We start from the raw sequence: 72,089 nt of genomic DNA, 5'->3' as shown, positions 1-72,089 counted from the left end.
AAATATTAGTTATTTAGTATTTTGGGGGAAATAATTAATATATATTAGTATATGGTATTTGTGGTATTTAAAACTATATTAGTTATGTATATGTATAGTTTTGAAACATTTGTGTTATTTTGGTGATTATTGAATAAAATTATTTTTGGTTAAGAATTATTTCATTAATTATAGGATTTGTTTCCTATTTTCCTATTTTTAAAGTATATATATTGTACTCGTTATTTTTATATACATATAGTTCATTTTGTATTAGCTTTTATTCTCATATTCTATTTTTGATTTTAAATGTATATATGTATGCATAAATTACTTTCTTTATTCTTTTGGGCCTAATCTTATGTCCATATTTCAAGTGGGCTTTGTTTGAATATGGGTGGTGGTTTAAATGGGTTATTAATATAATTATAATAGTTAGAGAGTCCATTTAATAAGTGGGGAAAATAAATCACAAAAAGAGAGTTTTCAATTAAATTATTTAAGCTAATGAGCTTTCTTAGATTTCTAATGTAGATAAATAGAGTCATTTTTGTTGATATTTCAAATCGTCTTCAAAACACCACGTTTTAAAACCTTAGTCCGTTCCAACGACGGATTAAGCGAACATTGTAATCAAAATCGTTTTCTTTGTTAATAATAAGAGTTTTGAACCATTTTCTTAAAGAATTTGTACAAAATAAAATTGACTTGTATGTTTAACCATGTTTTCTTATTAAAAGGCTTTTACTTTAACGTTTTCAATTACTCGAGTCGTTCCAACGGCGATTCGGGTAAGCTTCATCGAACGGGGTTTTAAAACGCACTTAAATCGTTCCAACGGCGATTAAGGTGCGAACCATGTAATAAACATCGTTTTGGAGAAATAAGTTACTGTAGAATAGACACACAACATAACATTTAAAAACGGTAGTAAATAAATCACTTCTTTCTTCCCCCTCTCTGTGTATGTATAAACATAAATGGGTGATTCTTTACCGATTTGGCTTTTCAATATCATCTGCTCAAAATGGTTTCCAAAAAGGGAAAAAAAAGGGTTTCAAACGAATTTTAAACTCAAAGAAGTATACGATTAGTCCGTTATCGCCTAACATGCTGAGTAGGAGGCCGGTGGTTCATAACCGGGCGATGTCGGGGTGCCTAGTAGCCTTTCTCCGGAAAGGAGCTAGCCTTCTCGGCTCGTACCTAAGTTTCCCGAACCCACACCGGTCTCCCGCAAGGGATCGGTGTTCATTTTCCCATTCGTGGGTGGCGACTCTTCCATATCTCCGAGCTCCGGTCCTACCGAGCAGCTTGATTCCACGATTGGTTGCTTTCGGCGCCAATCACCGCTTACGTCGCCATGAGGTTGTCAACCCCCCGGTCCGCCCGGGAGATTAGGCCGCGGAACCTCGTCTAACAAGTGGCGACTCTGCTGGGGAAGCGAGAAATTTGATTCCGGAAGGCATGCACTAAGCCCTTAATGGGGACGGATCATTTTACTTCTTTTCGTATGCATTCACGAGCATTATTGCAAACCCTTTGGGTAATTTCCGTGAAACCTCTAGCGAGAGTCCATTCGTCGCTCGAAAGAGGATAGCGTAAGTTCCCCCTTACAGTAAGGCGCCAGAGGGTCCCCATCCATTCGTTAGGGGCGAATCTGTGCGGTCCTGTGAGGTCCCGCGGTCAGCCGTGTCAGCATATAGTAGCCTTAGAAGTTTCCATAGGATTACCCGTTACTATTTTTGATGTGATAAATGAATCAGTTTGTGTTTTCAAACCGCCATGATACGTGTCTAATCCTAAACAATGTAAAGAAAATGAGACGATGCGTTAATATATACTCATGAATCGACGTACTAATTACCCTAAAACATCGAAACGATTTGAACTAAAGATGACTTAGTCATCTCATATGAATGAACATGTGCGACCCGCCTTGTCCCTTTCGGTGTCCCGACGAAGGCACGTGTTCAGGAAATACGTTATGACGTAAGCACGTATTAGTACGAATCGGTTCAGTATTGAGGATAGTTACATTTCGATACAAGAGACTATATTAACGGTGGCCGTCATTCACATTCTTTAAATAAATTGGGATAAAACGAGATCACGACGAAACGAAAACGAAGAACATTTCTGTTTCGAACGACCTTGTTGTAACGTGAAAAGTTTCGCACAAGTAGCCCGTCCCTTCCGAATAAAAGACGAGCTTTTACGTTATGCCTTGCGTCATTCTTAAGAGAAATGGACGTGTCCGCAAAAGGTGACTAAGAAAAGAAAAATGAACTAAAAGACCAAAATCATTCCGAATCTGCGATATATGTCAAATCCCGAGAGTAGTTAAAGAAAATAAACCAATACCGTTGAATACGTGCCTCGAACGAGTATATACCCCGTTTAAAATCTCGAAGCCGAATTAAGCCAAACCATATAATTGCGCCATATGGACGAGACTGCGGGTTTTGACTAACGACTCGATCATTTCGACCGTTACCAAAACTGCAAGAAATATGGCCTGATGTACGTGTTTGCTTAAATCGTGCCTAAAGGAAGGAAAACGGTGATATCCTTGCTTCGAATAAACACGCGATTCAACGAAACGTTTATTTTCTATAACCACACTGAGATGATATATCCCGTGGAGTGGGAGGAACAAAGAGTTGTAATTAGCCGAAAGATTATCGTGCGCTCCAAATAAGACTCGCCGTCTTTTTCACGTAGCAAAATGAGCAAACGAATCCTCGACGCTAAGAACAAACGCGTTATGCGATGAGTCCGTTCCCTAAAATAAAATCCAAAAGTGATTCCATCACTAAATAAACACGTGGTTACGTCTCTCGATAGATCCAAAAGGTCCCGTTGTAATCCAAAAATCGAGACACGAACCCACGCGGACAAAAGGGAACGAGTCATTGACAATAACGAACGGTTGGACTAGAAAAACAACTCGAACCACGTCTAAAAAACTGAGATGCGCTCAAAGGGAGTCAAAACCCGAATTAATGCGTCTCATGAAAGGACGACAGACGAGTTATTCTGAAAGGACAATCCAACTTAGTCGATTTTTTTAGTCACTAAACGTTGATACGTCAAAACGAACTGTATTGTCTGATGAATGATTTACTTTCCCGTAATAATCGACAGCATCACGCGTCCCCTGGACCGCAATGTGAGCCAAAAAACCAAAATCCTAGGAAAGAGACCTGGACCAACGAGTGTGTGGAGGAATAAGGGTGGAAGAGAGATGTTGTGATACATGTAAATAGAACTAACGTTTGTTCTTCTTATCTTATAATCGTAAATAAATAAACGCACACACCACGAATCATGCATATAAAACCATGCATACATACTAATGGATACCGTTCGCGCAGACGTCATCATTAAGCGGTTGTGGTTTCGCGAAAGTGATCGGCTTGTCAGACAGTTTGATCAGTTGCGAGTAGACAGTCCCGAACCAGTAGTTGTGGCTTCTGAATCGTCTTCATCCGAGTATACTCAGTCTTCCGTCAGTATGTCTGCAACCGACGAGAAGGTGGCTGAATTGGAGAATTCTGTGAACAATATCAACGACCAGCTGGCCGCGATCTTGGCCCAGCTAGCTGAGTTAGCACTGAAGGACAACAAGAGTGGTAGTAAACGTGCTGAGAATGAGGTGAACGATGGCCCTCGCTTTGGGAATGAGGAGGATTATCAGGATTATGTCCGAAAACAGTTAGAGAAGGAGAAAGCTAAGGAAGAGGAGTGGAGGCAACACATCACACAAGAAGTGCAGGACCTACGCGGAGGAAGCTCCGGGAGTCAAGATTTCTATAACTTGAAGAATTGCTTGACAGCAACAGCTTTGCCTCTGAAATTTCGGCTCCCTGACATGAAAAAGTTCGATGGAACTGGAGATCCCACTGCTCACATGAATCAGTACGTTACGGTGATGAAGCACACGATCCTGACCGAGGATCAAGTCTTGGGGTTGTTTAACACTTACCTAGAGGGGGCTGCCCTCACATGGTTCCACGCGCTGCCAATGGTGACAAAGAAGGATTGGAAGGAGTTAGCGAAGTCATTCATCGCTCAGTATAGTTTTAACACCATGTTGGAAGTCACTTTGAAAGAGTTAGAGAGCACTAAGCAGCAGACTGGGGAATCCCTTTCAGACTTCGTGAAGAGATGGAGGGCTAAGGCCGCGGTCATGAAACAAAAGCCGCTTGAGCAAGATCAGATCCGGATGGTGATTGGCAATACGTTGCCGTATATTAAGAATGAGTTGAGATATATGCCGTTCACAGATTTCAATCAGATGTATAGTTGCGCCTTGACTATCGAGGGCGATGGGGAGCCGAAGAAAGCTTATACCAAGTGGACGAAGTCGGGATATAGTGCCGGAGGGCCTAGCGCGAGTGCGGAATCTGCGACAGTGAAAGTGGTTGATCTTAATGCTATCGAAAAGAGGCGGTTCGCCAAATTCGATCAGACTTACGCAAAGGTTTTTGAACGTCTGCAGAAGAAGGGATTGTTGAAAGCCCTTACCCCGTATAACAAAGCTCAACCTACTCCGCAGATTCAGGCTAGAGGGTATTGTGAATTCCACAGCAGTTATGGACATACGATTGAGAATTGCGAAAGGCTGAAACACGAAATCCAAGATTTGATTGAGGAGAAGAAGATAGCTGATCCTTCGTCAGCAAACCCTTCCGTTAGGCGCAATCCATTGCCTAATCATAGGGTGAGCGTGATCGGAGTTGGTTTGGCGGAAACTGTAGTGATGGAATCTTTTGAGGAAGATGTAGAGGAGTTGTTGGACTCCGTCGAAAGAAGCAATGTGGGAAATGGTTTGTATGTGTCCTTCTTGGGTGAGGAACGAGAGGATGAACCAATGGAGGAAGGATCAGATGGTGGAGCACCATATGACGAGGATAGTGCCGAAGAGACCGGAGAAGGGTCGTCTCGGACTATCGTGCCTAATTTGGGTTTGTTCAGTGGAGGAAGGGATCCCGAAGTGCACTTGCGTGAGTATATGCACGACATGTTTATTGAATCCTTCGGGGTAGATGAAATTGCTCAGTGGTTCCACCATTCACTGGTAGGTGAGCCTTTGCAATGGTTCCATTCATTGCCCGACTCTTGCAAGCACGATTGGGATAAGTTGTCGGATTTGTTTCTTGAAAAGTATCAGAGAGCTGAGGATAGAGCCGCAGAGCACTTTGCAATGCAGATTGGACCCATCAAGCGTCCATTGCCAAGGGTGAGCAAGTATAACGGCAATAAGGACCCTATGGAGCACCTTCACTTCTATTTGTCAGCTATGACAGCCTTGAGTTTCAAAGAGGAAGAGATCACTAGCCTGTTTTGTAATTCATTGATGGGTGAACCGCTGATGTGGTACATGTCGCTGCCGATGTATGTTAAGATCGATTGGGCAGCTATGACGAAGAGATTTATCAAGGAATATACGGTATGGATGCTAGCAGAGCAAACTCCTGATTCCCCATCTTACCAAACACCTGATGCGGTGTTAGCAATGCCTAGGTATGGTGGATACCGGGATCCTGTAGAGCATGCGAGGATATTCCGCGATCATATGTATAACGCTGGATTCCCACAGTGTGAGTTGCATGAACATTTTCCGGAAACCTTGATGGGTGAAGCCTTATTGTGGCATCAGGGTCTGTCAGAGGAAGAGATGTGTCATTGGATACCGCTCCGAAATGCCTTTGTGGCGAGATATGAAATGTACCTTCCATGGACGGGATCCCTGGATGATCTGGACAGGATTAGGCAATTCCCCGAGGAACATTTTGTAGATTATGCTAGAAGGTGGAGGCACCGTTATGAGCAGTGTAATGAGGCAATGAGCGATAAGGTGCAGCTTATGTGCATACAACGAGGCGCTATTCCATTGGCCACGAGAAGGATGAGTAGAGTGTCCCTCCGTGACTATAATGAGTTGATAGGTTGGGCCTTGTATGGATCGGCGGATCCCTTTTTCCTGAATCCGAGTGTTCCTCACGTCATGGATTTAATGGTCGTAGACATCTGGGCGAGTTCCTCGGACGAGGAGGATGCCAATCGGAAGACCCCTATCAACATTTGGGACGAGTCGGATGACGAGCCGGAAGTTGCGGTGATGACGAGATCAGGTCGTGTGGCCGAGGGAAAGGCACCAATGGTAGAGACTGAGATTGGAGAAGGTTCGGCTCCTAAGCCCGACGATCAAGTTCTTGAACAGTTGAAGAAGACGCAAGCTAAGTCTACGGTCTGGGAAGTTTTATGCCATTCTAAGTACCATCGTGAGAACCTGATGAAGGAGTTGCAGAATTTGGTGATCTCCACCGACACTGAGCCGGCAGCGCTAGTAGGGGCAATAATGGCCCGAAAGAAGACTGAGATTACGTTTACCGACGAGGATCTCCCAGAAGAGGGAAAGGCTCACAACAAGCCATTGTATATCCGAGCGGAAATTAATGGGAAGAAGACTAGCTGTGTTATGGTCGATGATGGATCGGCCATTAATGTTTGTCCTTTGAAGCTCTTGTCCAAGTTAGGAGTGGAGAGAGGAGATTTGCCAGCTTCTGAAACAGTGATCAGAGCATACGATGACAGCCGTAGGCATATTGAAGGAGTTTTCAAGGCCAAGTTGAAAGTGGGGCCGCACGAGGAAGAAACTGAGTTCACAGTGTTGGATATCCCAGTAACTTTTGCTGTGTTGTTGGGACGCCCTTGGTTCCACAAGCTGGGAGGTGTGCCCTCCACGCTCCACCAAATGATTAAGTTCCCCTTCGGGGAGGAGATAGTCACAATTAGAGCTGAAAAGCTGAGCTCGGTGGCAGCATTGGGAATTGAGCCTCAACTTTTCTCCGGATTCCAAGTCTCTGGGATTTACGAGTCGAGCATGACCACCGATGTGGTGAAGATGATGAAAGGAGGTTTCATCCCGGGAATGGGCTTAGGAGCACACCATCAAGGGTTGTCGGAGTTTCCGGATTTTAAGAGTCAGAAAACCCGGAGGGGTTTGGGATATGAGCAGGGGAGTCCATCCAACATGAGTGCAGAAGGAAAAATAGGCTTGAGGAAGCATTTTGTAAGCGAGGGGCATGGAAGGCCATATTCGGGAACATCCGAGTCGTGGACTAGCACGGAAGGAAAGATTCTGCCAGGGTTTGAAATCTTCAATGATGTCGCCGACTGGGGCAAAGGAAAGGCAAGCTGCTTTGTCGAGGAGATCATGATGCTGGATTCAAATGCCGAGGAGCAGGTCATTACCATTGAAGCAGCTACAGGAGCTGAAATTGAGCCTAGTACCTCGAGAGTATATGAGAAGTCCGAAGATATTGATGATGAAAATTGTATTACTGCTTTGTTTGAGTCTGATGATGTAATCACCCACGCTATCAATGAAATGAATTCTGATTTTGCTTACTTGCTTGATGTTGATCATGATCATTCCATGCATTCTCATTCATATAACATGCCTACATTTGAAATCAATACAATAGAAATGTCAACTTTCAATCTTGGTATGGATGAAAATCCTAAACTTATACAAATTGCTCAAGAATTAACTATTGAAGAGAGAAAAGAATTTGAGAGAATAATTAAAAAATACGAAATTGTATTCGCGTGGACATACGAAGACATGCCTGGAATCGATCAATCAATCGTAACTCACCGTATTCCAACATATCCCGAGGCGAGGCCCGTAAAGCAGAAGCTCCGACGTATGAGACCTGAATGGGCAGATAAGATCAGAGAGGAGGTGAAGAAGCAGTTAGAAGCAGTATTCATCGAAGTGATCAACTATCCCCCTTGGGTCGCAAATGTAGTGCCCATCGCGAAAAAGGATGGCAAAGTGAGGATGTGCGTGGATTACAGAGATCTTAACAAGGCATGCCCCAAGGATGAGTTTGCATTGCCTCATATCGATGTATTGATCGACAGTGCAGCATCAAACGTCTTACACACAAATGTGGATGGTTTCATGGGCTACATGCAAGTTCAGATGGCCGAAAAGCACAAAGCGAAAACGTCGTTCACAACAGAGTGGGGAACATACTGTTACAGAGTGATGCCGTTTGGTTTGAAAAATGCCGGGGCAACCTACCAGCGAATGGCCACAGCCCTGTTCCATGACATGATACACAAGGAGGTAGAAGTCTACGTGGATGACATAATGGTCAAATCAGAGACAAGAGAAGGGCATTTTGCCGCCCTCGAGAAGTTTTTGGCTCGAATTGCAGAATTCAAGCTAAGGTTAAACCCGAAGAAGTGCTTTTTCGGCGTTTCGTCGGGGAAAATCTTAGGCTATGTAATCGGAAATAAGGGAATTGAGGTGGATCCCGATAAAGTGAAGGCTATAAAGGAAATGCCGGCGCCGAGAAATGAGAAGGAAGTGAGGGGGTTTCTGGGGCAAGTTCAGTATATCAGTCGGTTCATAGCGAGACTCACCACAATCTGCGAGCCAATCTTTAAGTTGTTAAGGAAAGACCAACCCGTCGTTTGGAATGATAAGTGTCAACAGGCGTTGGAGAGTGTCCGAAGCTACTTGTCTAATCCGCCAGTGTTGAGACCGCCTAAACTGGGAAAGCCACTTCTCCTCTATGTAGCAATTGAGGAGCGATCTATCGGAGCAATGTTAGCTCAAGAGGGAGACACCGGTGTGGAACACGCGGTGTATTATTTGAGTAAGAAGTTCCTAGAGTATGAGCTCAAATACAACATGATCGAAAAGACATGTGTGGCGGTGGTGTGGTTGACGAAGAAACTGCGGCACTATTTCCAATCGTATAAAGTGATCATTATTTCTCGGATGGACCCCGTAAAGTATCTATACCGAACTCCATCCTTGACGGGGAAGTTAGCCAGATGGTTGTTGCTTTTGTCCGAGTGTGACATTGAATATGTGACAAAGAAGGTTATCAAAGGAAGAGCCGTGGCAGAATTTTTGGCTAATCAACCCCTGACTACAGAAGAAGAAGAGATAAACTATGATTTCCCCGATGAACATTTGAATGCAGTCGAAGTTATACCGTGGAAAATGTTCTTCGACGGAGCAGTTAATTCGAATGGAGCCGGAGTAGGAGTACTACTTATCTCCCCGAAAGGAGAAAGAATCCCGATGGCGAAGAAGTTATCCTTCCCCCTTACCAACAATATGGCCGAATACGAAGCATGCATTTATGGCTTGGAGTCATTAGCAGCACTGGGAGCGTCATATGTCGAAGTTTGGGGTGACTCCAAGTTGATCATCGAACAGGCACAAGGAAACTGGGAAGTGAGAGAAGAAAGGCTACGTCCGTATCTAGATCAGCTAGAAGGGTTGGCATTGAGATTCCAAGAATGTCGCTTCTATCACATTCCTCGAGCTCAGAATCAGGCCGCGGATGCCTTGGCCACTTTGGTGTCAGTTTGGGACAATCCACGAAACCTTGCTTCGAAACCATTGGTATTGAGAAGATCTCACAAACCGTGCTACGAAGACGTAATGCTGTTAGGGGCAGATGAAAAACCGTGGTATTTCGATATCGTGAACTTCATGAAAGATGGAACATATCCGGCAGAGTCAGAACCTAGGGATCAAGCTGTGATTAGAAGGCTAGCTCGTCAGTTCGTCATCCATAACGACTTGCTTTACAAAAGGCACATTGACGGATTACAACTAAGATGCTTGGATGCGGGGGAAGCCCGCGAGGCGATGGAATCAGTACATTCGGGAATTTGTGGAGCCCATATGGGAGGAGCAGTACTAGCTAAGAAACTTATCAGACAAGGCTTCTATTGGCTCACCATGGAAAAAGATTGTAACGAGTATGCGAAGAAATGTCACGATTGTCAAATCCACGGCGATTGCAGTCATCTTCCGGCCATGGAACTACATGTGCTAGCACCTATTTGGCCATTCGCTGCCTGGGGCATTGACATCATCGGTGAAGTAAGGCCTAATGCTTCAAATGGACATAAGTTTATTGCAGTCGCCATCGATTATTTCACCAAGTGGGTAGAAGCAGAGTCGTTTAGCAAACTAGGATCCAAGCAGATGAGAAAGTTCATTGAAAAACACTTGATCACCAGGTTCGGAGTGCCTCATCACATGATAACGGATAACGGAGTCCAGTTTCAGGGAGAAGTAAGGAATCTTTTCCGAGAATATGGCATTGAACATCACAGGTCTTCTCCGTACCGTCCACAGGCCAATGGGGCAGTAGAAGCAGCTAATAAGAACCTTAAAAGGATCCTCGTAAAGACAGTAGAATCACATCGGAACTGGCATGAGCACCTCCCACTCGCGTTGTGGGCTTATCGCACGACAATCAGAACCTCGACTGGGGCAACACCATTCTCTTTGGTGTACGGCACAGAAGCAGTTTTGCCGATTGAGATTGAAAAGCGATCGTTGAGAATCGCAGTAGAAGCAGAAATTCCCGAAACAGAATGGGTGAAGAGGCGATGTGAGCAGTTGGCTTTAGTTGATGAAAAAAGGATGGAAGCCCTTTACCATGTACAGTTATATCAAAGAAGGATGGCTCGGGCTTTCAATAAAAAAGTCAAGACCAGCCCTATCAAAGAAGGAGATTTGGTGCTGAAACAGATCCGTGTGACGCACACCGACCCGAGGGGGAAGTTCAGGCCTAACTGGGAAGGACCATTCGTCGTAAAGAAGATACTAAGCAAAGGAGCGATGAGGTTAACCACAATGGACGGCATGGAGTTCTCCGAACCTACCAATCTGGATAGGCTTAAGAAATACTTTTCGTAAAAAAAAAAAAGAAAAAAAAATATAAAGAAAAATTCCCGATAGGTTGAAAACCCGCAAAGGGCGACCTATGCAACAATAAGGGAAATCCCAGTGGGTGAAAACCCGAAAGGGCACTCACTTAAAAATTCCGGGATAGTAAAAGGAGAGGAGAAAAATCGCCGGGATCCGAAAACCGAAAGGCGGGTCCTGGTAACAATAGTTATAACTTGAGCAATTACAAAAACAATGTATAAAAGACTAAGTATTTCTGTTGTTTGTAAGTAAATAAAGGCATGAATATATTTGACGAGAATGATTGGAATCATCATAATCTACTGAATGCATGGTAATATGAATCACGAGTTGTACATTTCCTATCCTACTTTTCACAAAAAGCCTACCTACTATCCACCCCACTCCCTATACATCAGCTATACATCGGAGAAACCCTAATAAAAGCTACAAAGCAACAATGAAAGCTACGAGCCTAATACGGAGGGAAGTCCCAATAGTTCTCAAAATCTCTCAGGTGAGATGCCCGCTCCGCAGATAGTGTCTCCTCGGCAGCACGCGCTCTCTCATCAGAAGCTCGCGCTCTCTCATCAGAAACCCGTGCTCTCTCATCAGCAGCTCGTGCTCTCTCCTCCGCAGCAAGGCGTCTGATCGACTCATCACGCGCCCTCTCCTCGATGGCAAGGCGACCCTCAGTCTCCCGTCGCATCACCCCCGACCAGTGGTCGTTCCTCTCTTGATACACACGACCAACTCGGGCGTCAGCTTCCCGCACTAGCTCACTCTGTCTTCGCTCATGGGCATGAAGATCACTCTACAAAAAAAAAAAAGATAAGAGGCAGCATAGGCAAAAACATAAATCATACATACATGCATACATTTCACTACACTAAAGTACAATGATGATACATACCAGGTGGTCGGTGCAGCGCAAGCTGAGGCAATCTCGTAGGAAGCCGGATAGATCCACGTAGTCTGTACAGGTCTCCCTAGTGGTCAGTGAAGCGTCCGAGGGATCAAACGGGATCCTCGAGGAGAAGATAGGAGGGGCCGCCTCAAATCCCGCATAAGGTGTCCCAGACTCGTCATAGCGGATCGTAGCATAATCCCTTCCGTAGCCTGGTATAGGCACGCCTATGGACGATCTCTCCGGTCGGGCTGCGCTGGAGGACTCGCCGACGAAGTAGAGCTGCTCGCGCGCTGGTGTCTGAGTCTGAGTGCCATCAAAAAAATCAGATAAGTGGGCACTCCTCCAAGATCCCTCCTGCAAAAAAAAAAACACACAATAAAACCTCCGAGCATATCATGAATAAAATGAAAAGAGGGCGGAATCACTTACCGGAACCTCCGCCTGACCAAAGACGGCCTCGACCGCCTCTCTCAAAAACACGTCCGCCACTGGATCTACCTCCATCGCTGCCGCCGGGGCATCCCTCGCGCTCAGTAAAGTAGACAAATAAGGCTCGCGGCCCCCGGTATGAATCCAGACCACTCTACCGACAAAATGGTGGGTCAGATCTCGACGGATAGTCGATAAGGGCAGAGTCCGTACAGCAAACATGGAAACGGGAATCTCCCCCGGCGTCCAGTGAACATCACTCACTCCGGTGATGCCTCGATCTTCCAAATACCACGCCCGCACACAAGGGCCGGTGAGCACGCACTGCTGCTCCTGGATCATCGATGCGTATGCATAATCAGGGCCGAAGTCAAGATCATCCCACCTGAACTTAATCTAAAGAAAAATGCACAAGGAGAAAGTCAGAGGGACTCAAACAAAAATCTAGCTTGATTAGGCAAAATCTACCTGTCCCAGGGTCAGTGAGTCGATCCAATCCAGAAGCCGCGACACTGTCCGACTCCTCTCAGCGCTCAAGTCGAAGTCCCTCCATCGAGTCATAAATGGTGGCCTCGGCACTCTCGGTCGAGGTCGAGACCGGCTTGGAAGGATGTGTCGCTCGTATGCCCACACCTGCGGTAAAAACAAGGACTAGGAGTGTGAAAAATGCGAAAAAGATAAGACGGATAAGTCGAGAAGGCGCCACGTACCAACAGGGAAAAGGTATAACCGCCGAAGTCCTTGCGCTTCCGGCAAGTCAGATCCAAGAATTTGTAAAGAAAGGCTAAGCCTGCCCCTGCCCAATCATAAGAAGCCGCTGCATCCAGATCGCTAAGTGCCTGAATGAGACCTGCGTGTACCTTCCCGCCCTTTGTGCGAAAAATCGTCTCGCTCAGGGCATACACTAAGAAACTACGAACCGCCAGGTCGGTAGCGTCAGTCTCGCAGAAATCGCGTCTGCTCAAGAGGCTCGCGGTAGAGACAAACTTCGCCGGAGTAGACTTGGCGCATAAACGAACTCCCGGTCCAATCAAGGCGGCAAGCCTAGCAGGGTCGACCCGTGGTCGCATCATACCAAAGTGGAAAGGGACGGGAGTGTTGCTCCCTCGCAATCCTGTCAACAGCGAAAAATCTCGAGGCGAGATGGTCATCTCCCCAAAGGAAAGGTGGAAGGTGTGGGTCGAGTCAACCCACCGCTCGCATAAGGCCCGTAGGCCAAAAGGATCACACACCCCGTTGGTGCGGGGCAACGCTGCAATAAAGGGCTCGAAGCCCAACTCGCGCACGCGGGCTCTCGCCGCGGCACCTAGCCTATCATACCATGAGAGAACCTCGGCGGTGGTCCCCGAAATCTCAATAAACTAAAAAGGAACAAGACAAGAAAATTTAAATACAGCTCCTAAAGCAGGCAATTGAAAAGAACGCGTTAAGACTAGGTATTCTTCCATTATCTAACCTAGAGACATCCGGTCTGTTAGGACCAATTTTCGGTAAAAATCTCTCCTGTAGGGTCATTCACGTAAGGTTTAGTCAATTCTTTAATCCACCCTCGTCTGCGGTAACGAGGAGCGTAGATTAGGTTTTACTATTCACGTTCTACTATTCACGTGCATTAGCTAAGTTTTTACTATTCACGTTGTCACTATTCACGTTCTACTATTCACGTGCATTAGCTAAGTTTTTACTATTCACGTTGTCACTATTCACGTTCTACTATTCACGTGCATTAGCTAAGTTTTTACTATTCACGTTGTCACTATTCACGTGCACTATTCACGTCCTACTATGCACGTGCATTAGCTAAGTTTTTACTATTGACATTGTCACTATTCACGTTTTACTATTCACGTTTTTACTATTCACGTGCACTATTCACGTTTTTACTATTCACATTGTTTTTACTGTTAACATGCATAAATTCGTAGTGTACTATTCACACGCATATAGCGCGCATTCTTACAAAAACAAACAAGTGTTACGTGTAAATAAAGGAATTCACGTTTTTTAGCTAAAGTCCTCTAAGGCAGTCTAAGAGTTAGCATGCAAATCATGTTCGTATAGGAATGTTAAAGCCTAGAGTTCAAATCAAATAAAAGTGAGAAACCACTTACCTCGTTGCAGCGTGTCCTGCTCAAATGTGTCGTAGGGTCGTGGAAGGTATCCACTCTATCCAGGTTCACATAAACCTCGTCCATGCCTCTGGTGCCATCCCATTCGTCTAAATCCATCCCGAGAATAATCCAAATTGAAGTTTAGTGAGAGAAAGAGGAGAGAGAAGGTGTGGGGTTGAAATGAAACCCCACCACCTTATATAGGAAAAGGGAATGACATTCCCGTAAATAGGAAAAAAGTACGATTTGACATAAAGGTAAAAAGTAAATAATTAATTACCAGGTGCACAGACCTCCGATTTGCAGTCCGTTTCAGCCTGCATTTCTCCCAGACAGCGACTAACATTGTTAAAACAACAATTCCAGACAACAGCTAATTGTTACAGAACAGTGACACCAGTCAAAATACAGACGACAGTCAATAGAAAAACAATTAGTAGTCTATTTCATTTCGGACTCAGACGTGTGCCCCTCGAATCGTCGAGATGATGGCTCTAGTGAGAAAATACAGACAACCGTGTGGTAAGAAAATCCAGAAACAGAACCTGCTTTTGAGCCATCTGACTCACGGTCGCAGACCGGGGTTGCTTTTGAGCCATTTGACTCTCGATCGCAGACCGGAGTTGCTTTTGAGCCATTTGACTCTCGGTCGCAGACCGGAGTTGCTTTTGAGCCATTGGACTCTCGGTCGCAGACCGGAGTTGCTTTTGAGCCATTTGACTCTCGGTCGCAGACCGGAGTTGCTTTTGAGCCATTTGACTCTCGGTCGCAGACCGGAGTTGCTTTTGAGCCACTTGACTCTCGGTCGCAGACCGGAGTTGCTTTTGAGCCATTTGACTCTCGGTCGCAGGCCGAAGTTGCTTGTTAGCCATTTGACTCTCGGTCGTGGACCAAAATTGCTTTTGAGCCATCTTCACCGCAATTTTGAAATAGGGTAGCTGTTTAGCCATTATCCCCGTGATCTTGAAATAGGGTAGCTGTTTAGCCATTATCCCCGCAACCTTGAAACCAGGGTAGCTGTTTAGCCATCATCCCCGCAGTCGTAAACCAGGGTAGCTGTTTAGCCATCATCCCCGCGATCTTGAAATAGGGTAGCTTTTTAGCCATTATCCCTGCGATCTTGAAATAGGATAGCTGTTTAGCCATTACCCCAGCAGTCGTAAATCAGGGTAGCTATTTAGCCATTATCCCCGCAATCTTGAAATAGGGTAGCTGTTTAGCCATTATCCCCGCGGTCGTAAACTAGGGTAGCTATTTAGCCATTATCCCCGAGGTCGTGAACTAGGGTGCAGCCCGAAGCAGAGTCTGATGCAGTCAGAGAGCAACGCCGGAGCGCGCAGCGCAAAGGTCAGGTATGTTTCCTCCTACTCGTTACGTGTCTTTTACTTTTATATGTTTTACATTGAATGTGTTACGTTAGCAAAAACGTTTTCGAACCACACACATCACTGTCAAAATAGAAAAGTAGGGGCAACTGTAGACACCGAGTCGGAGGACCTGTGACGAAAACCTGAAACAAGACGGTCGAAGCGATTGATTCCGAAAGTTTTGAAAAATATATAGAGAATAATAAGCTGAGGAAAATTAACGGCACGGCGCGGGCACACAACGGCATCCCGCACGCAGACGACGATGGTCGAACGCCCGCTCGACAGCTCGAGACGTGCGCGCGGCGTCCATCGGACGCACCGCGAGTGGCACGCTCTCGACGCCCGAGCAATGCCTGGGACCGCTGGCGGTGCGCGCCCTCGTGGGCCGTTGAGCACACGTGCCTGGCAGCACGGAGCGCGCGTTCGGCGGCCGCGACGTGCGAGCGTCTAGCTGCGCAGAACGCGCGCTCGGCGGCCCCGGAGTGCACGCGTCCAACGGCGCGGGGCACGCCCCGAGGGTCGCCGGGCGGGCACCCAACCGCGTCGGGCGAACGCCCAACGCATCGGGCGGACGCCCGATGAGGGTTGGGCGATCGCCCAACGCCGTTGGGCGATCGCCCAACGAAAGTTGGGTGATCGCCCAACATTGTTGGGCGGTAGCCCAACACTAGGTTGGGCGACCGCCCAACCACAATGGGCGACGCCCAAATTTTTTTGGGCGTCGCCCATTGTTCCGGGATCCGTTTCCCTATATAAGGGCACGGATCCCAAGGCAAAAAAGGAGAAAAGAGGAGGGGCTTTTTGGGGGGAAAACTTTCTCACTCTAAACATTTTTAGAGAGAGAGAGTGGATTTTTTTTGAGAAAAATATTTTTTTTCTCAAAAATTCCAAATTTCCTAAGTTCAATTTTTACTAAATTTTTATTAAAATCGGGAGCTCGCGGTTCGTGGAATCAATCGGCTTCGACTGTCAGATACCGAATCAAAGGTATTATCCGAGGACTAGACTCTTTATATTATTTAATTTATTTCTCTCCTTCTATTTATTTTTTATGCTATAGTTTTTATTCATTTAGTCATTTATTTATTTTGTCACGTTTTATTTAGTTAGCATATTATTTAATTTTCGTTTCGTGTTAAATAAAATTCGGTTTTGTTTTAAAATAAAAACCTCGTTTTGACATCCCAATACGAACCGTGATCCGATAAAAAGGTAGTTCGGGTGTCGAAAACGTTGTAATTATAAGTTTTTTAATTTAAAAGAAATTTCCAAATAATGTTTTAAAATAAAAACATCGTTTTAGGAACTTCCGTTTTCGACTATGATCCATTTTCGGTAGTTCGGAAGTCCAAAACGATTGAATTAGATTTAATTTAAGGCTTTTGAACAAATCTGGAAAATATTGGAGTGCTACTGTAATTTGCCGATTCTGTCACTAAAGGCTGTTTACCGACGGATCTTCCGTCGGTAAATCTGCCAAAATGTAAAAAATGTCATTTCGGTCCCTTTTTCTTAACTTTTAGACTTTCAATCCTTAGTATATATATATATAATTATGTAATATATTCTTTTCAAATTATTTTAGAATTTTAGCATCTATAATTATTTTAGGATATGTGTATATTATTATTTATCCCATTTCACAATATAAATATAAGTATATATATGTATTCTTTTTATTAATTTGGATTATGTTTTAAATATTAGTTATTTAGTATTTTGGGGGAAATAATTAATATATATTAGTATATGGTATTTGTGGTATTTAAAACTATATTAGTTATGTATATGTATAGTTTTGAAACATTTGTGTTATTTTGGTGATTATTGAATAAAACTATTTTTGGTTAAGAATTATTTCATTAATTATAGGATTTGTTTCCTATTTTCCTATTTTTAAAGTATATATATTGTACTCGTTATTTTTATATACATATAGTTCATTTTGTATTAGCTTTTATTCTCATATTCTATTTTTGATTTTAAATGTATATATGTATGCATAAATTACTTTCTTTATTCTTTTGGGCCTAATCTTATGTCCATATTTCAAGTGGGCTTTGTTTGAATATGGGTGGTGGTTTAAATGGGTTATTAATATAATTATAATAGTTAGAGAGTCCATTTAATAAGTGGGGAAAATAAATCACAAAAAGAGAGTTTTCAATTAAATTATTTAAGCTAATGAGCTTTCTTAGATTTCTAATGTAGATAAATAGAGTCATTTTTGTTGATATTTCAAATCGTCTTCAAAACACCACGTTTTAAAACCTTAGTCCGTTCCAACGACGGATTAAGCGAACATTGTAATCAAAATCGTTTTCTTTGTTAATAATAAGAGTTTTGAACCATTTTCTTAAAGAATTTGTACAAAATAAAATTGACTTGTATGTTTAACCATGTTTTCTTATTAAAAGGCTTTTACTTTAACGTTTTCAATTACTCGAGTCGTTCCAACGGCGATTCGGGTAAGCTTCATCGAACGGGGTTTTAAAACGCACCTAAATCGTTCCAACGGCGATTAAGGTGCGAACCATGTAATAAACATCGTTTTGGAGAAATAAGTTACTGTAGAATAGACACACAACATAACATTTAAAAACGGTAGTAAATAAATCACTTCTTTCTTCCCCCTCTCTGTGTATGTATAAACATAAATGGGTGATTCTTTACCGATTTGGCTTTTCAATATCATCTGCTCAAAATGGTTTCCAAAAAGGGAAAAAAAAGGGTTTCAAACGAATTTTAAACTCAAAGAAGTATACGATTAGTCCGTTATTGCCTAACATGCTGAGTAGGAGACCGGTGGTTCATAATCGGGCGATGTCGGGGTGCCTAGTAGCCTTTCTCCGGAAAGGAGCTAGCCTTCTCGGCTCGTACCTAAGTTTCCCGAACCCACACCGGTCTCCCGCAAGGGATCGGTGTTCATTTTCCCATTCGTGGGTGGCGACTCTTCCATATCTCCGAGCTCCGGTCCTGCCGAGCAGCTTGATTCCACGATTGGTTGCTTTCGGCGCCAATCACCGCTTACGTCGCCATGAGGTTGTCCACCCCCCGGTCCGCCCGGGAGATTAGGCCGCGGCACCTCGTCTAACAACTGTAATAACCTTCTCTTAATGCCCTTTTAATGAAGAGTAATGCTCTTTTAATGTAGTCTAACTCCATCCTCTAACCTCCAAGCTTTGGCAGGTTTTGAGATATCATTAATGCTAGTTTAATGCTAGTGAGTTACGCCGTATAGTCATTTGTTTCTTCCAAAGGCGGATCGCCATATGAGGCGGATCCCTTCTTCTCCCTACCGGGCGGATCTTTATAAAAATCCATGGCACGAGACCGTATTTCCAACTATGAGCTGCATGGCGGATCATAAGTGGAACTTATGAGACGACACCGTATTTCTCGCTATGTGTTATGTGGCAGATCGTAAGAAGGACTTTATGAGACGACACCGTATTTCTATCTGTGCGCCATATACGCCTTGGAGGCGGGCCTTGATCTTGCCTTTTTCCCTTTAAGCTCTCTTCGTGAGGGAATATCTTCGGTTTAGTCCTCCATGTTTCATGGCGGGTGTTATCAATTCCGACCTTGAGCGTTTTACTTTTTTAAGACGTGTACAGTACATCTTCCGTATTTAACTTACTTTATTGCAACCGAGTGACCAATTGATTACATTTTACGTAAGTTCAGGGGACTAATTAAATATTTTATGCAAATTAAGGAGGTTATCGGGACACTTTGAAAGTTCAAGAGCTAATCAGATTTTTTGGACAAGTTCACAAGGCAAATGATATATTAAGCCTATATTTTTCTCTTGCACTTATCCAAATCTTCAATTTTCAAAGTGTTTTCATAACTTTTTTAATTTATTTAAAATGTTTTATATTCCCTCAACTTACTTAAACTATAATCAATTAATCACTCGACAATAGTATTCATATAGACCCTGATGATCACGAGAATTTGGCAGGGCCGATCCTGGGTTTCTAAAGGCCTAGGGACGAAGTACCGAATGAATGCCCTAATAAATAAGTACAAGTAAAAAATAATGTAAAAAAATCAATAATGTAAAACAAAAATTACTTAAAAATAACACATTTTTATTACACGTAACAATGGATCTAATAAAAACATCAAATTTCAACTAAATAAGTTATTTTATTTTGAATCAAATATCAATTGCTCATACAAAATATTATCTATGAGCATTCTAGATGCAAAATCACTAAAAAATAGTATTGCATCAATATTCTCTCAACATTTTATCTTTTTTAAGATGTTCATGATCTTAAATAAATTTTCAATAATTTTAACTCCGAAAATATTCTTTCAGCAGATACAACAGTCTTGACATAGTTAAGAGGATTCGAAACGAAATTGAAATATTTGGATAATAATATGCTACTTTGACAAATTAAAAAAATTTCAAATGCTAACATCAATAATTTTGGTCAAAGAATTTGCAACACTTTTATTTCTGAAGAACCATCATATGCATCAACATGCGAAAAATTAATCATAAATTTGTATGTTGTGACTGTTTAGGTCTATGAATTATATTTATTGTCATGACATCTTTTGAGATTTTAATTTTTGTATTTTTTTTATAAAAAAACTCTTTCCTCTCTTATGCTTAAATGTACACTCACTATGCCATTTTTCCTTTCACATGACACAAGATATATGACAGACATTTGTTTCCGTGTCGTCTGAATAGTTTTCGTGACAGTATTTTAACTCTATGTCATCTGAAGGCGGAAAAAAAATGCGCTCGATTCTCAGATGACGTTACGATTACAGTTTGCTGTCATCCCAAAAGAACACGATTTTTATGGAAAAGTCACTTAACCATCAGACGACACTGTGAATAAATGACTGTCATTGTTATACGAAAATAAAAAAAGCGGCAACCAAATATTAGAAAAGCGGGGGAGCAAAAAGTTCCTAAAATTTTAACGCGCACAATCTTTTAGATAGCATATAAAAGCCAAAGTGAAAACCTAATTTCTCATTTTGTCTTGTGGCCTCCATCACTGCCACCAGTAAGCTCACTTCCCCCATTTCAAAACCCTCTCAAACCCTAGATCTTTCCAGTTCTTCAAACTCTCGCGGAATGAGCCTATATTTCTGCCACTGTAACTACGAGCCGCTTTCTTTGCAGTCTGGTTAGAGAAGAGATGCTAATTCCTATATTTCTGTACGACGATTCCACTTGAAGGTATATATCCCTCTCTATCCTTCTTCTTCTTCTGTCTCTGCTAACTGTGGATTTCATTTGCTTAATGATTTTTCTCTGTTAATCTTTTTGTCTCTCTAATCTATTATGAGTTTATCAGTTCTATGCATAAATTATGATTGATTCGGGTCATTCACCAAATCAGTTCACTTTCCCTTTAATACTGAAGCGTGTGCTTCTGAACCAGCATTTTGGTTAGCCTTGTTTGTCCATGGTCATTATGAGAAGTTGGGTTTTGGCTCTCATGTTTACATGCAAAACGGTCTAATAAATGCATATGTTGGATGTGGATTTACATTTTGCCCGCCAATTGTTTGATAATATGTCCTAGGGGACTTTAGTTTCTAAGAATTCTATGATTGTTGGATACTCCTAAATGGGTTCATACAGGGAAGATTTTTTATTATTTAGAGATGAGAGAAACGGGAATGGATCCTGATGAGTTTACTTTAGTTAGATTGCTTTTGGTATGTGCAGATAGATGTAATATTGACTTGTGTAGGTGGCATAACATGCCATAATCATAAAATTGATCATTTTGCAAACAAAGAGCCATTAAAATGGATAACAGCCTCCATTTCAAGCTGTTTTAACATGTTGAACTAAGACTAGACAACTTCTTACCCATGTGTAGTTTTATCTCTATATTCATACAAATGAAATAAACATTTGTATTGCTTTTTTTATTTAATAATAATATATATATAAAATATACTTTGACAGCTATAATAAGATCATGAATAAAGTTTGACAGGAATATGGAACTTGCAACAATCAGTACAGGAAACTTGAATTTCAGTAATTGAATTTATTTAATTTCGTGGTATTGTACATGAACATGGCATGCCTTTGGTGTTAAATTTGTAATTTTTATGGTATGTTCATGCTTGTTTGTTGTGTTTTAATAGGTTACCCATGTATACCCATTTAGTACCAGATTTTGAGTTTCAGGAAGCTGCACTTCATCCTGCAACTATTTAACTTACAAGTGGTTGTTGGATTTGATTAGGGGGCTTGAAGCAACGAATGCTAGTGCTACTTGCTATATTCCTGAAACCAAGAGCCACTATTTACGTAGATTTCATTACACTTGTACACCTTCCGTTTTTCTGTGTAATATAATTGTTATTTGAGTTGTGTCAGTGCCGGGACGTAGTACTGGAGCAGTTCTGAATCATCTTATGCTTTATGACTCTTTCTATAAAAGATAAAGGGATTTTATTATGTTGATGTTCAGGCACGAAAGTTACTCATTGTGATTCAGATCTTGTGAATATTTACGTAGCTCCTGATGATAAGCATTATACTGAATATGTTTGATTCATTTGCTTTTAGATTTTGAATTTTTTTAATTGTTATTTGCTTTGTTGTTTATAGATTTGGTGTGATTTCTGTTAGGCTCTGGCTCAGCTCTGGTGCTTTGTGAGATATTATTGAGTGACTTTAAAAGTTGGCTCATCTTGCAACAACACCATCAATATTACTCTCCAGGTTACCCTCTCTTCCCTAACATTTTTTTTTTGTTTATGTAATCTTACAGAATCTAAATAAGAAGCCCAAGGATTTAGAAATCAGCATTCTAATAGTTTATGGCAATATCTCATTCTGGCTTGGAAAAAAGACAAATGAGTAAGTAAATTTTTGTTTTTTGTACAGACAAATATCTTCTATTTTTTAATATGAAGCAAAGTTAGTTTTCTTTATATATCTTTGGCATCATAAAACAAGAATATGTTCTATGGGAATGTTCTGAAATTCAAGAGTTAATGAAGCAAAGGTAGCTTTCAAGAGTTAATGAATCAAACAACCATTGCAATTCAAGTTGATTTCATTTTTCTGGGAATGTTCTGTTTCTTTGAAATACAAAATTTTTGAACCTGACCTGTTAGTTTATTTCTTATATGTTGAGTCATGTTTATTTGTGAAATGTAGTTGACTAAACAATTATGTATTTGTGAAATCTTAATTGGGGTTGTGGTATAGGACAAAGTTGGATATTAGAGAATTCCAAAACGTTGAGGTAATTATAACTATCCTTTTACCTTCTACAATTTAGAATCATGCCTCAAGGTTCTCGAATCTCAAGCATTATTCCAATTCCTACTTTTGCTCATTTGCTTAAATTATCTTGCACTACTACTATTTCCTTTAGTTTCTATTTTATCCCTATAGTACCTTTTGCAACTCCTAAATACTGTAATATTTTCCATACACCATACAGTTGATCATAGTATGAAGTAGTGCTTATTCTCTTTTGTTTACAGATGATCTGATTCAAGTCTATTATGATGATAGTTTTGCATTATACAATTAATACCATACATGATACGTCATTAGGTTAATATTTGGTCGATCAATGAATCTGAAAGGTACGTTTGTAGTCTATGAAAAAATTAGATCGAGCTCATATTGCATTGTCAGTTAGTGTAGTTTCAGAATTCTATGCTTTACTCAGCTGAGTTTACCTTGCAATTGCTGCATGCTTTTCCCAATTTGCAAGGATAAGGTACCAAAATAGGTTTATGGTTTTTAGGGAAGTATCAATTTAGGCTCCACGTACAAAATAACACCGATATAGGCTTCACGTTTAAAAAAGGGTATCAATTTAGGCATTAAGAACGGATTGGACTATTTTCAATAAACTGTGGATTATGTGCTATCAGAATTTCATGCATCTCTAGTGAGCCGTTTCTTTTACCCTCGGTTTATGTCAATATGAATTACATATAATGGCTCTAATTACGCTATTAAAGTGTGTGGCACAATAGAGGCACTTGGCATTAAGTTCATCACTCAATTAACTTGTGTATTTTATGTTGCAGGGAGCAAAAGGGATGGAAGGAAACATGCAAAGAATGGACATAACAAGTCAGGAGATTCAAGGTTTAGGTGTTTAGGCTTCTTATATAGTTAAATGTTAGTTTTGTAATGAGAAACCTTTGGTTAGGATTGTGATCTTCACATATGTACAAGTTTATTGTTATATATAAAGGTTATTTGCACATTATTTGCAATCTACTTTGGTTATATATACAGGTTCATGGAAGAGGTAAAAACAAAAAAAAATGACAAAATTCTTATAAGAAAATGTCAACTTACTTTCTATCTAACGATACAGAACTGATAACAAACTGCCATACTAATTACGTTCCAATGACAAAATTTAATACAAATTATATCATGTGAATTACGTTATGATGACAGTCGAGAAAACAAAAATTGTCATAACATTAACATAACACCTCCATTTTAACTTAATATTTTGACATATTATTTAAAAATGGTGTCATGAGAACATATATTCGGTGACAATTGTTATTAGATAAACCGTCATATAATTAGTGGTCAGATGACAGGTCACTATTTGGTCGCTGTCATGTGAGGCTATTACGGATGACAGAACGTGACCGTCGTCTGATGCCTTAACAGACGGCAGCGAGCCCTGTGACAGATTTATATCGTGCGGGACGATGGTTTTTAACCATCATCTGAAGAGGGTTTTGGCGTAGTGGCTCCTAATTGTTTAGGCCTAAGAGTATTTCTGTAACAGTTACATCTTTTAAGATTTAACTTTAATATTTTTTTAGAAAAAATATTATTTTTGGGGCCCTTCCATCCCTTGGGCTCTGGGCAGACACCCCTCCTGTCCATATCCAAGGACGGTCCTGGAATTTGGTCATTCACCGTTAGATCTAGGCTGATTAAAATCCTAAGGTGGAGATTCGCTACTGTTAATCACTATATTGTAACAAAGTAAACTGCATGCAGAAAGTGTGTTGCATACGTCTTAAAATATTATTACATAATTCACAAAATAGTTTAAAACATATTAAAAAGAGTTCTTACTGGTTAAAGTGTAAAACATGTCTTTTTATATTAAACTCTCATACCCCAATCTTGATTGTTTGACTTTTTCAAAACGTGTGTAATTCAATTTCTGTATGCAGCTTATTTCTTTGTAAACGAATGATTACTTGACTATATTTTAAACAAGTTAAAGGGGCTATCAGAATATTTTAAATAATCATACTTCAAAAATTCAAAAGGACAATTAAATTTTTTTAGATAATTTCAGGAGACAAATGACTTAATTAGATTTTTTATATTAATTATTGAGTTTTTTTATCATAAATAAAGTGAACTGCTATTTACCGCTCCTAGTTTACTTTTCACCGCTCCCTTTTGACATTTATGCCATCCTCATAATTTCAAACTAAAAATTCAAAACATCTCAAATCCTCTCCAGCTTTTTAAGATTTTCAAAAAAACATGACCTAAAACGACATGGCGCCAAAGCAAGGAATGAGAAAAGGCTTGATGAAGGTTCCGGTAAGTTTTTTTTTAAAATTTGAACGAAATCACGAGTTTCGCCTCTAATTTCGGAGGCAGAACTCGGTTTTTTCGTGCTAAACGGGTGCGCCATGCTGTTGCCACCATGGACGGAACGCATGAACTGTCCGTTCTGCCCATGGTGACAACGGCCGTACCATGCATTCCACCATTAGGTGGAACGTGGTGCCCCACCCGTTCCACCATAAGGTGGAATGGGGGCGCTGGCCGTTTGGCCCTACGACCAAACGAACGTGACATCCATTTAGGCCAAAAAACGGGCCGTTTTTCAATTTTTTTCAAAAAAAAAAAATCTATTCGGGCCGCCCGTTGGCTGGCCCGAAATAGTAAAAAACCGAAAAATGAGAAATTGAGTATAATAAATAAAAATTGTTTTATTTACTTGCATTTTTTAATTTTTTTTTACAGGATGATATTGCTGAGGCGCGTTCTGGACATATGCATACATCCTCACGTGTTGTTACTGCCTTTGCTCGGAGGCTGCGGACGAAGTAGAGATTGATGGAGGATGCCCGGAGGGCATAGACTGCACACGATGAGCGTGTTGGATGTCAGGAGGTGGCTGATGCTGTGGAGATGGACAGAGATGACTCTATGCCTCTTCAGAGTGCTGATTCTGTCCTAGTACCTCTTGGGACAGTGACGAGGGGTCGAGATTGACGTTTTTCTGCTGCAGTAGGGTCGTCTTCGGGTGAGAATTTTAAATTTAGTTATTATTATGTGATTTATTCGTGATTAGTAGAAAATATACGAATATTTTGAAATTCGTTTACTGTAATTTTAGGTAGCTGCAAACGCTCGAGGAGTGATAGAGAGGATGACTGGATCGTGAAGACCCCGGTCCCCGGGGGTCCAGCTGATGGTCTTGTGATCCCGAGCTTTCTGGGACATATTGCCTATGCTATCTGGAGCGGGCAGGATAGGGGCATCCTCAGGTGTCATAAACGCTCAATCTATTGTGGGAAGCTGCGTTGATAGTACAGTGGTGCTTCTAGGGAGATCCAATCGCGTATAGAGTCATCTGGGTTATCCCATCTACTAGGTATCATGTACGCCCACATCGATGCGCCTCTGATTGTGGCTTTTGCAGAGCAGTGGCAGCCAAACACGTCATCATTCCATATGCTGTTCGGTGAGATGAGCATTCTGTTGCATGATGTGTGGCAGATTTTGCACATCCCCATAGATGGGGCTATGGTGACTGCTGAGGCGGGTACGGATGAGCTTCAGTCTTGTGTGATGGAGTTGTTTGGGATGACTCGACCTGAGTTGCTGGTCGGTCACTACTTTAACGGCGGTATACGAGTGGCTTCTGTCATGGAGTATTGTTGAGGAGATCAGATTCCTGATGCACAAGCTACAACTTGGACGTTTTTTATGCTCGATTGCATATTGTTCGTAGACAAGAGTGGTGACTGCATTCGACCTTCCTGCCTGCTAGAGGTGCAGGACTCAGCAGCTGGAGCCATTGGACTCTCGTGGGGCTCGGCTGCACTAGCATATCTATACCGTCATCTAGGTATTGCTAGTAGAGGAGACTGCGGGCAGATCACGGGTTGTCTGACACTGCTTCAGGTATGGATTTATAAGTACTTCACGTGCTTCAAGCCTCATTGGGAGGGAGTTACAGTGGACCCGGATCTTTCTAGGGCTTGCATATGGCCATCTATAGAGTTGGAGAAGAGTGAGGATCGGCTGAGATTATATCGCGCTCGGCTTGATAGATTGACTGCGGATGAGGTACAATTTCTATTTAATTAAATAAACCGATGTCATTACTTGTATTACTTGTATGTTAATGTCGTTGTATACATCTGTAGGTGATGTGGATGCCGTATGGTCCTGATGCCATTACAGGTACCCCGAGGATGACATACGCTGGATGGATACGATACCAGGATGTGATCGAGCCGTATATGCCAGGGAGATGCCTTCGCCAGCTTGGTTAAGTACAGACCATCCCCAGACCGATCTTGAGGCCGTTCAAGGCCGTACGTCCCTGGTCCAGCTTGAAGTATCGGGTAGAGATGCCCGCCGACATGGTGCAGGATATTTGGGACTCGTATCCTGAGGCAGTCGTGCTTGTATTGTCTCGATTCACTCCAGCACGGACTCCTTCGGATTGTGAGGAGCAGTACATGCATTGGTACACCCGTCATTCACACCCTCATCTACTATCGGAGATGACTGCACTCACACCGACTATTCATACTCGCTCGAACAGTGAAGTTGCAAGTGCTTTTAGTTTTAATCAACTGATCTACAAATATAAAATTCCATTTATGAAATGATATTTATTAAGTTTTTGGTTTTTCTTTTGTCAGTGGGTTAGCCGTTTAGCTAACTGGGGTGAAGGTGCATTGGAGACGATGAACCTTCTTGATGAGGATGTTGCGACTGAGTGGAGGCAGTCGTACGACCAGATTATGGATGCTTGGCATTCGGCCAAGTGATTTGTGACTATAGCTTAGTACTTTTTATTATAGTTGTACGGATTATATTTGTAGGTATTTTAGTACTTTAATTATATAAGTACGTACTTTAGTACTTTTTTTATAAAACTATTAATAAAAGTCTTTCACTTACATTACAGAACATTACAGAAATCATACAGAATCAACCTGTAACTCAACTGAACATAACTATAACAAAACTGTAACTGAAAACATCCATAACATTACATAACTCATACACAATCAACCTGTAACTCTACTGAACATAACTAAATACATCCAGAACATTACAGAAATCATACAGAATCAACCTGTAACTCAACTGAACATAATTGTATCAAAACTGTAACTGAAAACATCCAGAACATTACAGAACTCATACACAATCAACCTGTAACTCAACTAAACATAATTGAAACATAACTGAATACATCCAGAATATTACAGAAATCATACAGAATAAACCCATAACTCAACTGAACATAACTGTAATATAACTGTAACTGAAAACATCCAGAACATTACAGAACTCATACACAATCAACCTGTAACGCAACTGAATATAACTGAAACATAACTGAATACATCTAGAACATTACAGAAATCATACAGAATCAACTTGTAACTCAACTGAACATAACTGTAATATAACTGTAACTGAATACATCCAGAACATTACAGAAATCATACAGAATCAACATGCAACTCAACTAAACATAACTGTAACTAAATACATCCAGAATATTACAGAAATCATACAGAATCAACATGTAACTCAACTAAACATAACTGTAACTGAATACATCCAGAACATTACAGAAATCATACAGAATCAACCTGTAACTCAACTGAACATAACTGTATCAAAATTGTAACTGAAAACATCCAGAACATTACAGAACTCATACACAATCAACTTGTAACTCAACTAAACATAACTATAACATAACTGGATCATTTTCACATTCAACCTGTAACATAACTATAACATAGCTACAACTAACTGTAACATAATTGGATCATTCTAGAACATGACAGAAGTATTTGACAATCAACCTGTTACATATATACAACTAACTGAAACTTAACTGGATCATTCCAGAACATTACAAAACTCTTTCATAAACTACCTATAACATATATACAACTAACTGAAACAGAACCGGATCATTCCAGAACTATTTCACAATCAACTCTCACAAAATAACAATAACATATAATACTCAAAGTCTAAAAAATACACAATAACAGCTAATTGCCCCTAATGTTAACCAATCTTCTCCACTGTGCTCTCCTATCATCATAGAAGCACTCCCACCCTTCAACGCTTCGATCATGGTGTTGAAACCACCATGCCAGTATAGGGGGTACTAGAAAATTAGGAGATAAATTTAAACGGATATAGTGTCGGCAGTGATTACCTAAATGAGCTATACATATCTCTCGTTCTAGTTTTGTAGCAGTGGATGCGGCATACAATGGTAACACAGTATCATAAAACTGCAATGTCTGCCCACCCGTGAAGCCAAAAAACATGACAGCAGCATTATACAATGTAGCAATTGGATACAAGTCATCCCAAACGAGCATCCAATGGTCCTGCGAACAACCTCCATCGTCCCAACCTATCCTACTAATTGCTGCATCAACACCATCAATAAACACATTTTCATACAGGAAATGGTTAGCAATTACTTCATTTCTAAGGTTATGCCTAACTGCTTGCCACGAATCTTCGGTACCAAAAATATAGGTAGAAACAACACGGAAGCCACAATTTCCATCATCGATGACATCGTAATATGATTCAACGTAGGGCTTAATGATCCCGACTATTTTGTTAGAATGTATGAAATCACAAACGTCAAATGTATTTCCATCTGCATTGAGTGAAATAAGATATTGTAACCCTCGCAGCACTTCTGTTAAGTGTAAATGAATTAGATATTGCAAATTTGTATTACAAAAACAAGTTGTGTTGATCAAATACACATTACCTGATGATGCAACATTATGGACAGATGATGAAGAGCTTCTTTTACCACTTCTACCACGACTCATAGACGAACTAGTAGAACGAGCACGTCCACGACGAGTGTCATTGTACTCCGAGGCACTCGGTGTACGTTTTATGGATTTACTCGCCTTAGGTCATCCTTGAACGTGAATTTTTACATCGGGTTCAGTGTAATGTGCTTCATCAGGGTGCAGTTGATCATGGATAAGTATTAAAATGTTCCGCAACAAGGCTGGGTGACCTTTAGAGACCTGGTCGACTAAGGATTGAAAATATCTTTGATCCTCCGTCTGATCATTACACCCTTCATTTTCATCAGTCTGACCATAATTAATTAAAAGTGTTCTCCAGAACACATGAACCCTCTCAATACTGATCATACGGTTAAGATCATAAGCTTGTTTGAGCTCGCATGCACTTGGTATCTGATGAGAGGTTCTCAATACACAACCGCAAAGCACGTTAACTTTATGGCTCAAACCTCTCATGCGCTCTAACTCTTCACTGAGCAACTGCATGCAGTGGTGGGAGACATTGCAGACCAGGTAGTTAAGTGGGAATTCGGAGTACATGACTCCTTTACGAAGCCTGGACTGCTCAAGCATGTACCTGATAAAAAGATAAACATATTATCAGTTGCCTGAGATTACAAATATCTGATAAGAAGATAAACATATTGCATTAGAACATATTGCAAATACCTGATATTAGTTGCCTGAGATTCTATCTGCTTATGGACCTTCTGCCATACCCTATCGAGGGAGCCAGTGGCTGTATTGAGCCATTGCTTTAGACTCGCATGTTCGCTCTCCACATGACAAGAAGTTGTGTTGCCAAAATGTAGGAAATCTTTCATCCAAGCAACAACAAACTTCTCCTTATGCACCAACCACGTCTCCTCAACGTATGAGATAAGATTTTGGTACCTATTCATCGAATCCTTCATCTTGCTTAGATTTATCTCGTACGCCACAATGGTTAAAGATTGTATTATTGTTCTCCATTTTCCATTCTTGAATTTAGTGGCAAATGATTTATCTCCCATAATTCTGTACACCTGATCTTCTACATCCTTATTTATATGCCAGGTGCATAGCAAGTGTGCCGAATGTGGAAAAACCTCTAGGATCGGCTTCAACAACCCCAACTCCCTATCACTAACAATAACAGTCGGGTTAAGATCAAACCCCATCAAAACCCTCATTCGCTGCAGGACCCAACGATAGCTCCCTTCAGTCTCATCTTTAATGATGGCATACACGATCTTAAAGTTGTTATTGCATGGCGTTATCCCAACAATTTCAACAAATGGCATTTTGTACTTGTTGGTTTTGTACATTGAATTAATGCCGATGTACCAGTAATATGTCCTGAATAAATCTACTGATTCTGGATGTGTCATAAACACATGAGTTATCACGCCAGAATGAGGATCAACTTGCGTATAATGAACATACTTGTTCTCGAGAGCAATCTGATAGAACTGACTAGTCAGGTCTATACCTTCGAATCCATCCTTCCTCATCTTATCCATATAATTGTAGACGTGTTTAATTGTTGGGTTGTCTTGGGGATGCTTTTCTTTAACAGCTGCTAAAATAGCACAGGGCTTTGCTTGAGCCGAACTCATATCACGCACAATTATTTTAGATGCGGTACTGAGTCCGCTCATCTGCCAACTTCCCTCTGGATACACACGTAACATATGATTGTGCTGACCAGTTAACCCAGCTTTAGTCTGTATCCCCCAACCAGAAAGGTCTGAATGTTGATATGCTTTAATCTGAAATTTACATCTGCACGTTTTAGTTTTACTTTTTCTTATTAAAGTATCTTCATCCATTCTCCCTCTGTAGCGTTCATCTCGTGAATATCTCAACAGCTTCTGCTTTCTCCCATGTTTATGTGAAGATATTATAATCTCAAATTCATTTTGAATAGCTACCTGTTTTGCCCAATCAACATCATCTTGACACGAAGGGAAAATGGTGTCCGTTATGAAACGGGAACTATAATCAATGCCGTCGGGTTTCCAATCTTCTAACGGTTCCTAACAATACGTGTAAAAATTAAAAAATTAAAATTCGGGGCTTGTTCCGGCCTTTTTTAGGCTAAACGGGCAGCCTGCCCGTTAAAAATTAAAATTCGGGCCTTTTTTAGACTAAACGGGCAGCCTGCCCGTTCCACCATGGGTAGGAACGGGCAGCTCACACTACCCGTTCTACGGCTGGAACGGGCGCTGCGCGCTGCCCGTTCCGTAGGAGGAACGGGCGGCGCATGCTGCCCGTTTCGTAGGTCGAACGGGTGGTTCATCCGTTCGGCCTATGGAACGGGCAGCATGCGCCGCCCGTTCAGGCCAAATTCAACAACAACAACAAAAAAAAAATCTAGAAACGTAAATTTAAATTAAATTTGGATCGTAATAATACCTCGTGTTCGAAATCATGGTCTTCGGGAATGATCGGGTCTATTTTCATCAAAGTCGGGTTTTTTGGCTTGGGAGAGAAAGAGAGAGAAAGGATTTTGAGTTTTAGTAGGAAAAAAATGAGAAGGGCGAAAGGGTAAAAAAGGGGGTGGTCAAAAGTAAATTAGGGGCGGTATTTAATAATACCCTAAATAAAGGAAAATTTGAGAAAAGATTGTCAAAATGAAACTCAAAAAAGTCAATGAGGCCCCACGTAAGCGGTAGAATATACAGTTTAATTCGATCCATTGTGAGTGATTGATTCTACAAAATGAAATATAAAATTGATGGAATCGAAGGAATTGAAAATCTTAAAACGATATCTATTTAATATTGGATGAAGTATTGTTTATAATATAAACTAATCTCTTATAATTTTATCGATTTTCAAGTAGAGAAATGTGATATTTATTTTTCTAAAAAATGATATGTGATATTATAGAATTTTAATCATTTTCATGGCATGGTCTCTAAAATTCAAAACCTAACATAAAAATCATTTAATTTTACACATTCTAACTTTACGGTCACTAAACTTCAGTTAACGCATCAAAATAACTGTTGGCGATCTCAAAATAAAAACGTCTAAGAATTAAAGTTATTCAGAACCACATTTAGAATGTAACTACATTTTTTATTTTTCAAAAATTTATCTATCTAAACATTTACTTTCTCTCTCCTAACAACACAACACCTAAATGACCTCAAAACCAAACAAGTTTAAAAATTAGAGTTGCTAAGAATATCATCAATTCATAGAATTTTCTATTTCAAGACCATCAACAGTCATTTTTTAGGCGTTAATTAAATTTTAATGGTCATAATGTTAGAAAGTGTAATATTGAGTGATTTTTATGTTATGTTTTGAAGTTTACCGGTCATAATGTTAGTTGATGTAAATAACAGTGGCCATAGATGTAATTTACCCCAAAGTTCAATAAAAAGAACTTGACTAACACCATTTGCCACTTTATCAAGCCAACATGTCACGTTATCAAAAGTTAATGATACTTGTGATTCTGTGAAGTAATATCTCATGATTGAAAGGATCTTTTCGGTGCCTAAGATAAGATAGAAAGATGGCCAGGTCGACGGCGCCGACTCCACTTTGATGCCTAAATTAGTGATGTAAGTGATAAAGTATTAAGAAATTGAGAATAATTGCAGAGAATATGTGTATGTACCTCGATTGTATGATTTCTAGGAGTATTTATAAGATATCCGTATCTTTAAAATTCTCAGAAGATAGTTGCACATAATTTAGGCAATCTTGTATCCTACTCGTATACTACCTTGATTCTTGGAGAATATGACGAGATGTAATCTGAGTCGGAGTTGGAGACTCTCCTATTGGTCCATGTGTCAAAGGTAGAGCGATACTTCTGTTTAATTTGATCTAATGGCTCTTAGTGTCCGGGCGCTCCTAGTTATCTAAGATGAAGACACGTGTATTGATACTTATTCGCATGTTATCATATGTCCCCCTCCCTTGGTCTCTAGTAGCTCTTTTAGGGCTTTGTTTGTTTAGAGAATGTCATAGGAACCATTTAGTCATTTTGTAAGGATAAACGGAAATGATATTGTAGACACTAGTGTCAGATGACCTTGGCTTATAAATTTCGGCCAACACACATCTAAGCAATATGATTTCTCTCGTCTCTCACTCGATCAAACTATTTACTCCGTTCATCCGTTTCTTATATTTGTGTGGATACCGTTAAAGGCAATCTATACTTGGTTGCTATTTGGTTGATTACTAACTTTTGATTTTGATTTCTTGTTCGTGTTCGTGACTCACGTGACATCCACGTGGGCACTTCATTAGCAATAGTAGATAGTTCATCAAACTAAATTTATTTTGTTTAATCTCTCTTTATATGAAATAACAATTAATGGATTTTGAGAAAGGAAAATAGACAAAATAGATAAAAAAAATTATATTTCCGATGCGCCTAGCCTTGTCTAATTCCCTTCACCTCTTAGTGGAGTTGGATCTCTTAGTTGTCTTTTTTCGATGATGTGGGGATTTGGATTTGCTTGGGGACCTCTAGGACCCTTATGCTCTAAAGGTGTCGGAGAAACATTACATTCCTGACGCTGCTTCCTTTAGACATGGGATTTGGTTTGTTCCTCCTCTTTTCATTATATAGAGTCCTTTTACTTTCAGAGTATGAAGATGAGAATGATAGGGATCGGTCGACCCTAGTTTCTAGAGCCATTTGTGTTTTACTATGGGCGCTTCCTTGCACCCATTCTTTGAAGTACTCACAAGAGATATTTTTACTTATTGAACGATTGTGATCCACGGGTCGCCTAGTGGAGCAAGCGATGGAATTTTGGTCCTTTTCTAGTCTAATGACTTCTTCGCTTGTAGTTAGTTTGTCCTATAGTTCAACCACTGTGGTGGCTTTCTCATTTGCGGCCTTTTGGATGGTGCTTATAGTGTAGAGTAGAGGAGCTACTTTGTGACTCGGTCTGTCCGCTGGCTTTAGTGAGCCTCTAAGGTTATGCCCATGCATTGGTTGATCTCCGATGTGATTTGGTAAAAAAGTTATGAGGTTATTACTAGAGGAAAGTGCTAGGTTGATGTGAAGATATGGGGTTTGAATGATATTGAGCCAATGTCATTTTTAGTTTAATCCAAGTTGATTGCACCAATTTGATACTTGTATAGTAAATACTTTAATGATTGAAGGGATTTTTTTGGTGAATCAGATAAGACAAAAAATGGTTATGGTCGTTGACTGACGACCCCACTCTATATAAGAGGTGAAACAATTGAGAGTAATGGCAGAGGATACGTGCCTTGATTATGAGAAATGTATTAAGCTAGTTTTATATGGAAGAAAATCTGTTCTCCTCCATTTCAGTATCTTCTTCCATGTCTCTCTCACAAAAAAAATGGTCTTTTTTATTATGTGGGTTCCTTTAGTTATTAAAATATATTATTTTAATTAAATTAGGACCACTTTTTGTGAGAGAGACATGGAAGGGGACACTGAAACGGAGACATCAAATTTTCTTCCGTTTTATATGATATCGTTGTCTTTAAATTACTCAAAAGACAAATGAATTTAATTTAAGCAAGTCCTTTGTACCTTGATTCAAGGCGAATCTGGCTGGATATAATCCGAGTCAGACTTGGAGTCTCTTATTGATCCACGTGTCAAAGGTAGAACGGTCTATTGATACTAACTATAAAACACGTGTCTTTTTTTGTAAAAAAAAAAAATACATTCAAAATATTCTTAGGGTACGTTTGGTATGTTGTAATGCAATGTAATGTAATCAAGACTGTAATGTAATCAAATGTGTAATATAATGTAATGGAATAATGATTCCATTATTATGTTTGGTTACAAATTTTAATAAAATTGTTTTTATCATTACCATATGTATGTTTTTTTTTGAAAGAATATGTATGTTTATTTAGTTAAATGAAATTTTAGTGTTTTTCTCGTTTTTTTTTTCGTTTTTTCCAGGTTTTCTCATTTTTCAAGTTTTTCCGCTGTTTTCCTGGTTTTACTTCCGTTTTTTTCTCGTTTTTCTTTTTTCGCGTATTCATGTTTTTTTTCGCCTTTTTCCTTTTTTCCGTTGTTTTCCTCATACTTTTTTCTTTTCCATTTTTTTTCTCACTTTTCATGTTTTTTTTCGTTTTCACGTTTTTCTCTTTTTCGCATTTTTTCGTCATTGGTAACAAAAATAGGCAAAGAAATAAGATTAATCGTAACTTTATTTTGTTATTTCGTCATTGGTAACAAAAATAAGATTAATCGTAATGGAGATTCATGCATGTTTTGTTCGTAATGCCCATTACATAGATTTGCAAAGAAAAATTAAGTGATGAATACATGATTCCATTACGACAAAAATGATATGACTAACCAAACATTGTAATGGGCATTCCATTACAACGCCCATTACAATGTACCAAACAATACCTTGGTGTTCACCCCCTGACCTTATTATTTACCTCATGACCTCCTCCTATCTAAAATATTTTTCTTGACCTATCAAAATTGGTGACTGATAAGGTAATAATCATCCCACTTCACAAACTTATGTCCCCAATATAATAAATAGGTCTAATACATAAATAACCTCTGAACTTGTCCAAATATTGCAATTGCCCCCTTCCAACTTTCAATTGTAACAACTTACCCTTTAAACTTGTCCAATTGTAAAATATAACCCCAAATTGCTGACGTGGACTACAATTGAAGAAACATGTGAAATACAAAGGTTGCAACGAGTGTGATAATCTTTGGCATGATATGAATCTAGAGAAATGTTTTTATGGTTGCTTCAAGTACGGGGTAAAAAAAAATATCCCAATTTAGGTTATGTTACAATTGGACAAGTTTTGAGGGGTAAGTTGTTACAATTTAAAGTTGGAGGGAGGGGCAGTTGCAACATTTGAACAAGTTCAGAAGGTTATTTGTGTATTAGGGCAATTATTTACAAGTGTGTTAAAATTTTTAAATAAATTTATTTAAATGTCAAATTTGACGGGTTTTTTAAAACTGTTTTTCCCCCCTACAACTGATTAACTGAAAATTTAACAAAAACAAAAATAAAGTTATGATATTCTGATATTTTAAGTTTTAAAATTATATCACTTGATATACATAAAAACAATTTTCATAATTGTAAATAAAAATTAAAATCTGATTTTTGACGGTAATTTCCTCTTAATTTTATTCCTATCCCTAAAGTTATTAAACAATAAAACATCTTGACACCATTCTTGGAATGTAACATATATAAAACAAGAAGGAAGAAGAGAAAAAGAACTTCATTTCATTCATTTTGCATTGCTCTCAGAGAAAAGAGGAACACAAAACACCATCACAGTATTCAAACATTTAAAATTAAAACCCAAAAAACTAATAAAGTATCCAAAGGCAACACTGGAGTTGCTCTCTATCTAAATAATCTGCCCTAGAATCTAGAAACTGGAATCCAGTAGAAAGCTAGCAGGCTGAATTTTTGCTGCATAACCAAACTTGGATGTACTATACTTTCTGTGTGCACCAGTAAGCTTCCCTGTTCCAGCATTCTCATGTAAACTCACCATAAGCTTTGAGCATTCCCTATTTTCATTTCAAACAACCGAAATTCCAGTCACAAACATTGTTTACAAATTTACAATTATCGGACCGAAATGAAAGTGTCCATTTGAGCTAAAGTTTCACCATGGGGCGAAATTTGATTGTTTTGTACATGACACATTCATGTGATAAGATTGCCCCTTAGATTATCGGTCGGTCAGAAAAGAAAATTTGAGCTAGAGTTTTCACCTTGGGTCAAAATTCATGTGATAAGAGTTAATTTTGCCCCTAAGATTATTGAGTCGGATGGCAAAATTTGATTACACGAGGGTTCATAGTCCGAATAGTTCAACTTTTACTATGGTAGAAATTCTAGCTCATTTTATTAAGTCATGCCACTAAGATTATCGGATGGAAAAAAGCTAAAGGTTTTGGGGGCGAAATTGGATTGTTTTGTAAACAAGTGTTATAGTCAAATTTTCACCTAATAGTTCAACTTTGCTATATGGTAGAAATTCTTCATGCCCCTAAGATTATTTATTGGACGGAAAAGAAAGTGTAAAATTGAGCTAAAGTTTTCACCCGTGGGGCGACGCGTGGGTTTATAGTCAATTTTGCACCTAATAGTTCAACTTTGCTTACATGGTAGAAATTCTTCAGCCCCTGAGATTATTTATTGGGCGGAAAAGAAAGTGTAAAATTGAATTATTTTTACCTTGGGGCGAAATTGGATTGTTTTGTAAACGAGGGTTAATAGTCAATTTGACCTAATAGTTCAACTTTGTCTATACGGTAGAAATTCTAGCTCATTTGATTGATTCATGCCCCTAAGATTATTGGACAGAAAAGAAAGTGTAAAATTGAGCTAAATTTTTCACCTTGGGGCGAATTTTACACATAAAAGTTCAAATTCGCTTATATGGTAGAAAAAGGGTTCTTCAATTACTTCTATCACTCGTTTTCATCGATATTTATTGACAAAAATTGTTTGCAAATTTAATTCACGGGATAAGAGTTAATTTTGCCCCTAAGATTATATTCATCGGCCCCCATCCTCCCATGGATCACGGAGATTATGGGCAGCGGCGGAAGGTTAGGTTTGGCTTTCTTGTTAGAAGTTCATCCTAATAGTTCAACTTTGTCTATATGGTAGAAATTCTAGCTCATTTTACCCTTTTTCGATGACTTTCGTCTCTAATTTTCATCGATATTTATTAAAAAAAGGTAATAAAATTGAGCTTAAGTTTCCACCAAGCGCAAAATTGTATTGTTTTGTACGATGGGAGTAAAATTGAACTTCTCTAATGACGACGTTAAGGGCAAAAAAGTCAACGAGTTCTTACATTATCTGCTCTTCCGAGTAGGTAGAGTAGCATTCATTAGTCCTGCTCCATTGCCTTGATCCACCAAGAGTGGACTGGGCAGTGTAAATTGCAGCAGCAGCCAGTAGGGATGGTGAAAACTTCAGCATCTCATATTCAACCAGGCTTAGCTCAATAATGTAGAATGATAGAAGCTCAAGCTGGTTTAAAATCAAAACACGAAGAACGACAGATAAGTTACACGGAAACATAAATGCAAACACCGAGAAACCGAGGAATGATATTTGTAACAAAATATAAGAAATAGAAAAAGAAAATTACATACAAGTCGCATAATAGAGAAAGAGGAGACTTTTTCATTTTGAAACATTTTGTACAAGTTTCGGTTTCGAAAACGTGAAATGCTTTAAAATCAAAGTTTTCACGCAACATAGAGCTCCACGACGTTTGGCTATTGAAACAGAGGATTTTTTGTACAAGTTTTTGTTTCGAAAACATGAAATGCTTTAAAATCAAAGTTTCACGCAACATAAAGCTCCACAACGTTTGGCTATTGAAACAGAGGATTTTGTACAAGTTTCGGTTTCGAGAACGTGAAATGCTTTAAAATCAAAGTTTTCATGCAACGTCGAGCTCAACACATTTAGCTATTGAAAAAGAGGAGTCGACCAATCAAATCAATGAATCAAGTTTTTAACAAACCTTCTTATCAGATTGGGCAGCTTTCAGAAACCTCTTCATAAACACATATGGAGTTGGGAGTGATATATTAAATTGCAAGGTAATAACCATCAATTTCTCCTGCAAGCATTGAAAACATCATCACATATCTAAAAAACCAATGACACTGTCGCAGAAAACGATTAACGACTTCTGACCTGACATTTTTATGATTTACCGAGACACGATTATCATTTCCTTACATTTAATATCATATGGAACACATATATTTACACCATAACATGATTTTAACGAACACCATAACCTGAATATCTCACATATCTAAAAAACCAATGACACTATCACAGAAAAAGATTAACGACTTCTGACAATATTATGATTTACCGAGACACGCTTATCATTTCCTTACATTTAATATCATATATCATGGAATATATATATGTATACATACACCATAACATGATTTTAACTAACACCATAACCCGAATATCTCACATATCTAAAACACCAATGACACTATTACATAAAACGATTAACAACTTCTGACATGACAATATGATTTACCGATACAGAATTATCGTTTTCCTTACTTTTAAATCATCATAACATGATTTTAACTAACAACATAACCCGAATTGTCACTACAAAGACAACACAACACGATTATCATTTTTCTTGTATTTATAATCACATGGAACATATAAGATGATAACCCGAATTGACACCCGTCGACTAAAAAACAATGAATTGCTCGAACTAAAAAGTACCAAGTCAAGAACTTCTTTTCTGCTGTAAGCCCATTTGACACAATACCGTTATCATTCCTCTTGTATTTATAATCATATGGAACATATAACACAATAACCCGAATTGACACCCGTAGACTAAAAACAATGAATTGCTTACCATGTCAAGCACTTCTTTTCTGGTATAAGCCTTATCAGATATCAGAATAAGATCCTCCACAACCGGAACCTGTACTTCTTCATATTTACATGCCAGAAGCATGGCTGTAACTCCAACCAGTTGGAGTTTCTTTCGCACCACAGCTTGAATTGCTAAGAATCTATCAATCAGATTCACAGTAAGATATAAAGTCTCATCCATCAATTCAAACTTGTAGTGCACCTGGAAATGATGATTCCAGTATCTTAATTAGTAATTAGCTCCCAATCCATCTAATTATCCTAATTAAGTAACATAGCAGTAACTCCTCATACCTCAATTAGCCAGTCTATTAGGATGCCTCTCATCCTCTCGTTAATGTCCTCTTGTTGACACATGTAGTTTGGTGGAACACTAGAGTTTTTCTGCACATAACAGGAAGCAACATTGCTTAATGAACTAAATAATGGTTAATTTATAAACTAATCACCAATTTAAACCATAATTAAGCCAACAAAATATAGGATTATCTCAGGTCCTGTTTGGTTTAAAACAGAATTCTACAATGATGAGTGAACCGAATAGTATGTGAAACCGAAACCGATAAGGACGATATAGAATTTAGATAAAAATAAAAATCACTATATTTCCCTCAATTAATTTTCCTCAACAACAAAAGGAAACTTGAAATAAGTTGCATACTATTTTAAGTTATTATCTCAACAACAATAAAAAAAATTAAACTTCTAAAATCAAATATATGCGTGTATAACCAATTCCAAATCGAAAATCTGAACCAAAAAATAATTGGGTTTGGTTTTTACATTTTGTTTCAAAAGGAACCTAACCGAGAGGAGATACCAAAAATACACCTAGAACTCTAACCGATTCCAAATCGAAAATCTGAACCAAAACCAAAATTTTACCAAATGATGCTTACATTTTTGTTTCAAAATGAACCTAACCGAGAGGAGATACCAAAAATACACCTAGAACTCTAACCGATTCCAAATTGAAAATCTGAACCAAAACCAAAATTTGAGTGATGCTTACATTTTTGTTTCAAACTGAATCTAACCAAGATACCAACAGTATACCTAAATCTCTAACCGAATCCAAATCGAAAATCTAAAAAAACTGAACCAAAAACAAAATTTGAGCCGGTTGATCATTTGGTTTTTACTGAATGATGCACACCCTTACTTTTTGGCTTGTACATTCTCCTTTCAATAGAAACTAAATCACCAATTGAAACCAATATTCCTAGATTCTACTTTACAAGAATCTAAAATCAAGTTCAGGGTACATTTTTGTTTCTGAGCCTAACCGAACGGAGATACCAAAAATATACCTAAAAATCTAACCCATTCCAAGTTGAAAATCTAAAAAAACTGAACCAAAAACAAAATCTGAGCTGCTTCCATCATTCGGTTTTTAATGAATTATGCACACCCTTACTATTGGCTTGTAATTTCTCTCAAGAAAAAGTTGCAAGCTCTCATTTATAGTCCCCAACTTTTCATTTCAATAGAAACCAAAAGACCAATGGAAACCAATATTCCTAAATTCTACTTTGCAAGAATCTAAAATCCAGTTCAGGGTTTAAGCAATAAGATTGAGATTCAAACTGACCTCCACTTTCATGTAGAAGGTGTATAGATCATCAATGTATTCAACCACTGCAAGCGGGTTCTTCTTGTCACGGCCATCTATGTCCATCAATGACTCCTCAGCCACATCTTCCATTTCAATTTCATCCTGCAGGAAAACACACAAGTCAAAACCACAATATAAACAAACAAAAACCAATGTATCAGACATCAAAACTGTGTCCAATAATACCATTCTGTCAATCTCTTCCAGCATTGCTTCTGTGTGTTGCACAAACACTGGTGCAGAAAAGTCATCAATGGCTTTGAGTTCTTCTGCATCAATGATGGTGCAGTCATCATCATCATCATCATCTGATTCTGTTGGTTCTGATGGATGATGATTCAGCTTTACTTCTTGTTTAGGAGGTTCTTTTTTGTTTGCCAATTGAGCAGCAAACTTCCTAAGAACATCATCAATCAAAAATTGAATCAGGGAAAATACTAAGATCAAAATTTCAAACATGATCCATGAATTTTATTGGCAAATTTGAAATGAGAAAATCTCTAACCTAGTGATAGGTCGATGAATTGGAATTGGTGGATTCTTCCCACAGATTACATCTCCCCTAAATTAATTAAAGCAATGAAAGAAAATTAAAATCATAAACTTTCTTAAACCCTTCAAATGAGAAATCTTTGTAGAACTAGATGCCATTGTTTAACCTAGAAATCTATTTCTTATCAACAAAGAAAAAGGGGAATCAACGATTGAGTATTAAGATTCAAAAAAATTACTCTGATATGCCCCTTTTGTTAATTGCACAAGGGTAAAGTGGAGCAACTATATTGCGATTAATGTTGCTCAAGGCCCTCCGATTACTGCTCACCGCCGTGAACTTATGAACTCCGGGATGTAGAGCACCTACAATTAATTCAAAAATTGAAATTAGGGCTTCATCGTCAAATCGTCATATTTCAACCCAGAAAGAATAAGAAGTCCGGTTGGGTTGGGTTACCTTGGACATTACCGGGTCCGATTAGACCTGGATTGTTCTCGTCTGATCCTGCCATTATAGTCTACCAAAGAACAAAGGGAAAATCGATTAATAAATTGAAACCCCCAATTTGAAATTGGAAATCTACTGAATCGCAATAAAACAGAACGTGAAATCCATGAAATCCGAAACCAACCTTAACCAAAGAATCAGATGAAAAATCTTTATCGATTTCGATTTCGAGCAAAGAACATCAAATTAGATCCAAGAATTTCCGACGAATCACTTTAAATTTCAAACGCAGATCCAAAGAGAGAGAGAAGAGAGACTAGTCAAAACAACTCCATGAAAGTCCAGCGATGGAGTGTATAATCTCTTTCTCTTCGGAAAAGTGTAGAACGATATGAGAGAAATATAGACGGAAACCGCGGATATATGTCTGCATTGGCACATGCCTTTCTTAACTTTTAAAAATAACGGCTAGTATATTTTGACCGTTGGATTGCTCAGATTGAAAGTCTGTCCCTAACGGGAAGGTTTTTCAAATTTTGATTAATACTCTTTTAGGTCCTTGAATCTATACTCTTTTATTATATTACGCCTTAAACTTCCCTTTTATGGCAATTTTATGCTTGTTATGCCCTTAAACTTTCAATTAATTAAATAAAAACCCTACTTCTTTTATCCATTTATCACCTTTAGAATAATTTTTTTTACTAAAATAAAAATGCAACAATAATTTATAATATTATTTACTAAAAAATTAAAAAGAATGAGTTGAGTAATTTATAATGTTCCTTTTTTTTTTGAAGCAAATTTATAATATTCCTTATAATTAGTAATTTATACTAATACTTTCTATTTAAAAAAAATATACTTATTAATTGTAATCAACAAAAAAGGAAAAAATCCATTTTCATTTAATACAATATTAAATCACTATGTGTTATCCATAAATATTTATTCCTATAAATTTTATGTTTAAAATATTCAAATTTGGAATAAACAAGTGTATCCACTGTTCTACATTAATGATAATTTTTCGTTTCTTTTTCTTAATGGTAATTTTTCATTTCTTCATCTTAATGATAAATTTCTGTTACTTTTTCTTAATGACAATTTAATTAATATTTAAAACTATTTGAATATTATCGTATTGAAAAGTTTTGCATGTCATATCAAATTGACAAGTTTTGTTTGGTTTTTCTTTTGAGTTTAATGGACTAGAACTACCGTAGGTTGCACAACCCACGAGCAGTAGGGTTTTAATGGATCTTGTCCGTAGGTTGGACAACACCGCCTACGTACGCTATGCGCCAAATAAAGGTCTTACATGTTGGTGTTATGTGTCACACATCGATTGGTCAACTGCGTGACACATCAACATGGAGTCCCAATCTGCACACGCCATGTGTGGGACTTTTTCGACGGTTCCTGTCTACCAAAGATTGACAGTTCATATTTTTATATTTTTTATTTAATTTTTAGGTAAACATAGTTTACATATTCTAAAATCATTTTAAACTTATAGAAAATGTTATAACCAGAAATTATGAAAATTATTTCTAAAAATTCCAAATTTTCTTTTAGAGCAATTTTGGTAAAACTCGAAATTATCTGTTTAAAATTATTTTAATATGTTATCCAAATTTTGATTGATAAAAGGAATTCGTATACGTACATTATCTTTCTAAAATTATTTTTAATATGTTACAATAATTATAAAAATGATTCGAGTTCATAATTTTACAATTTTTCTAAATTTTTAGATTTTTTATTTAATATTTAGTAAATATAATTTATATATTCTAAAATCATTTTAAACTTATAGAAAATGTTATAACCAGAAATTATGAAAATTATTTCTAAAAATTCAAAATTTCCTTTTGGAGCAATTTTAGTAAAACTGTTAAAAATTATTTTTAATATGTTATCCAAATTTTGATTGATAAAAAGAATTCGTATACGTACATTATCTTTTTAAAATTATTTTAATATGTTACAATAATTATAAAAATGATTCGAGTTTAATATATTGCTCATTTTTTTAGAAGTGTAAAGGATTGAGAAACAAAAATAAAATTGCAAATAAAAACGAAATGTCAAAGAAAAATAATAATATGTAAATCTCCAAGTTTTAATAAGTATAACATAACATTGTAAGTCACGTGTTTTTAAAGCGATTGTTTGCAAAAACTTTTGAAAATTAAAAAATAATGTATTGTCTAAATGCATAGAAAAAATTCCGTTAAAAAAAGGCAATAATTGCCTAAGAAAGCTAGTATTTAAATGAAACTGTTTGTATTATAAAAAAAAAAAATGAAACCATTTGTAACTCCACTGGTGGTCTTAGAATTTTTGTAGATTAGTTTTAAGGCAAATCATGATGAATTTTCAATTTAAGCTGAAATGGTAAAAATGAAACACCACCAGGTTACACATCAGTGCGAGTGCTTTTGGTGACTTGCTGGCGGTTTACTATTGCTTTGCAACTAAGATATGGAGAACTGTTTGTATAAAAAAAAGAATTTTTAGATTTTCTAAAGGGATTATAATACGAGATTATTAAGTCGGTCTCGATCAACATAAAATATTATTATTAGTTAATAATATTATTAATGAATTTTTTAGTTAGTTTGTTATAAATTAAGAAATTAATTAGTCTTGAGATTATTGGAAATAATTATTATGTTGAATTTAACATATTTATTTGGTTTATTATTAAGTAATTTATCATTCATGAAAAATTATTACTTGAGTTTTAATGCTATTAGAGAATGATTTTCGAATTAAATAATAAACCTTAGTCAATATAAATATTAACAATATTTTGTTTGTAAGAGGTTACAAGATGTAATCATCCAAAAATCTAGTTCAATATACATGTATATTATTTAATAAAATTGGACATTAGAATTTAGAGGGTAATTAGAGCCTTTAAGGTATCTTCTTGATTCTTTGGTGACAGTTATGATTGTCCGAAGAAGGAACCATAACCCAACATAAAAGGGACCGAGAGGCTTATGTGGTCTGGAAGAAAAAAACTTCATTGCTTGCATCATCCTGCTTAGTACAATGGATGATGATATAACTACGCAATTTCATAATCATGAGAACACAAAAGGATTTATGGAGAAGGGCACATGTCCTACTGTCGAAAATCACCCCTTATACCGGTGATTAAAGAGTGGTTCTGCTCTGTCCACGCCTCCATCTTCATTTGCATGGTCTACTTTATTGCCCGAGAGGTGAGTTTATTTTTTACACTGATTTCGTCATTGCAAAATTGTGGCACATTAGAAACGTCATTTCTTATGGTAGAGGTACATATGCATTTTCCAGAAAAACGTTTGGATGTTATAATATAGGTCGTTTAGTGTGATAAGTCATACTGTCTCAGCGATTAAATATTGATTTTCTTCATAATCATAGACTTTGTTTAGGAGTTTATATGCGGCTGATATTGTTTAGAATTGTTGCAACCTTGTGTTTTATGTAAAGGGGAAAATGTTAGAATGTTATTTGTTTGTTGTTTTGACATTCTTTGGTGCATATAATGCACATTTCTTAGCATAGGTAGCTATTTTCATATAAGATTAGTATTGTATTGACATTCAGTAGATGTAAAGAGAAGAAGCATTAAGGCTATTAGATGAAGGGTCGGGTCTTTCATTTGTTCAGCCGAGTCTTGAAAGTATTAAGCTCTCAATCTATTGTGAACTTTCAATTGGAGTGAAATATAATCTTTGGAGCAATTTTGGTAAAACTCGAAATTATCTGTTTAAAATTATTTTTAATATGTTATCCAAATTTTGATTGATAAAAAGAATTCGTATACGTACATTATCTTTTTAATATGTTACAATAATTATAAAAATGATTCGAGTTTAATATATTTCTCATTTTTTTTTTTATTTTTTTTTTCCAGAAGTGTAAAGAATTGAGAAACAAAATTAAAATTGCAAAATAGAACGAAATGTCAAAGAAAAATAATAATATGTAAACCTCCAAGTTTTAATAAGTATAACATATCATTATAAGCCATGTGTTTTTAAAGCCATTGTTTGCAAAAACTTTTGAAAATTAAAAAATAATGTATTGTCTAAATGCATAGAAAAAATTCCGTCAAAAAAGGCAATAATTGCCTAAGAAAGCTAGTATTAAGTGAAACCGTTTGTATTATCAAAAAAAGAAAATGAAACCATTTGTGACTCTACTAGTGACCTTAGAATTTTTCTAGATTAGTTTTAAGACAAATTATGATGAATTTTCAATTTAAGCTGAAATGGCAAAAATGAAACACCACTAGATTACACATCAGCGCGAGTGCTTGTAGTGACTTGCTGGCGGCTTACGATTGCCTTGCAACTAAGATATGGAGAACTTCTGTTTGTATTTAGGTAAAAAAAAAAGAATTTTTAGATTTTCTAAAGGGATTATAATACGAGATTAAATCGGTCTCGATCAACATTAAATATTATTATTAGTTTATAATATTATTAATGAACTTTTTAGTTAGTTCGTTATAAATTAAGAAATTAATCAATCTTGAGATTATTGGAAATAATTATTATGTTGAGTTTAACATATTTATTTGGTTTATTATTAAGTAATTTATTATTTATGAATAATTATTACTTGAATTTTAATGCTATTAGAATTAAATAATAAATCTTAGTCAATATAAATATTAACAATATTTTTTTGTAAGAGGTTACCGGATGTAATCATCCAAAAATCTAGTTCAATATGCATATATATTATTTAATAAAACTGGACATTAGAACTTAAAGGGTAATTGGAGCTTTTAAGGTATCTTTTTCGAATTGAATTCTGGTGTAAAATTTTTATTAGTCAGATATTGGTTACAAAAAAACTTGCATGTAATATGATTAACTTGTACTTAACTGTGCAAGTATTGAATTATAGATGAAGTACTTACAATGACACCAACTTCAAAATCGATTGTTGCTAAATTAAACAAAAATCTTAAGTTGAATGGAGATAACTACGAAGTATTGGGTATGAAAATCAAATATGTGCTGGAAGATAGCGATCTTCTTGATTCTTTGGCGATAGTTATGATTGTCCGAAGAAGGAACCCATAACCCAACATAAAAGGGACCGAGAGGCCTATGTGGTCTGGAAGAAAAAAACTTCATTGCTTGCATCATCCTGCTTAATGCAATTGATGATGACATAACTACGCAATTTCATAATCATGAGAACACAAGGATTTATGGATCGTTTTAAAGGACAATTCAGAGGTGTGTCTTTGACAAAGCTCCATTAACAATTAATTCTGACACTTGCAAGAAACAGTCTAATGACACTATGAAAAAATATCTAAGGGAGATGCCAATCATGAACAATGAGCTTAGTCATGCTGGTCATAAGTCGACCAAAGAGTAAAAAGTTCAAGTTGTTATTCGCTCTCTACTTAACACTTGGGAGCATACGAAGATGCACTTGACCCACACCGAAAGTATTAGAACCTTCGATGATATTGTATGCTACATTGGATTATAGATTCTGGAGCTATTGATTATTTAGCAAACTAAAAGGAATGTTTTGTTTTTATACATGACATACCAGACTTAGTTGTCCATTTTCCTAACAGTTCTAGCATTATTGTTAACAAGAAAGGGGCTATACAACTTACTGATACCTTAGTTCTCTAAGATGTGTTTTATATTCCATCTTTTACTTTTAATTTTCTATGAATCAGTAAGCTATTGACATATAGTAATTGTTCTATTATGTTTAACGATGATACTTGTATTTTTTAGGATAGTGTGACCAATAAGATGATTGGTTCAGAAACGTTGCTGAATGGTTTATATTAGTTGTCTATAGTTCATCCATCTCAGTTGCATACTTCTCATAAATGTGTAAGTTGCAGTTTTATTTCTTTGTGTATTATAAACTTAGGAATCTTTCGGATGCTAGACTAAAAGATGTTTGTAAGGATCAAATTGATGTTGTTCAGTGTGTTGACTTTACATACATTGTTTGTCCTCTTACAAAACAAAAATGTTTGAAGTTTCCTATTACTGCTTTTACAACTAATGGTTGTTTAGATATGGTTCTTAGATATTTTTGGACCTTTTGCCACACCGGCTATTTTAGGACATAAGTATTCTTTAAGTGTGGTTAATGATCATAGTCAATATACTTAGGTGTATTTCCTTACTAATAAGGCTGAAACATCCGTTGTTATTGTTTTTTCTATCGGCATGTTAAGGAACATTTTTCTTTGTCTATTAAATGTATAAGGTTTGATAATCCATGTGTTAAATCCTACATAATTTTATGCATCACATGAAATTATTCACCAAGTTTCTTATCCATATACACCACAACAAAACATGAAAACAATAACACATACTTAATGTGGGTAGGGAATTAATGTTTCATTCACATCTACGTTCATAATTTTGAAAAGATTGTATATTGCATGCAGTTCATATTATCAATCTTATCACTTCTCCAGTTCTAAATGATAAAATAAACACATGACTTCTTATTTTATAAGTCGCCTAGTTATAGCCATTTAAGAGTGTTTGGTTGTTTAACTTATTCTACTGTAAATACTTGTAAAGAAAGTTTGATACAAAGGATTTACCTTGTGTTAATATCAACCTAAATTGTTTGTTTTTGGAACTTAGGAGATTTTTGGTTTCAAAGGATGCGGTATTTCATGAGAATATTTTTCTTTATGGTACATATATGGATTTTGTTAGGCAATATCTTAGGTTTCCTACATATGAATGATGTAGATAATTTCCAGTCCTATATTGATGTTGTACATAGGGATCTTAATGATATTGTGTCTATGCCAAATGTATAGGTAGACCAGTCTCAGTTAGGATCAACAAATATTAATCATAATCTAGTTAGGAATAACATTTTACCAATTTCTACTGAAAATCAAACTGTACATGTTATGTTAGATGTTCTAATAAGGAAATCAACAAAGTCAAAATCACCTCTTGCATACTTGAAAGATTTTCACTGTAAGCAGTTGTCTATTTCCACATCATCTTCCTAATCTTATAATACTTATAAATCTAAATATCCTATATAGCCTATTTTGTCTTATAGTAAGTTTTTTTTGAAGCTCAGAAAACTTATTCTCTTAACGTTTTTATAGTTGCTGAGCTAAAGTCATATCGACAAGCAATAAGGCATTATTGCTAGACATAAACCTCTTATGAAGTGCAATGGTTTACATATTTGCATGATTACCATAGTTATCCACAAACAACATCAATGAATTTGTCTTGTGGTAATAAATCAACAATTTATTTGGCATTTAATCATTTTCTCATGAACGAACCAAATGATTATCATTTCCTTAGAGATAGGAGTCGAGCTGGCATTGTTCGTGTGCTATTGGTTAAAAACAAAACAATAGGTCGTCGATATATTTACCAAGCCATTGAATCCTAAAGTTTTTACAAACATGTTATAAAAGCTCGATTATTAAATCTTCATACACCAATTTGAAGGGGGGGGGGGGGGGGGGGAATAGAGTTATTAGTTAAGGGTATTTTGTTTTTAAAAGTACGGTTAGTAAGGAGACTAGTCGTTATAACTAATTAAGCCTTTGTATATATAATCCTTAATTGATACTTTGTAATTTAGTTAATTCAATAATAATAAGATTCAATTTTTTCTTTCCTTCCGAATCCTCAATTTTGTTAGCTCATAACATATAAATACCGTGGGACGACTATCCTAAAATGGACAATATTATTCACTTCTCTCATCCTCTTTATATCTTTACCTTTTCTCTATATGATACGTATATAATTGTTACAGTTTGACAATCGAAAAAATCATTTTATCCCTAGTGTATCCAACCCATCAATTGATGTCAGTCGCACATGTAAAAAAAAGGGATAGGGTGCACAAATACCCCTAATATTAACAGTAAGGAGCAAATTTACCTATAACGTTCAAAAGTTAGATCAATTTGAGAAATAATTTATCAAACTGTTTTCTTAGTCATGAATCATGTCATCTACACTTCATATGTGTATTATTTTACCAATCATTGGTAACAGATCATAATATGAATAAACGTGAATTTAAAAAAAGTATTTATTAAAAAATTATACTGTATTTTGTACAAGTTAGACAAAAGAAATCCAAATATTTTGACAAATTTAAAAATATTAATCTCAAATTCTATTATTAAATCACAAAAAATGTGAAATCATTTATTTAGAACCAACTGACAGGCAACTTGTACAGAACAAGGAACAAAATATCCGTGTTTTATAATGATGCCTGAAATTGATCCAACTTGCCAGTGTTCGGCGTAAAATTGCTCTTAGCTGCCAATGTTAATGGTAAAATTATATTATTTTAGATTTTAGAGATAAGAATGCTCTTGGATGTCAACATTTTTACACTTCATCCCAAAAAATGAAGTCATCTAAAATCATATGTATCTATTTTTGATTGGTTGGTATATTAATTAGGGTAAATAATTTATTAATTCTCATTTTTTTTTATGCAATACGCTATTTAGTTCTTCTATCTAAAAAATAGATTATAAGGTCTCTATCTTTTGTCACTATTAACCCGTTCATCTTTTTATCTATTTTTTTAGATTTTTAACCAAACATATTTTAGTTTTTAGGAGAGCGATAGTTCGGTACAAAATGACTCTGTTACTCTATTATTTTCTATATGCCTGTTTATACCGAATATAACAGTTAAAAATCTAAAAAAAAATAGACAGAACGACCAAAATGTTAACCATGAAAAGATATGAATTTTATAATGTGTTTTTCAAAAGAGATAGACTAAATAATTTGTTAGGTAAAAATGAGAGGACTAATAAATTATTTATCCTATTAATTAAGTAATATATATCCTTAGGGATTTAAAAAAAAAAGTAATATCCTTAGGTGCCGTTTGGTAAGATGTAATGACCTTCGTAATGGAATGATCATTACATTGAAGGCTCATTACCATGTTTGGTTGCATGTTACAATTTCATTGTAATGGAATGAGAAAACGTTGAGTTAAATTTTGTTGAACAAATCTTGTAATCCCCATTACATAGAAAAATGGCTTCAATTCTCATTACATTGTCATCTAACCTCTCATTTCTCAAATCTCACCTCTCAATCTTACCTCTCATTCTTGTCAAAAACGCAAAACGTAGAAAAACATGAAAATTGAAAACGAGAAAAATGAAAAAATAAACGAAAAACCGAAAAAATGCAAAAAAATGAAAAAAAATGAAAAACCGGAAAAATGAGAAAATAGAAAAACGGTGAAAAATGTTGAAAATGAAAATTAAAATAAACGAGAAAAATGTAAAAAAAAATATTAAAAAGCGAAAAACTATATACTAATTTATTGATTTCGGTTAATCTAATTTTGTATTTTATTACAATTCGATTTTTCACATTTTTCACATTTTTCGTTGATTTTAATTATGTAAATAAATTTTATGATTGCATTTAATTAGGAAAATATAAGTATTGTAATGGTTATTACATTACATTACATCATAATTGTCAACCAAACATGGTAATAGAATCATTATTCCATTCCATTCCATTACAACTTTGATTACATTACGACCTTGATTACATTACATTGCATTACGGCATACCAAACGGACCCTTAGAGTTGTAATCGAGTCGAGCCAAGGTTTGGCCTGCTCAGGCCCGACTTGTTAGAAATTTGAGGAGCTTGAGCTCGAGCTCAAACTCAACATTTTATTCATGAGTTGTTCACGAGCTTTGCTCGCGAGCAACACATTAGTTTAGTTCATGAATTTCGCTGACGAACAACTCATTAATTATATTGATTTAAAATTTCTTTAACAAAAAAAAACATAGTTTTCAAATCTACAAAACTAAAATTTACACAAAAATACGTTGTTTTATATTTTCCCCTTATAGAAATATTATTATTAAAAAATAATCGAACCAAACTTGCTCACAAGCATATTCATGAACATTATAATCGAGATTGTTCATAAATCTATAATCGAGTCTGCTCGCGAGCTTTTGAACCGAGTTTCGCCGTGGTCAAACTCGACTTGTCTATAAATCGAGCCGAACACCGAACCACTCGGTAACAGCTCGGCTCACATAAATATCCTAAAATTTATATATTAAAAAACTCTTAAAGAAAAAGATAATCTTATCGCAAAATTCACGAAAAAAAACAATTATTAATAATAATAAATAAATTCTATTATATAATGTCCATTAGCAAATAACTAACTTTCTAAAGAGTTACTAATTTAAGAAACAAGAAATCGAAAACCCCGCGAAGAGCTTTAACGCCATCGACGAAACAAAGAGCAATCAATCAGAAGAAATTCATGAAAATTGAGATTAGGGTTTCGTTATCCCCACCTTTCAATTTTCAAAATTGCATCTCTCTCTTCTCCGAATCGTCGTTGCAGGGGGTTATTAATAACTATCGGTGGCAGCTAATTAATGGATGGACCAGAGGAAGACGGAAATGGAGAAATCGAAGCTGAAATCGGAACTCCTGAATCGACTCCGATAACTCGAGGAGAGGAGGAAAGCGACATTGTTGATGAAATATCGAAGCTGATTGAATATGCAGCTCAGCTTGGAGATTACAGAAGAATACATCGGAAAGAATGTTATTGTTTGGTGAGGCGTATGAAACTTTTATTGCCGTTTTTGGAGGAGATTAGGGATCTGAATCGACCGATATCGGATAATGGTGTTACGTTTTTATCTAATTTGAGAAAAACATTTATCTCGGCTAATAAACTTCTCAGAGTTTGCAATGAGGGAAGCAAGATCGATCTGGTAAGTTAGGGTTTCGAATTTGAAGGTGGTTGTTGTTGTTGTTCTTCTGGTTTAATTTTCGAATTTGATGATTTGATTATATCTCAGGCTGTTGGGAGCGAGGCAGTCATGGTCAGATTTCGTCTAATCAATGAAAGTCTACACCAAGCTCTGGATTCTGTGCCGTATGATGAACTTGGAATTTCTGATGAGATACAAGAACAGGTATGTTTTTAAATTGTTCAGATCATGTTCAGCAATTATATTATCAATGGCTTAAATTGGGAATTAGATCTTAATACAAGTGAGCTATGTTGCACAGAAACTGAAACTGACACAACAAAACACTATTTCTAAGAAAATTGAGCTAGGAATGTTAATGGAAATGAAAAAGAAACGGACAGGAAATGCGGAAACGTTACGAAGAATAGTTTCCGTGCAAGATAGCAAGTGAGAATTTGATGCTTTTGGAATGGACAAAACAATTGTAATTTATTTCACTTTACCTTTGCAAAATGTGAACCATATTTGTAGAACACAGAGGAAGAATATAGTATATAGACTTGTAGGAAACAAAGGAGTAAATAGCAAGGACAACTTGTCGGATTTGAACGATTATTGCCGTAGATGAGCCATTGTCTTGAAAGTAATTTATGTGCAATCTGAAAAACTCCTGTCGGTCTGGCTCCTCTAGTTTCACACACCAGTCTCCAAATCTGCAAAATCAATGCTGAGAATGTCAATGTACTAATTGAACTAAAAGCTTAAGTTGGTAGTTAAAAGCCCAATTTGTATTAAGATTTGACGCACCCGACAACTGGACTTGAAGCCTGAAGAACACAAGCCCATCTTAAACGTGTACTGCAATTAAATTAACAAATGCAGTTGTCAGTATTCGAATCCTTTATCACTTGGTCAAGGAGTTCGAATTCTGTCAACCTCATTTATTGATTTAATTGCAGTACATAGTAGTATGAGTATGTGTTGTGCGCGCTTCAAGTCCAGTTGGCATTCGCGTGCGGGTGTGTCAGATATTAAATGAATTCAGCCTAACTACTATAAGCTTAAGTTTTTAGTTCAATTGGTTCATGGCGGAGAAGAGTGAAAACTCGAATAACATGAACATTTTTTTTGTAGAATAAAAAATGTGCAAGCTTTTTATGTTTTCCTGAAGAGAATTTGCAATGTTCATAGGAGATGGAGAATGTGGAGGCAGAAAATCAGGGAAGTCAAAAACTGGTTAACCAAAAAATCCTCCACAATTTTGTAGATGTTAGTATAAAATCTTATATGAATTGAAAGTGTTTGAAAATTGAAGTAAATAAAATTCGTCCAAAAACCTCTCATACATTCAAACACAAATAAGGTTCACCTCAAAATAAAAGCTGATAATTTTCCAATGCGAGTCAAAGTCATTTTTAAGGCCACAACTAGCCATTCTTCCAAAATCTTAATCTAAACAGAACATCTTTTTTATTATCTCGAAAGTAGCATGTATGTCACCAGTCGCATGAAATTTTTAATGAATTATGTTGTGTTGATCAGGTCGAGCTGATGAGGACACAGTTGAAGCGATCAAAGGGGAGAACAGATACACAAGATATGGAACTGACCATGGATATGATGGTTGTACTGTCAAAAGACGATGATCGAAATGCTGACGGTGCCATCATCAAAAGGCTAGCTCAAAAGCTGGAATTGCATACTGTTGAAGACCTCAATAATGAAACCATAGCCGTCAGAAACCTTGTCAGAGAGAAAGGAGGCACCGGTGCACAGAATTTGGATCAAATCGTTGATCTTTTGAACAAATTCAAGCAAATTGTGGGAATGGAAGTAACTGATGTTCTAAGTAATCCAATTATGCGTAAGTTGGAAAAGTCTCCATCTTTAATCATTCCCCATGAATTTCTGTGTCCAATCACGCTAGAGATAATGAGAGATCCCGTTATAATCGCATCTGGGCAGGTAATAATGGTGTCTAAATTTTTCGGGTAAAATGCATAGATGGTCAATGAAGTTTAGGATCTGTTTCACAAAGGTCACTTCTTTTTCTTTCAATGATATCATTGAACTCCACATTTTACTCCAATGAATTCATTCCAGTCAATTTATGTAAAAAATTCACAGGAATGTGGCGTGGTGTAGAAGATCGTTGACTATATGTCATCACGGATCTTAAAGATACTATGTTGGATCAAACATCCGAACAAAAACAATTCAAAATTGGATCAAAATGTTGACTTTTTTTGACCGAACAAGTCAAATTTGGTAAAAACGAGTCAAAAGTTCGTTCCAATTATGAATCTTTTTACTCAAATATTCGGTCTAATGTAGTATCTTTAGGATCCACGCCCAACCCTAATGCCAACTAAGCGTCAATGCTATGCATATCTGACTTTTTATGGCTAACGTGGTAGCCACGCCACATGTTGTAAGTCATATTTTTCTTTTAAATCACATCCTTATTAGACGTGACGCTTAGTTGGTATATAGTTAATTGTCTTATGTGCATCTTCAATATTCGGGTAGATTTTTATACACAAGTTGATCAGAATGAATTTATTGAAATCAAATGTGAATTTTCGTGATTTTATTGAAGGAAATTAAAGTTTAGTGACCTTTGTGAAATAGACACCAAACTTCAATGACCATTGATGTAATTTACTCCTAAATTTTCCTTTCAATGATTTCCATGTTCTATAATCTGTTGTTAACACGTTTGATTCTCAGACATATGAAAGAGATAGCATACAGAAGTGGTTTACGTCGAGTCATCGGACTTGTCCAAAGACAAGACAAACTCTGGCTCACCTGTCAGTTGCATCGAATTTTGCACTTAAAAATCTAATCGTGCAATGGTGCGAGGAGAAAAATTTTCACCTTCCGCCTGCTGCATCCTCTGTCCCCGAGGGCTCTTCGTCACCGGTGGATAACGGCGAAAAAATAGTCTCTTTGATCAAGGATCTTTCTTCTCATAACTTGGAAGTGCAAAGAAAGGCCGTAAAAAAGATTCGGATGTTATCGAAAGAAAACTCCCGGAATCGAGTATCGATTGCCAATAATGGAGCAATCCCACCATTAGTTCAGATTCTATATTATCCGGATTCAAAGATTCAAGAACATGCTGTTACAGCTTTGTTGAATTTATCAATTGATGAGACCAACAAGAGAGTCATTGCTTCAGAAGGTGCCATTCCGGCTATCATAGAAGTGTTACAGCATGGATGCACTGAAGCTAGAGAGAATTCCGCTGCAGCTTTGTTCAGTTTGTCCATGCTTGATGAGAACAAAATAACTATCGGATTATCTAACGGGATTCCTCCACTGGTGAAATTGTTACAACATGGAACATCAAGAGGTAAAAAAGATGCTGCCACGGCATTATTTAACTTATCTCTTAACCATTTGAACAAGGGCCGAGCCATTGAAGCTGGCATCGTTACGCCTTTACTCCAGTTACTTAAGGACAAAAACTTGGGTATGGTTGATGAAGCACTCTCTATTCTTTTGCTTCTTTCATCACATCCAGAAGGGCGTTGCGAAATCGGGCAGCTTTCGTTCATCGAAATCCTTGTCGAATTCATGGAGCAAGGCACCCCGAAAAACAAGGAATGTGCAGCTTCAGTCCTCCTTGAGTTGGCATCAAACAACTCATCTTTCATACTGGCGGCACTTCAGTTTGGCGTATATGAACATTTAGTGGAAATTACAAATAGCGGTACTGATAGAGCACAAAGAAAGGCAAATGCTCTTTTACAACTTATGACCAAGACCGAGCAAATTTGAGATTTATAAAACTAAAGATGAGTACTTCGTTGATTTAGCTATGTTACTATATATTTTCTAATTTGTATTAGCATTACTATTCGGATTCGAGAGTTCGGAAACCCTCAACAGGTATGCACAAGACCCCGACCTCGAAGAAGGAGCTCTTAACCACTCGAGTCGACGGTCTGTTGGTATACTCACTCGATTAAAAGAATGTATAGCATAGAATTATTCAGTTTATAGTAGTACTCATGTTTTGTTGTACATTATCCTGTTAATATAAGCAAACCCTTTCAAACTCGTATTGCATTGCGTAGAACATATGAAAATCCTCTACCAAAGACGTTTGTTTGGAGTTCCGAAACAAACCTTGGGAGCTTCATATTACTTGTACTCTAAATTTTGCACGATCTCTTTCTTTGAGTTTTTAGGAGTTTAAGGTGTTTCGTGCAGGCATTTGTAACATTTTCTTCAATAATGTTTCTAATGTTAATTTTGTTAGTAGTTTCTTTTATGTTATTGAATTAAAAAATCAATTCAATCAAGGAAAGAATATATCGATTAGTTATAAATTATTAATCAAATCCATGAATACTTCGTAGAGTTGGATTCGATTGATTATTAATAATCAATCCATGAATTAATTTTACTCAAATCTATTATTTTAATGAGATTAAATTATTCAATAAATTTTATTTAAATCTAAAACAAATTCAATTTTTCAATATATCAAATTTAGAAGGAAAAAAAACCCTAAAAACAATAACAAAATGAAAATGCATGAAAAATGAAAAATGAAAAAAGAAAAAAAAAACGGGAGATAACAAGATTCATGACAGAAGAGACAATTTCAGTATGTTTGATATTAATACAACTTGTCAACGTTATATTTAAAATTGTCACTATTTTTTTGAGTGAAAAATCGTCACTATTTTAATCGTTAAATTACTTTTGATTGTCAAAATTAAGGATATTTTGTAACTTACAGAAACAAAAAATTCCCATTCCTTGGTTCTTTTAATTTTTTTTTTTTTTACATCTATAGAGTATACAATTATAATTTATATTACACTAGTCAAAAACCTGCGCATTGCACGGATCATATAACACAGTTAACTATTTTGATAATTGATTATTTATTAGTATATTATAATTTATAATAATTATTATTAATAATGTCTAAATTATTATAAAAACATTATTATTTTTTTATACTATTTTCAATATAAGATTTAAAAAAGAAAAAGTGCACGTCAAAAAATAAATATGTAATAAAATAAATATATTTATGACAATAAAATAATAATAAAAACTCATATTTTAAATTTGAAAAATTTATAACACGAATCACATTTATTCATATAAACGAATACTACCATGAATAGATTTTTCATAATGTTAATATGCTTGAATTAACGATATATCAACTGAGCAAGAAAGCAGTGAATGCAGTCACAGTCCTGCAAAACCCAATATCAAATGAACAACAATTATGATTTTTATTGGGAGAAGTATCAAATCCATGATTAAAAAATTAAAACGAATGACTATAATTTGATTCTAAAAGTAGTATGCGATTGGATATGACCAATTCTGTGTATCACACACACATCAATATCAACCTACCTAAAAAGTTATATCAAGAGATAATAAATGAAAAGGGATATGACGACCCAATTAAATAATTTTCATTTGAAATAAATAAAAAATACAATTAATAAATTTTAAGAATTGAAGATATAAGTGAATAAATGAAGATGTTAAAATTTAACTTATTATCATTTATGGTACACATAAAACTGTTATAAAAACATAATTACTAAACCACTAATTTACTAATGATTAAAAGTCAGTGCTGCAAAAGCAACTGTCTCAATATCTCATAATAAATTATGTACATTTTAAGATTTTAAGCATAAAAAATCCAAATTGCTTCAAGAATAAAAATATTATAAAATGTATTGGACGCTTAAGATCTCTCCGTCTAAAAGATTAAGCAAAAAAACTTAACTTCTTCATAATAATAATAATAATGTAAAATCCATGATTAAAAATGAGAAAGAAACTTCGAATGGTAATCATGACAAAAGATGATTTATAATTCAAATAAATTTCATTTTAAGTATAATGTTTCAATATTTTCTTTAATTAATTTCTTCAATATGTCCCAAACTTCATTGAATAACTATTGTGTAAAACTTTATATCTATTCGTTGAAAAATACATAAAAATAAAAAATTCAATCCATATGAGTTTGATAAATCCAAATTAAAAAAATCAGTGGACTTCACAAGGTTCTGAATTTGAAAAATTAATCTAACTCCAATTAAACCTAACAATTGAGTTCATATAAGCCGAAAATCCAAAATTTAGTTAGAGTTAACAATCGAAACGATTACTCCTAGCAACTTATACTAAAAAAGAATGAAAATATACAAAATCTTTATTTAATCATTTTGAAAAAAAAAAGACGAATAAAAAAGAAAACATAGATAAGAAAGCGAGAGGTGTGGAACAATATAATTGAGAATAAAATAACTACTACGTATGAAAAAAAATGAATAGTTACATTCAGAAACATAACGATTTCCTATAATTTTTTACATATTTGTTTTTCCCAATTTTAGTTGTCCATGTCTCTTCTATTTCCATCAGATTTCTTCAATTGAAGATATCAATGTCTAAATTCTCATAATTTTCGAAGAAAATGCTATTAATACAGTTTATCAGTGGAAACAACTCCTAACTAAATATAAATCTTTTAATGAAGTAAAAATAAAATTATAAGACTATATTATTTGAAGTAAGAACAAAATTATAAGATTAAGAACAAAATTAAAGGTCGGTGATGTCTTTAATTTTTGATGGCCAATGGATATAATGATGGAATACTGTATATCATTCTTCATGTATAGGTTTATTTGTAACTTTTAGATTTCCTTCACTTTCTGTTTTTTTATCTTACTGTAACTCTTATTTTCTTTTATTACTTTAATTAATGGACTAGTAATTAACAATAAATAATGTATTAATATAGTACTTATGATATAGAGATAATTAAAATTCATTTACTCTCTTTGTTTTTATGGTGCCAACTAAGCTAAAAAACCTCTAAAATACTTCTTGTAAATTGTCTCTGCTTACGCTATAAAATATAATATAGATATTGTGAAAGAAGCATAGAAGGAGATAAAAATAAATTTATAATAAAAATAAGGAGTACTTGATAGTGACAATATTTTTTTTCTATTTTATTTCATTAAGCATGATATATATACATGCATATGTATATGAAAGAATTAATTTATGGATATTCCTTTTAAGCTTTCATACATCTATGATTATTTTTTAGTGAAAATATTTTAATCTTTTTTAATGAACTAAAAAATAATTATTTATTTATTATAAGCCTTTAATTAGATTTATTCGTGGAATAATATCAAAAGTAGCATGTATGTCACCAGAACATTTTTTCAAAATCTTAATCTAAACATGACATTTTTTTTTTACTTTCTAGTTTCTAGACATTTTTTTACTTTCAAAATCTTAATCTAAACAAAGCATTTTTTTTTATCTTGAAAGTAGCATGAATGTCACAAGTGGCACGAGATTTTTAATGAATTATGTTGTGTCGAGTTGATGAGAACATAGTTGAAGCGATCGAATGGGAGAACAGATACACAAGATATGGAACTGACCATGTATATGATGGTTTTATTATCGAAAGATGATGATCCAAATGTTGATGGTGTCATCGTCAAAAGGTTAGCTCAAAAACTGGAATTGCATAATGTTAAAGACCTCAATAAGCCATCAGAATCCTTATTAGAGAAAGAGGAAGCACTAGTGATAAAATATGGATCAAATCCTTGATCTTTTGAACAATTCAAAACAGATTGTGGGAATGGAAGTAACTGGTGTCTTAAGTAACCCAATTATGTGTAAGTTGAAAAAGTCTATATTTAATCATTCCCCATGAATTTCTGTGTCCAATCACGTTAGGGATAATGAGAGATCATGTTATTATTGCCTCTGAGCATGTAATAATGGAGTCTAAATTTTTGGGATAAAATGCATATATGGTCACTAGAGTTTAGGATATGTCTCACAAAGGTCACTGAACTTCTATTTCTTCTAATGATATCATTGAGCTACTCATTTTACTTCAATGAATTCATTTAAGCCAACTTATGTAAAAAATTCACAACAATATGGCATGGTGTGGAAGACCGTTGATTATATGCCAACTAGGGCTAGGCACGGATCTTAAAGATACCATTTTGGATTGAATGTCCGAGCAAAAAAATCAAAATTGAACTAAAGTGTTGACTTTTTTTGACCGAATTGGTCAAATTTGGTAAAAAAAAGAGTCAAAAGTTTGTTTCAATTATTAATCTTTTTACTAATATATTCGGTCTAATATAGTATCTCTAGGATCCATGTCCAACCTTAATGCGAACTAAGCATCAATGCTACGCATATCCGACTTTTTATGGCTGACATGGAAGCCACACAACATCTGTTCCATATAGCACACCGTAAGCCATAATTTAAAAAAAAAAATCACATCCTTATCAGTCGTGGTGCTTAGTTGGCATATAGTGAACTATATTATGTGCATCTTCAATATTCGGGTAGGTTTTTATACACACGTTGACCAGAATGAATTTATTGAATTCAAATATAAAGTTCAATGATTTTATTGAAAGAAAATAAAAGGCATAAGGTCATTACCCGCCCGGCCGCCCCTGACCTAATAAGAACGATTATCCTTATGACCAAAGAAGGACCAGCTTACTTACTTCTCGAGCGATAGTTCCACGATCTCGACCAGCTTCTTCGATCGCTGGCTCAGAACATTTTCCTACCTTACCCCGTACTCTAAGTACAAGATTCGCTTTCTTCCCCGGGCGAGCTATTAGCTTCTTTGATATGTCTAAGGCGGGTGGTTCGAGCATTTGACCTTATTCCCAGAACTTAATCCATGAAGCTTAGAGAATATAGAGAATTCACCCAGTCATATAACCTAAAACAGGGTAAAACATCTCACTCACTCTATCTTACCTTAATATGCAGTCATTCGCTCGCTTTCATACAGGGCCGAAAATGGACTTCTATCTCTAGAGAATTAGAATGCATAAACTTCCCGTAGAGAAATCGTTCCTACCGGAAAGAAAGAACCAACCCTGGCAGGAAGATCCCAATTCAGATAACCTAGCTCACTGAAAAGCCTTTACTTTAGTTCATATCCTCTTCGGGCATCAAATCTTTATCACTCACTGATTCCCTACTCGTTCCGGGGCTAAACCCAGCTCAGCAGTGAACAAAACCTTCCCAGCGCATCGCAGCTGTCAGCATTTGGTAAAAAATTTCTAACCCATCTATATAAGTAAGTATACGTTTCCATTAGTTCGACCTTATACTCTACATAAAAAGTCAATTGTATCCCTGTTATCTTCAAATCAACAAATCAATCTCTGTTCTATATTATAGCTATCAATTGGCACCTCTTGACATAATGATTTACTTAAATACCCTTATTTTTTATTTTTCTTTACCTGTCCATAGGCCCACCCAATGTTTTTTTTTAATTTTGCCTTGCCTTTCCCTCTTTCTTCTCGCTTAACCCGACTTGATAATTTGAAACTGAGATTTTCTGTTAGAGCAAGTGGTTTCCTTTTTCCTTAAGTTAATGGTGAAACTTGACATTTTTTTTATCATTTGTAGAGAGTAAAATACATATTTTAATTAATTTATATAATAATTTGTTGATTAATAAATAAAAAATATAAAAATTAAATCCGATTAAACTTCGACTAATTCTCCAAAATCCTATCCATCCCGATAAATTAATTCTACAAGCAGGATTAAGAAATATGCAACTTAGTTGATACAGCACATAAAAAAAAGAAGCTATGGAAGATGTGAGGGTAAAATGAGGATCCACTAAAAAAATGAGGATGGATTAACAATTGGTTGGAAACGAGTAAAGAAAGATCAACCATTTTAATCGGAATAAAGAGTATTCAAAGTAAATAATTCTCTCAAAAGGTGTCAATTGGAGATTCTAATATAAAAGAGGGACTGATTTGTTGCTTGAAAGAACAAGGATTTAATTGATTTTTAGAGTATAGTATTGGGTGCAAATTGGGTCTTAAGCCAAAATAAAGATTAGTACCCTTATTTTTTTTATAGAAACTGGGACGAGACATAACTTGGGCGCCCAAGAACTGTCAAACCCGCAATATATTAATAAAAGAAAAAAGTGAGTGTTTGAACAAGAGAAGAGGAAGGAGAACAAACAAAAAGATGGGAAGAGGAGAAAAGATAGGAAAAGTAAAAAAAACGCAAGTGTGAAATATATTCACATGAATGCTTCACTTTCACCATCATAAATTAAGACAATAATCCATTATTTCTATCTTAATTTTCCATTCTTTTCCCTCTCATCAATCATATATCATTTCGATGGGGTCATTGTTGGTCCCGTGTGATTAGTTCCAAGGGGGGTTAGGAACTAATGTAACTTTTTTGCTAATTAATCTTGCTGACTTAATAGTTTTGGTGAGTTTATTAACTCAACTTTGGTCAGCTTGGCCGATCTTAATGTAAGACAGCTTTAGTCAAATGCTGACTAAGACTGTTTCACTTGAGAGTTGGGAATTGACACTTTTGTAGTCAGCTTCCAACTCAGCACTCCAATTTACTCAGTGTCAGCGTCAACCAGTTTATATGCTGAGTAAATATAACAAGCAACACATTCACATATATATATTTGAGAGAGTTAGAAATTACTCAGTTCGGCCTCTCCGCCTACGTCCAGTCCCCAGAATCCTCCGGGCTTTTAGAATCCAATACTGAGCTCTTTAAAGGTAGAGCACAAACCGATTACAGGCAGTTGAATATGCAAGAGTACCTTCCTCTATTCGTCTACTCAACTCCTACTAAGCGCTACAACCCAGCACTTAGATTTCTCTACCACTAAGTACTTAATACCAAGTACTCAGCACACACATTCTCAATATTACAATTGATCACAAACTTGTTCCTTTTAAGATAAAGAACACTTTAGATGATTACAGACAATCAATCTAGCATTTACACAAATAATAGAAGGTTGGTGTAAGCTTTCTCTCTTGTTTTTGAGTGCTTTGAATTTGTATCTTTCTCACTTGTAATTTTCTGTGAATTGGCAATCTTCCAAATGATATCTTTGTCCCTTTTATAGTTGAAATGTGAGGAACAAATCATTTGAAATTGATTTTTTCGTTGAGTCCAAAACGACTCTTTTGGGGGGACAACCTTCTAGGCAGCTTCAGATGTGCAGGCCAATCCTGTCTTCTGAATTCTTCAGACGTCAGACTTGTCTTCTTCCTACAGACTTTGTCTTCTTGCGACAGTTTGTCTTATAGCATCGAACAGTTGATCCATGCATCTTGGAATTTGGCTTTTGCGTAATTCAAGGCTTCTATTATTGGTGCAGACAGTTGTCGAATTTGTCTTTTAGCTAACGGATCATTCATGCCGTCCTGAAGATCACTCAGCTTCACTTTAATAATCACTGTCTTTGATTTTCACCAAGTTTCATACTGAAGTCTTTTTCCACTCAGCTTCCATGGTCAGCTTCGTTCTATAGGATCTGTTTCTTGAAGCAGACTTCCTTTTGTGCTGAGCTTCGTTTCACTCAGCTTCTTTGATCAGCTTTATTCTGAAGCTGTTGTTTTGAAGATGACTTATCTTCTCTTATGCTGAGTTGCTCTTCACTCAGCTTATGTTGTGTTCTCATGCTGATTTTGTCCTGCCTTAATCTTTATTTCTTTTTGCATTTATATTTATACTCAATATTGAACAAACGGATTAGTACAATTAAATCAAAGCACTTAAATTTAATTGTCTCTTAATCATGGATTAAATTTAAATGATTTTGTCAAATCAAAATTTTGTGGAAAGGTGTTTCAACAAACTCCCCCATTTTGATATTGGCAAAATATTTAATTTATGGAACTCAGTATTGAAATTCCCCATGATTGAATTGCATTTTATTCTTCCGAAATTACTCCCCCGTAAGGGTTGCATATATTGTCTTATCTCAACTTTAAACCTTCTAAGTAATTAGAAAAGACATGTTTATACTGACTTAGTTCAATCCTAGACTTTCTAAGATCTTCTTCAGATGAACCTAGGTCAATTTTTAGAAGAGTTACTCAGTTTGATACATGAATAGTTTTGGTATCAGAGTTAGTGTGTACTGAGTATTTTAAATTTGAATTAATTTGTTTGTTCAATTTTTAGACAGATCAGCATTTAGTACAAATTAGCATATAGTATAAGAAAAACAGTATGAATGGAAAATGCTTAAGTTGATATATAAATGGTCAGCACAAAATACACAAGTCAATCTTTAAAGCTAAAGGCTAATCTATTTCTTATTGACTTGAGTTATCTCTTTGCCTTTGTCTTTGGCTTTCTTTTGCTGACTACTTGAAGTTTCTCCTGCCGTTGGCTGAGTTCCATCAGCTTGTGCTTTCTCCCCCGTTTTGCCACCATCAGGCGGAGGAGCAATGAAGGTGTCATTGAGAGCAGCACGAGTCAGCTTGACCGAGTATGCCTTGAGACGTTTCGTGCTTTCAAATAACCCATCAAGCACTGGAACTCCATCATCCAGAACTGAACCTGGGACGCGAATAGATGAGCTGATCATGCTGAGCATGTATTCCTGTGACTTAGCTAGCCATGACATTGCTTCAGCTAGCTGGGCATAAGATTGATGATACATTCTAATTATAGCCTTATCGTAGATGTCACGCTGAGCGTTTGTGTGACGCACATGGCGAAATAGGCTTTGAGTGGTTTGGAGGATAGTATTGGTTTTGACCATATCAGTTTCCATCTCCTCTTTACTCAGATTCAGAAGACGGACAGCTTCACTAATTTCATCCATCGTACATTGGGAAGATGAAGAGAGAAGGTCACGAGTACCTATCAGCTCAGAAGACAACTTGGTAAAACAATGATCTAGCTCGGCAGAGGTGGCATAGCCCATGTTGACTGTTGGTAAAGCATTGATCTGTCCTTAAAGTGAATTCATGTGATTCACCGTCATCAATATCAGCTCAGTCAGCTTGACAAAGGATTCTTGCTTGGGTTGCTGGGTTTGGACTGAGGTCACGACACTTACTAAATCCTTGAGATGCTTGATCTCATTGAGAAGCTGAGTGACAGAGGAAATCTCTTGTGATTCAGCATTTGCGGACCCAGCAACATCGGCATGAGAATTGTTTAAGTCCTGAAGAAGATGTTGAGCCGAGTCAATGATGCGACGTCCGGACTCAGTTGCATGAAGATAGGCAAATTGTGCCTCAGGATTTATCTCAGAGGTCGGAATTCTAGTAGCACCTGATTGAGGAGGTGTTTGGTGCTGTCCTTAAGTAGAAGTGCCAGTATGGTCAGCAACTGGACTTTGATGTTGATGAGCAGCAGGAGCTGACTGCTCAATGTTCTGCGAAATAGGATGAGAAGGAGGTGGATCTCCAGAGATAGTTACTTGCTCAATATGGACTTGAGTTGGTGCAGGAAGAGGCACCTCAGGTTGAGCAGGATTTTCCTTAGCGTGCATGTCTCCTTGAGCATCTAGGACTTCGAGCTCTTGCTCGGCTTGATTTGGATTTTCTGGAGTCTTGGCATGTTGCTCGGTATGAGTAACAGAGGCTTTTTTTTCCTGTGTAGAGGGCTCAGGATGCGATGAGAAGAACTTAAATTGAGTCTCTGTAAGGTCTGTGATTTCATCCCTCAGAGGCGAATCTCCCAGGAGGTCAATAACTGGAGATTTGTAGGCCTTCTTCTTAAGCCTTTTCAACTTTTTGGTCTTTGAGGGAGACAGGTCAGCAGGAATGGAATCAAGAGATGATTCTACACCGAGATCAGTGTTGAGTCCTTCATTGATCATTTCTTGTTCTGAGAGTTCATCATTAACTGTCTCATTCTGTACAGCTGGACTTTCAACTTCCTCAACTTCCTCTGTTTGTTCTTGCTCAACATAAGCTTCTTGATGTTGCTCAACATCCTCATCATGATCATGCTGACCTTCATTGTTGCTTTGTTCTTCTACTTCTTGATCAGCAGGAATTTGCTCAAGGTCAATCTCTTTGCTTCTGATGAAGTGAGAATCATCAGGAACAACAAAGCCAAGAGGGACAGCTTCTACTGGACTCAGCTCAGAAGTTCTCGTCTTCTTCTTCAGAGGGGTTTCCTCACTTTCCAGTTCATCAGGCTCATCTTGCCTTTTTCTTTTCTCTGCTGACTTACCCTGGTCAGCATCAACTTTCTTCCCTTTTGACACAACTCGAATTTTCTTGGGAACAGCATCAACATCCTTTGAGCTGGTTTGGATTGTTGAAACACCTTTCCACAAGATTTTGATTTGACAAAATTAATCCATGATTAAGAGACAATTAAATTTAAGTGCTTTGATTTAATTGTACTAATATGTTTGTTCAATGTTAAGTATAAATATAAGTGCAAAAGTAAGACAGGACAAAGTTCACATAAGAACACAGCACAAGCTGAGTTAAGGGCAACTCGGCATAACAATGGATAAAGCCATCCTTAGAACAACAGTTGAAGAATGAAGCTGATCAAAGAAGCTGAGTGGAATGAAACTCAGCATGAAAAAAGTAAAGTCTGCTTCAGAACTAGATCTTGCAGAATGAAGCTGACCTTTGGAAGCTGAGTGAGAAGAACTCAGTATGAGAACTGGCAGACAATAAATCATCGGAGTAAAGCTGTGTAATTCACATGACAGCATAAGTGTTCCGTTAGCTAAAAGACAAATCCGACAACTGTCTGCACCAATAATAGAAATCTCGGAATTATGCAAAAGCCAATTTCGAGAGACATGGGACAACTGATTATGGCTAAAAGACAAACTGCCACAAGAAGACAACGTCTGCAGGAAGAAGACAAATCTGACGTCTGAAGAAATCAGAAGACAGGATTGGCCTGACACCTGAAGCTGACTAGAAGTTTGTCCCCTAAAAGAGCCGTTTTGGACTCAACGGACAAATCAATTTCAAATGATTTGTTTCTCACTTTTCAACTATAAAAGAGACAAGGATATCATTTGGAAGTTGGCCGATTTACAGAAAATTACAAGTGAGAAAGATACAAATTCAAAGACTCAAAACAAAAGAGAAAAGCTTACACCAATCTTCTATTCTCTGTGTAAATGCTAGATTGATTGTTTGTAATCATCTAAAGTGTTATTTGTTTAAAAGGAACAAGTGTGTGATCAACTGTAATATTGAGAGTGTACGTGCTGAGTACTTGTTATTTAGTACTTAGTGGTAGAGAAATCTAAGTGCTGGGTTGTAGCATTTAGTAGGAGTTGAGTAGACGAATAGAGGAAGGTACTCTTGCATATTCAACTGCCCGTAATCGGTTTGTGCTCTACCCTTAAAGAGCTCAGTATTGGATTCTGAAAGCCCGGAGGATTCTGGGGACTGAACGTAGGCGGAGAGGCCGAACCAGGATAAGTGATACTGAGTAATTTCTAACTCTCAAATATATATATGTACATGTGCTTGTGTTGCTTGTAATATTTACTTAGCATATAAACTGTTAGAAGCTGACACTGAGTAAATTGGAGTGCTGAGTTGGAAGCTGACCACATAAGCGTCAATTCCCAACTCTCAAGTAAAACAGTCTTAGTCAGCAACTGACTGAAGCTGTCTTACATTAAGTTTGGCCAAGCTGACCAAAGCTGAGTTAATAAACTCACCAAAATAATTAAGTCAGCAAGATTAATTAGCGAAAAAGTTGTATTAGTTCCTAACCCCCCCTTGGAACTAATCACACGGGACCAACAAGTGGTATCAGAGCCTAAGCTCACTACTCAAAGATATAACTATCTTGAGCGGATCCCTATAAATGGCTGAGAACAGCACTCGTTTCCTTCCTAGGAACCAAACAACACAGATACTCCCTGAGGGATTATCTATTAGTAGGCCTCCCCTATTCTTTGGATCCAACTATACATTCTGGAAGAATAGGATGAAGAACTTTATTCAAGCCACAAACATGAGTGCATGGCTTGCAATAGTTCAAGGCCCATATGTGCCTTATAAAACTGTTAACGATGAGAAAGTTGTTAAGAGTGAAACTGAGTGGTCAGAAGATGACCTCAGAAAACTTCAAAACAATGCTTCGGCTATCAATATGATTCACTGTGCTCTAGATGCTGCAGAATACAATAAAATATCAGGTTGCGAGTCAGCACAAGAGATATGGAAAAAGCTCGAGGTGACCTATGAAGGCACCAGCAAGGTCAAAGAGTCAAAAGTGAACCAACATATGAGATTGTACGAGCTGTTCGAAATGAACGACAATGAGGATATCTCTGGAATGAATGCTGGGTTCACTAATATTATAAATGAGCTGAAAAGACTCGGCAAGAACTTCACTGAAGAAGAGCAAGTAAAGAAAATCTTGAGAAGCTTACCCAAGAGCTGGCAAGCTAAGAAAACTGATGTAGAAGAAGCTCAGGACCTGACCACATACAAGTATGACGAGCTAATCGGATCTCTGCTGACTCATGAGATCTCAATGCAAAACTTTAAAGTTAAAGAGAAAGAAAAGTCAGAAGACAAGAAACAAAAATTACTTGTCATGAAAGCTGACTCGACTGAAGCTGACTCATCAGACGATGAGGAGATGGCCATGTTTACACGAAAAATGAAGAAGCTGTTTAGGAAGAATGAGAAGAACAGCAGAAGGCCATTCAGAAAAAATGACAGATACAAAGCTGAGTCCAGTGACAAATACAAGAAGGACAGCTCCAAGCCTGTCACATGTTTTGAGTGCCACCAAACTGGGCACATCAAGTCAAGCTGCCCAAACCTCAAGAGAGATAAGAAGGGAAACAAGAAAGCAATGGTAGCAACATGGAGTGACAGTGATGAGTCAACATCATCCGAAGCTGATGCAAATGAAACGGCGAATATATGCTTCATGGCCGATGATGCTGATCACTCTCAATCTGAGCAAGCTGACCTCTCTGATGAAACTGACCAGGAGGTACACAACAATGAGGTAACATCCCTACTTTTGCTTAGAAATGAGATGGTAAATGCCCTGAGTGATTTATATGCACTAACTAAAAAGTGCAATAAGAAAGTAAAGGCACTCAGCAGGCGGTGTGATGAGATTGAAGAGGTCAAGCTGAGTGACCTCCGATATCTTCTCCAAGACAACTCAACGCTGCATAGCAACATGGAAATTAGGCAAAAGTTTGTCTCGGAGGTCCAATCAGATTCAAAGAAACTGAGAAAGGACGTCACTACCTTACAGAGCCAAATAAGAGGCTCAAATAAAACTAAACCCCATGCTAAGTACTCAAGTACTAGTCAGCATAAACAGTTCACACAGTGTGACTGTTGCGGGAAAAAGGGACACACAAGAGAAGTGTGTTGGCACAATAAGCAGACTGTCCAATGTGACTTTTGCGGAAAGAGAGGACATACCACAAAGGTATGTTGGCATGCCCAGCACAATAATGCTGACCGCCCTCAAAGGGTAATTCATTGCGACTTCTGTGGCAAAAGTGGCCACACTATCAAAGTATGTCGTCACAAATTAAAATATGACTTTGCACCTGTTTATGCTAACAAACGAGGACCCAAAAAGAATTGTGTACCTAAAAATGAATAGTCTAAAATATAGGTGAGCCTGAGATGCGTGGAGAAATCAAAACTGTGGTATATAGATAGCGCATGCTCGAGGCACATGACTGGTGATGAAACTCAGTTCATCACACTAGAGCTTAAACGAGGTGGAAGTGTAAGCTTCGGAGACAATAAGAAGGGTAAGATAGTCGGCTCAGGTACTATCGGAGGTAACCCATCTATTGAGTCAGTCTCCTTAGTTAAAGGTCTCAAATACAATCTGCTGAGTGTAGCTCAGCTTTGCAAAAGCGGCAGAAAGGTTGTATTTGATGATACTAAGTGTCAAATACTCGAGGGAAAAACAAACGAATTAATTTTAACTGCCCCTCGTGTAGACAATGTATACATGCTGAGTTTAGAAAAACAGTTTTCTAAAAATATATGCTTAGTGTCTAAAGAGGATAACTCCTGGCTATGGCATAGAAGACTTGGTCATGTAAGCATGGATCTTCTTGCCAAATTAGCTAGAAAGCAATTAGTTGATGGATTACCCAAACTTAAATTTGAAAAAGATCAATTATGTAAAGCTTGTCAGCAAGGCAAACAAACTAAGAAGTCATTTCAAAGTAAAAATACTGTCTCAACCAAGAGACCATTGGAATTACTACACTTGGATCTTTTCGGACCTATCCAGCCACTCAGCTTGGGTGGTAAGAAATTTTCCTTAGTCATTGTAGATGATTTCTCTCGGTACACTTGGATCATCTTGCTGAGTAGCAAGGATGAAACATTTGAGATGTTTACTGTTGGAAATTAGGCTAAGGTATAGCAGCGGAAATATAAAATTTTAACCTATTTCCATTTAACCACAAGATCCGTTAACCGTTATTTCATATAAAGAAGGATAAGAAGAAATACCTTTTAGAAGTTCTATCTACCGTTGCAAACGAAGTGCCCACAACTTCAAAAAAGATAGAAACTGTCTACCAATCTGCCCCTATCCGAAACAGACCTTCCAGAACTCCGAACGACAATCCCTTCGGTGGAAACATGGAAGAATATGTCTAGAAGCTCCCGTCCAAACATCGCGACGATCCGACGGTTCAATCTCTGGGAATCCGCGAAATCGTGAACTGGCCTGATGTAGGATTAGTAAAACGAATTTCTCCCTTTTGTTTGTTTTTCTTCTTCGAGTTCCCAAACACGAAATAAAACACGGGAAGATTAATTTAGTATCAACCGTTGAATAGCAACCAAAGTAGATTGCCTCTAACTAAT

The 72,089-nt window shown here is 36.9% G+C and overlaps 2 protein-coding genes across 3 annotated transcripts; one reads left to right on the top strand and one right to left on the bottom strand.

Moving 5' to 3' along the window:
- Window positions 1-36,836: 36,836 nt before the first annotated feature.
- LOC136201353 (cyclin-B2-4-like) lies at window positions 36,837-43,006 on the bottom strand. Of its 2 annotated transcripts, XM_065992002.1 has the most exons (11): window positions 42,780-43,006; window positions 42,605-42,665; window positions 42,384-42,510; window positions 42,158-42,214; window positions 41,839-42,049; window positions 41,629-41,754; window positions 40,332-40,421; window positions 40,018-40,239; window positions 39,133-39,231; window positions 38,452-38,630; window positions 36,837-37,150 (listed from the first exon to the last, which is right to left on the bottom strand). In XM_065992002.1, the coding sequence occupies exons 2-11, from the start codon at window positions 42,657-42,659 to the stop codon at window positions 37,006-37,008; spliced, it is 1,311 nt and encodes a 436-aa protein (XP_065848074.1). In that variant the 5' UTR covers window positions 42,660-42,665; window positions 42,780-43,006; the 3' UTR covers window positions 36,837-37,005. The 2 variants fall into 2 exon arrangements, with proteins under 2 accessions (XP_065848074.1, XP_065848075.1); XM_065992003.1 differs by lacking the exon at window positions 42,158-42,214.
- Window positions 43,007-52,860: 9,854 nt separating this feature from the next.
- Window positions 52,861-57,417, top strand: LOC136201165 (U-box domain-containing protein 15). Its single transcript, XM_065991756.1, has 4 exons — window positions 52,861-53,403; window positions 53,491-53,607; window positions 54,928-55,350; window positions 56,116-57,417. Exons 1-4 carry the CDS (start codon window positions 53,059-53,061, stop codon window positions 57,169-57,171), a joined length of 1,941 nt encoding a protein of 646 aa, XP_065847828.1. The 5' UTR covers window positions 52,861-53,058; the 3' UTR covers window positions 57,172-57,417.
- The last annotated feature ends 14,672 nt before the right edge of the window (window positions 57,418-72,089 follow it).

The sequence above is a fragment of the Euphorbia lathyris genome, chromosome 7 (assembly GCF_963576675.1).
Source record: "Euphorbia lathyris chromosome 7, ddEupLath1.1, whole genome shotgun sequence".
In the NCBI taxonomy this organism is placed as follows: domain Eukaryota; kingdom Viridiplantae; phylum Streptophyta; class Magnoliopsida; order Malpighiales; family Euphorbiaceae; genus Euphorbia; species Euphorbia lathyris.
The sequence above is the reverse complement of the archived record's forward strand: the minus strand, read 5'-3'. Positions and strand labels throughout refer to the sequence as shown.

What these genes read in the sequence shown, in the direction of transcription:
- LOC136201353 (XM_065992002.1), bottom strand. Translation starts at nt 42,659, where the DNA reads ATGGCAGGATCAGACGAGAACAATCCAGGTCTAATCGGACCCGGTAAT. An exon ending in AACAAAAGGGGCATATCAGA is followed by an intron (nt 42,215 to 42,383) that starts GTAATTTTTTTG and finishes TAATTAATTTAG; the next exon opens with GGGAGATGTAATCTGTGGGA. An exon ending in ATTCATCGACCTATCACTAG is followed by an intron (nt 42,050 to 42,157) that starts GTTAGAGATTTT and finishes TGATGTTCTTAG; the next exon opens with GAAGTTTGCTGCTCAATTGG.
- LOC136201165 (XM_065991756.1), top strand. Translation starts at nt 53,059, where the DNA reads ATGGATGGACCAGAGGAAGACGGAAATGGAGAAATCGAAGCTGAAATC. An exon ending in CTGATGAGATACAAGAACAG is followed by an intron (nt 53,608 to 54,927) that starts GTATGTTTTTAA and finishes TGTGTTGATCAG; the next exon opens with GTCGAGCTGATGAGGACACA. An exon ending in TTATAATCGCATCTGGGCAG is followed by an intron (nt 55,351 to 56,115) that starts GTAATAATGGTG and finishes TTTGATTCTCAG; the next exon opens with ACATATGAAAGAGATAGCAT.